This window comes from Acinonyx jubatus, chromosome X (assembly GCF_027475565.1).
Source record: "Acinonyx jubatus isolate Ajub_Pintada_27869175 chromosome X, VMU_Ajub_asm_v1.0, whole genome shotgun sequence".
Classification (NCBI taxonomy): domain Eukaryota; kingdom Metazoa; phylum Chordata; class Mammalia; order Carnivora; family Felidae; genus Acinonyx; species Acinonyx jubatus.
In genome coordinates, this window is record NC_069389.1 from 46,153,972 (window position 1) to 46,226,060 (window position 72,089).

The 72,089-nt window shown below is 39.7% G+C and overlaps 1 protein-coding gene across 6 annotated transcripts; it reads left to right on the forward strand.

Moving 5' to 3' along the window:
- The first annotated feature begins 18,069 nt into the window (after window positions 1-18,069).
- GNL3L (G protein nucleolar 3 like) lies at window positions 18,070-44,163 on the forward strand. 6 transcript variants are annotated; one of them, XM_015066179.3, is made up of 16 exons: window positions 18,070-18,227; window positions 20,381-20,521; window positions 27,285-27,325; window positions 28,208-28,315; window positions 29,058-29,174; window positions 29,927-30,010; window positions 30,178-30,313; window positions 31,168-31,271; window positions 33,010-33,154; window positions 35,311-35,398; window positions 35,901-36,075; window positions 36,162-36,304; window positions 36,610-36,746; window positions 38,563-38,690; window positions 42,052-42,271; window positions 43,833-44,163. In XM_015066179.3, the coding sequence occupies exons 2-16, from the start codon at window positions 20,503-20,505 to the stop codon at window positions 43,913-43,915; spliced, it is 1,728 nt and encodes a 575-aa protein (XP_014921665.2). In that variant the 5' UTR covers window positions 18,070-18,227; window positions 20,381-20,502; the 3' UTR covers window positions 43,916-44,163. The 6 variants fall into 6 exon arrangements, with proteins under 6 accessions (XP_014921665.2, XP_014921667.2, XP_026909347.1 ...); XM_015066180.3 differs by having other exon boundaries at window positions 18,091-18,227; window positions 20,456-20,521; XM_015066181.3 differs by lacking the exon at window positions 29,058-29,174.
- The last annotated feature ends 27,926 nt before the right edge of the window (window positions 44,164-72,089 follow it).

The following is a 72,089-nucleotide window of genomic DNA, read 5'->3' on the forward strand; positions in this document are numbered from 1 at the left end:
GGAGGACCAGGAAGGGGTATTTTTCTGAGTGAAATTCCATCCGGAAGCTGGAATCCAGAGCATTTCCTGTTGTAATGTTTCTTCCAGACTTGGAGAGTCTGAACTTGCCACGTAGCATGTGCACTCCATGCATATATTTCTACAGTGAAACACAGAGATGCATACAGAATTCTCCCCACTCTTAGAATCACAGACGGGTGCAGAGACATAAAGATACACACAGAATCATGAACCCTTATAGTTGCAGAGACTCTGAGACATGGAAAAACACACAGAATGAATCAACACTGGTGGAGAGGCAGACATACACAGAGACACTGAGAGACCCAGGGAATTACCCTCTTACAGCTCAGGGACACATATAGACAGAAAAATAACTACACAGAGGATCATCCAGCTAATTTCCCTTTGAAAAATTGTTCTCTTTTAGTTTATTTTCGTATAAATAGAAACACATTAGAACATCATGTATAAACACACACATTTATAAAAGTGCACACATTCATATACAATCACAAATATCCAAAGCAACAAAGAATTACACATAGCCATTGCTTTGCTGGAAGTGCAAAGGTAGCCAATCTCCCTCTGGTCCCAAATGACAGACATGATGCTCCTTTAGTGCTCCCCTGTCCATGAAGGTACTAGGTAGTCAAGCCTGAAACCTATTAGGAACTAGATAGAAATAATTGGAAAATCTAGGTAAAACTTTATTCCTAGAAAAATATAAAATGACAAAAATGGAATAGCAAGAAGTAAAGAACTTGAATAGACCATTAAGTATTAATGAAATTGAAATGGTATGCAAGGACATCCCTTCCCCCCCCCCCGCCCCCCCAAATCCAGGACCAGATAAGTTTACAGGTATATTGTGCCAGACTCACAAGGAATACTTACTTCCCTTCTTATACAAGTTATTCCAGAAAATAGAAAAGGAGAGAAAGCTGCCTAGCTCATTTTATTAGTCTAGGACAATCTTCAAACCTTGATTCTAAAACTAGATAAGGACAAAAAAAGAAAAGAAAATTATAGGCTCATTTCAATTACGAATGCACAGATCCCAAATAAAATATTAGCTAACTGCATCCAACAGTAGTATGTCAAAAAGTACATCACAATCAAATGGAGTTTATTCCAAGAATGCAAAGAGAATTTGTTGAACCTCAGAAAAATCTATGGATGTAATTTACCACACTAATAAAGGAGAATACTTATAGGATTATCTCAATTAATGTAGAATAAGTATGTTACAGTCCCACTTATGATGAAACTCTTAGCAAACTAGGAATAGAAGGAAAAAATTTTTTTTCATAAATAAGCTCTATGCCCAACATGGGGCTTGAACTCATGACCCTGAGATTAAGAGTTGCATGCTCTACTGACTAAGCCAGCCAGGCATGCCAGAAGGCAAATTTAACTTGGTGAAGGTTACATACCAAAGCCTTACAACATATTTTATACTAAATGGAGAAACTTAAGATACATTTCCTTGAAGATTGAGGATAAGACTAGATTCTCTCACCAATTACTGTTCAACATAGAACTGGAAGCCTTGGTCAATACTATAATGGGAGAAAAATAAATAAGATGTATAAGGATTGGAAGAGAAGAAATAAAACCAACTGATTCAACAGACATACTATTAGAATTAAAAAAGAGTTCAGTGAGGAGGCCAGGCACAAAACCAACTCATAAAACTCAATAGTATTTTTTTTTGTTTTCCATTTTCTTATTTGAATACAGTTGACATACAATATTACATTAGTTTCAGGTACACAACTTAGTAATTTGACAAGTTTATACATTATGCTATGTTTACCACAAGTATATATAGCTAACCTCTGTCCCATCACATCGCTATAACAATATCATTGACTGTATTCCTTATGTTATGCCTTTTATTCCTGTGACTTATTCATTCTATATATAGAATATATATCCCTGTATATCCCTCTCCCTTTCACTCATTTTGCCCCACCCATCTTCTTTCCTTCTGGCAACTAGGCCTGATTCTGCTTTTTGTTTATTCATTTTTTTAGAGTCCACTTATGAGTGGAATCATATGGTATTTGTCTTTGTCTGATTTATTTTACTTAGCATAATACCCTCTAGGTCCATCCATGTTGTCTCAAATGGTATAATCTCATCCTTTTTATGGCTGTGTAATATTTTATATCTCTATGTCTATATCTATATCTATTTGTCTGTCTATCTATCATCACTTCTTTTCTTCTCTCTTTTTTTTTTAGTTAACATATATTGTAATATTGGTTTCAGGAGTAGAATTTCATCACTTTCATATAACACCCAGTGCTCATCATAACAAGTGCCTTCCTTAATACCCATCACTCATTTAGCCCATCCCCCACCCACCTCCCTCCATCAACACTCAGTTTGTTCTTTATCGTTAAGAGTCTCTTATGGTTTGCTTCTATCTCTCTTTTTTCCATTCCCATATGTTCATCTGTTTTGCTTCCTAAATTCCACATGTGAGTAAAATCATATGGTATTTGTCTTTCTCTGACTTATTTTGCTTAGCATAAATCACTCTAGCTTCACCCACATTGTTGTAAATGGCAAGATTTCATTCCTTATGAAGACTGAGTAATATTTCATTGTATACATATACCACATATACTTTATCCATTCATCAATCAGTGGACAATTGGGCTCCTTCCATAGTTTGGCTACTTTTGATAATGCTGCTATAAGCATTGGGGTGCATGTACTCCTTCAAATCTATAATTTTGTATCCTTTGGGTAAATACCTAGTAGTACAATTGCTGGACTGTAGGGTAGTTCTATTTTTAATTTTTTGAGGAACCTCCATCCTGTTTTCCAGGGTGGCTGCACCAGTTTGCTTTCCCACCAACAGTGTAAGAAGGTTCCCTTTTCCCTGCATCCCTACCAACATTTGTTGTTTCCCGTGTTGTTCACTTTAGCCATTCTGACAGGTGTGAGGTGTATACCACTTCTTCTTTATGTATTCATCTATTGATAGACACTTAGGGTGCTTCCATATCTTGGCTACTGTATATGATGCTGCGATAAACATAGGGGTGCATATATATTTTTGAATTATTGTTTTCATTTTCTTTGGTTAAATGTCCAGTAATGGAATTACTACATCATATGTAGTTGTATTTTAATTTTTTGAGGAAACCCTATACTGTTTTCCACAATGGCTGTACCGATTTACATCCTATCAATAGTGCCCAAGGATTCCTTTTTCTCCACATCCTCTCCAACACTTGTTTTTTTCTTGTCTTTTTGATACTAGCCATTCCGACAGGTATGAGGTGATAACTCATTGTGGTTTTGGTTTGCATTTCCCTAATGATTAGTGATGTTGAGCAGCTTTTCACAGGTATGATACAAGTTCTTTATATATTTTTAATATAACCCCTTATTGGGTATATCATTTGTAAATGTCTTCTCCCATTCAGTAGGTCTTCTTTTTGTTTTGTTGATGGTTTCCTTTGCTGTACAAAAGCCTTTTATTTTGGTATAGTTTCAATAGTTCCATTTTGCTTTTGTTTCCCTTCCCTTAGGAGACACATCTAGAAAAATGTTGCTAAGGTTGATATCAGAGAAATTACTGCCTGTATTCTCTTTTAGGAATGGGTTTCTTTACATTAGCAATACACAAGTAGAAAAAAAAGTAATTAAAAATAAGATACCCCAAATTAGTCACTAGGCCAAAATACAAACTTTTCTAAACATCAGAGTAACGACAAAAATACCAAACAAAACAGACTACATAGTAAAATAGATTTTTAAAAATGTTCATTTATTTTGAGAGAGAAAGAGAAAGAGAAAGTACATGTGTGCACACGTGCACATGAGCAGGAGAGGGGTGGAGAGAAAGAGAGAGAATCCCAAGCAGGCTCTACACTCAGTGCAGAGCCAGATGTGGGGCTCGATCTCACGACTGTGAGACCGTGACCCAAGCCAAAATCAAGAGTCAGACGCCTAACTGACTAAGCCACCCAGGTGCCCCTAAAATACTTTAAATATATAAACACATAGCTAAAAAAGTAAATAAAAGTTAAAATAATATGACAATGTTGACACCAAACATCTTTTGTATCAATAAATATAAATGGCCTTAACTTATTTGTTTAAAGAGAAATATTTTTCCATTGGATCACTGAGTAAAATCTAAATGCTGATTCAAGAAAATCAATGAAAACAAATTGATTCAGAAAGGTTAAAAATACAAGAAAAGACAAAGGTATACCAGTTAAATGTAAATAAAGAAAATATAGATTGCGATCTTAGTTATCAGACAAAGTCAGGAACTCAGAACAAAAGGCATTAACTGATTATCAAGGTCATGAAAAACAAGGATAAACTGAGGAAGTGTCACAGATTGGAGATATGATGACTAAATGCAATATGGGATTCTGGGTGGGAGTCTGGAACAGAAAAGAGACATCAGTGAAAAAATTGGTGAAATCAAAATAAAGTCTGGACTTTCGTTAATAGCAATGTAGTAATATTTAGTTTTGACAAATGTAGTCATACAAGATATTAACATGAGGGGCAACTAGGTGAAGAGTATATGGAAACTTTGCACTAACTTTTCAACTGTTTTGTAAATCTAAAATTATTCCAAAATAGAAAGCTTGTTGCAAAAAATGCATTAATTGAGGCAAAAAGGCCACAATTCACAATGGACATATAAAGTTATGACTATTTTTGTACCAAATAACATAGCAGCTTCATAAATCTGAGATGTTAAGGGATACAAGGAAAAATAAATAATAGATTAAAACACACTAAAAACAGGAGAAATTTAACTCACCTTTCGCATTCCAGGACAGATCAAATCATCATCAACAACAACAAAAAAACCAGTAAGAATATAAAAAACCTAAATAACAAAATCAATATTGGGCCAAGAAGAAAATCTTAACAAATTCTAAAACGTAGAACTAATAACAATGTTCTCTGATCACACTGGATAAAATTGGAAATCAACATAAAACGGATCTTCCATCTGAATATGTAAAATCTCTTTGTCAAACAACTCTGGGGTCTGAAAGGAAACTCAAACCAAAACTTCTGAATTTTTAGAAAATAATAATGAAAACACTAAATATCAGAATTAATGGATACAGATAAAGCTACTTTGTAGCCTTAAAATACTTGTATTAAAAACAAGGGAAATATTAAATTAATAAGCATCCAACTCAGAAAGTTATAGAAAGAAAAAATAATAAAGTTAAGGAAAATGGAAGGAAAAAATTAAAAAAGAGATAAGTTCAAATAAAGGAGTTAGAAAAGAGATAACAGTAGAATAAATAAATAGATGGGCTGATTTTGTTAAATAGAAATATATGTCATTAAATAACCTAATCAAGAAGGAGAAAGCACAATATACAAATTAGGAAATGAAAAGTTGGACATAACCATAGTAAGAGGACATTTTAAACATAAGAAACTTCCTTTTCCAGCTCTATGCAAATTGTTTTAAATACCTGGAAGAAATGGAAAACATCCTAGGAAAATATAATTTACTTTAATTTGATTCTAAAAGAGAAAAACCCATATAGGTCCATTTTCATGGAAGAAATAGAGAAAGCTATAAAAGAGCCACATTTCCCCAAAGGTTACCAGACCATGATGCTTTCACAGGGGAAGTCTAATACTAAAAAGCAGATAATTTGAATGCTATTTTTATTTTCCTGAGTCTAGATAAAGAAGGAACACTTCCCAATTCTTTTATAAAGTAAGTATAATATTGATACCAAGATCTGACAAAGATTCTACAAGAAAAAGAAAATGATGTAAACCAATATTCACTTATGAATAGCAATGCAAAATTCTTTTTTTAGCAATGCAAAATTTTAAATAAAATATTAGCAAATAGAATCCATGACTGTTTGGGGTTTATTCCAAGAAAGCAAGAATCATTCACTATTACAAAGTCCATTAATATAATCTAACATATTAAATCTAAGGAAAAAATCATATCATTTACAGAGATGCCAAAGAATCATTCAGCAGAATTCAATACCCATTCTTTTTTTAATGTTTGCTTATTTTTGAGAGAGAGAGAGAGAGTGCGCGCGCCAGCGGGGGAGGGGCAGAGAGAGGGAGACACAGAATCCAAAGCAGGCTCCAGGTTCTGAGCTGTCAGCACAGAGCCGCACGTGGGGCTTGAACTCACAAACCTTGAGATCATGACTGAGCTGAAGTTGGAAGCTTAATTGACTGAGCCACCCAGATGCTCCAACACCCATTCCTTATAAAAATATTCAGTAAGAGAAATATAGGGTTTCTTCCTTGATATAATTTAATTGTGTGTGTGTGTGCGCGTGTATGTGTGTGTACCTCCAAATCCAGCAATCCAGCCTTTCACTTAACCAGGAAACACTAGCAGCATTTATATGCTAAAATCAGAAACCAGGTAAGGATACTTTCTCCACTACAAGTTAACATTGTATTGGAGGTAGCAAGCATTGTAATTAAAAAGAGAAATTAGATGTATAAAATTGGAATTGAGGAGGTAAAGCTATCATTATTTATAGATAAATTTTTATAGCCAGAAAACCCAAACAAATCAATAGAAAACCACTACAAACAAGATAAGGTCGCAGGATATAAAATTAATATATTAAAATCATTTGGTTAGAAGATATATGAAACAGGGGTGCCTGGTTGTAAGTTTCAGGTCCACATTGGGTGTAGAGATTACTTAAAAACAAAATCTTTAAAAAAAATAAGAGGGGCATCTGGGTGGCTCAGTTTGTTAAGCTTTGACTTCAGCTCAGGTCATGATCTCACAGTTTGTGAGTTTGAGCCCCACATTGGGTTCTCTGCTGTCAGCCTGGAGCCCACTTTAGATCCTCTGTTTCCCTCTCTCTGCCCTTCCCCCACTCTCATGTGCTCTCTCTCCCTCTCTCAAAAATAGATAAACATCAAAAACATTAAAAAAAGAAGAAGATAGCATAGTGACAGAAAAGGTAAAATATTGCTTTAGTACGTTGTGGGTGCTATAACAGAATGCCATAGACTGGGTGGCTTACAAACAACAGAAATGTATTTCTCACAGTTCTAGAGGCTGAAAAGCCCAAGATTGAGGCAGACAGATTTGATGTCTGTTTAGAGCTGCTTCCTGGTTCTAGCTGTGTCCACTGGGGCCCCTTTTATAAGGGCACTAATCCCACTCATGAGGTCTCCACCCTCATGACCTAATTGATTTCCAAAAGTCCTACCTCCAAATACCATCACAGTGAGGATTTGGTTTCAACATCTGAATTTTGAGGCACACAAACATTTAGTCTATAGCAAATACCTAGAAACAAACTTAATAAGAAATGTCCAAAACCTTTATTAGAAAATATTTATAACACTATGAAGGAACAAATGGAAAGGTAATTCATGTTCTTAAACAGGAAGATTCAAAATTATTAAGATGTCAAATTAATTTATGATGTTAGTATAAACATTAAAATACCATTTTTCCTCTTTTCCTGATACTAGACAACTGAATTAAAGTTCAAATGGAAAAATAACAAGCAAGCATAGCCAGGATATCTCTGAAAAGGAAGAACAATGATGTGGGACTACTGCCACAATAATGCTCTGTAAAAAGACAAAATGAACATTTATGTATCACATTTAGAGTCTGTGGGTCATTTGAGAAGTTCTACAATCTGCATCAGGCTCTGTTGATCTCAACTAGGCTAGTTCATGTGTCTGTACAAAGTTTATGGCTTGTCTAGAGATTGCCTACTATACGATGCCTTGACTGGGAGGACCAGGCTCATTTCTACTTCTCTCACATCCTTCCAAGGCTAGCTTAGGTATGTTCTTGTAGCAGTGGCTCGGGTCCAAGGGAGGAAACAGAATAGGCAAGAACTTTTTCAAGTCTCTTCTTATATCAAGTTTGCGAGTATCCTGTTGGTTAAAGCAAATTATATGGCCACATTCAGAGTCAATATGAAAGGGCACTATCAAAGGATGTGGATACATAGAGACCATGAAAAATTGGGGTCATTAATGCAATCTACCACAAACAACGACTCAAAATCTAGAATCCATAAAAGAAAACATAGATAAATTTGTTTACATAAAATTAAATAAAACTTCCCTGGAAAAAAATCCATTAGCAAAGTCAAAGTATAACATATTGGGGAAAACCACTGACAAATGATATAATTCACAAGTGTCTAATCTCTCTATTTATATATAATAACATTCTAGAAATCAAGGAAAAGCCAATAATCCAAAAGAAAAATATAGGATACAAATAGACACCTCACAGAAAAAGATATAAAATTTACACTTAAACATATGAAAAGATGCTCAACCTCACTTATAAGAAGAGAAATGTAAATTAAAGCTACCATAAGATACCATTTCTTACTTATCACATTGTAAAAAATCTAAGTCTTTAATAATACACTTTGTTGGTGAGGCTGCAGTAAAACTGATAAACTCATACCTAGGTGGTAAGTGCAAAATGGTATTCCTATGGTGGGACATTTTGGCAATATCTACCAGTTACAAATATAATTATTGGAATTTATCCTACATAACTATCTGCATATGTATAAAACGTCTATTCATTACGGCACTGTTTGTAATACCAAAGGACTAAATACATTCCAAGCATACATCAGTAGGGGACTGCAGTCATTTAAAAAAAAAAACTATTGTAAGAATTTGAATTCTCTTTCTTTAAGCCACAGGTCAAGCCATGTTCTTAAATCCAACTTAACTAGCAATAAAGATGACTTTTGATCAAGAAAACATTTTTAATAAATAAGTTCTCTCTCTCTTACTATCTCTACTTTTCTCTCTCTTTCTGATATAATGATTTTATAATGACCATTACAGATTTTTAAATATTTTAAGACCCACAATCTCAGGAACATGTGTCATAGAAAACTTGTATTTTAAAAATTTTAGTTACAGCACTTACAAAATTGGTGAATAAATTAATATTATTTATTTTGATTCTACAATGTTCTTATAAATTACTTCATGTTTAGGAAATTCATGTTATTAAAGCCTTAGAAAATTAGATGGCTACTTTCTTGGCAGTGCTGAATCTGAATGTTTGTGAATAAATCTTTTGTACAAATGAAAAACAAAACAGAGTTACTGTATATACACATAATGCAATACTTTGAATAAGTACTCTATATGCTTCCATACAGTGACTTTCTATGTACAGGAAAGTCTAATGCTCTGATATAGAAAGACCTCCAGGATGTATTATTAGGAGAAATAAGCAACATGTTTAACAGAATATACAGTATGTCACCTTTTGTGTAAGAAACGGGGAGATGGACTAAGATACACTTATGTTTGGGGTGTCTGGGTGGTTTAGTCAGTTAAACATACCACTTTAGCTCAAGTCAGGATCTCGCAGTTTGTGAGTTCAAGTCCCACACTGGGCTCTCTGCTGTCAGCGTGGAGCCCATTTTGGATCCTCTGTCTCCCTCTCTCTGCCCCTCCCCCACTCATGTGCACACACATGCACTCTCTCTCTCAAAAATAAACATTAAAAATATAAAAAAAGATACATTTATGCTTGTATCTGCCTAAAGAAATACTGGAAGAATACAAAACTAATTAATAAAACTGGTAACTGTGAATCAAAACAGTATGGTCATAAAAATAGGCACATAGATCAATGGAACATAATAGAGAGCCCAGAAATAAACCCATGATTGTATAGTCAATTAATCTATGACAAAAGAAGCAAGAATATATAAAGGGGAAAAGACAGTCTCTTCAACAAATAGTGCTGGGAAAACTGGATGGCTATATGCAAAAGAATAAAATTGGACCATTTTTCTTATACCATACACAAAACAAATTAAAAATGGAATAAAGACCTAAATGTAAGACCTGTAACCATAAAACTCCTAGAAGACAACATAGGCAGTAATTTCTTGGACACCAGCTATAGAAACATTTTTCTAGATAAGTTTCCTCAAGCAAGGGAAACAAAAGTAAATTAAACTATTGGGACTATACCAAAATAAAAAGCTTTTGCATGGCAAAGGAAATCATCAATAAAGTGAAAAGGCGACCTATTGAATGGTAGAAGATATTTGCAAATGATATATCTGATAAGGGGTTAATATCCAAAATATATAAAAACTTACACAATTCCTCTCTCTCCATCTCTCTCTGCCTCTACTCCCCTCAAAATAAATAAATAAACATTTAAGAAATATAGGAGCACTTGTTTGGCTCAGTTGGTTAAGTGTCTGACTCTTAATTTCAGCTCAGGTCATTATCTCGAGGTTTGTGAGATTGAGCCCTGTGTTGGGCTCTGCACAGAGCCTACTAGGGATCCTCTCTCTCCCCCTCTCTCTGCCCTTCCCCTGCTATAGATCTCTCTCTCTCTCTCAAAAATAAATAAATAAATATTAAAAAAGAACTTACACAACTCAATACCAAGAAAAAAACAATATGATTAAAAAATGGGCAGAGGACCTGAATAGACATTTTCCAAAGAAGACATACAGGTGGCCAACAGACCTATGAAAAGATGCTCAACATCACTAATTATCAGGGCAATGTAAATCAAAACTTCAATGAGATATCACCTCATACCTGTCAGAATGACTAGTATCAAAAAGACAAGAAAAAACAAGTGTTGGAGAGGAGGATGTGGAGAAAAAGGAATTCTTGTGCACTATTGGTGGGAATGCAAATTGGTGCAGCCACTGTGGAAAACAGTATAGAGATTCTTCAAAAAATTAAAAATAGAATTATATGATCCAGTAATTCTACTAGTGGGTATTTACCCAAAGAAAATGAAAACACTAATTCAAAAAGATACCTGTACCCCTATGTTTATTGCAGCATTATTTACAATAGCCAAGATGTGGAAGCAACCCAAGTGTCCATCAATAGATGAATGGAGATATATATTCTCACATCTTTTTTATTTTATTAAAAAATTTTAATGTTTGAGAGAGAGAGACAGAGTGTGAGTGGGGGAGGGGCAGAGAGAGAGGGAGACACAAAATCTGAAGAAGGCTCCAGGCTCCACGCTGTCAGCACAGGGCCTGAACTCATGAACTGTGGGATCATAACCTGAGTTGAAGTTGTATGCTTAACTGACTGAGTCACCTAGGCACCGCTCACATCTTTTTTCTTTTAATGTTTTCTATTTATTTTTTAAAGAGAGAGAGCATGAGAGGGGAAGGGGCAGAGAGAGAGGGGGCAAAGGATCCAAAGTGGGTTCTGTACTAACAACAGTGAGCCCGATATAGGGCTCCAACTCCTGAACCATGAGATCATGACCCGAACCAAAGTTGGACGCTCAGCCGACTGAGCTATCCAGGCTCCCCTCGCATCTTCTTTATATATATACCACATCTGTGAGTGTTCTGCAAGAGGAGGAAACATTTCTAATAAATTTTAACTTGATGAATGAGTGATGTCTTGCAATATGAGTAGTATGTGATGCAAAATGTCATATGATCACAACTGAGCTAATGGTCCGTCTCTCTTGCGTGTGCTCACTGTGGGGTTGTGGGTGATCATCTCCCATGCTTGGATGCTCAGCTCAGTTTCAGGCCATGGTGTTTGGCAGAAATCAGTGATTTTTCAGAAAGTTGGAAGGTGCCCACAACCGGCACTAGTGTATTTTTTGTCACTTCAAAGCACCTATGGACAGTCCTTTGCTTTTCCACATGAGTAAGCTTAGGAATGTTTTGCTTTATTCTAGGTCAGGCTGCCTGCAGATATAGACTCTTTCCTCTGCTGCCTTATTGCCAGTTACATTAAATACAGTATATGAAAAGAATTTATTAATACTGGACTGTAGTCAACATCCATGTGAGCATATACAATGGCTCCCATGCAGAAAAAGATTTCATTGAGCCAATAGACAGCAGCGATTCCATTAGTGATAGTGAAAGCTGTCTTACGCAATAACTCTCCTCTCTTTTGTCTCTCTCACACCAGCAATTAAGGTTTTCAAAGGTAAGTGCAGGTTAATTTGTTTATTTTTCTTTATATTTTGTATTTTCTTTATTATTTTATATTATATTATATATTGTAATTATTTTTATATGAATATTTTTGGGTTGTGGAATAAATCATCTGAGTTTCCATTATTTCTTATGGGGAAATTCACCTTGATATACAAGTGCTTTGGATTAAAAGCATGCTTCTGGAAAAAATTATGCTTGCAAACCAAGGTTTTACTGCATAAATACAAGTATATATAAAAAAAAATATATATATATATATATATATATACACAGTATATATATTTGCATGTTACATATATATATTTGCATGTATATATGTACATATATCTCACATCTTCTTTATATATATCTTTATATATATATACATATAACATCTTATTTATACACACACACACACACACACACACACACACACACACAATGGAATACTATGTAGCCATAAAAAGAATGAGATCTTGTCATTTGCAACAACATGGATAGACCTAGAGGGTATAATGCTAAGTAAAATAAGTCATTCAGGGAAATACAAATACTATATTTCACTCACCTGTGGAATTTAAGAAACAAAACAATTGAACAAACAAAAGAGACAAACAAACAAAAACCCCAGACTCTTAAATACAAAGAACAAACTGGAGGTTGCCAGAGGGAAGGTGGCTGAGAGGAAGGGTGAAATAGATAAAGGGGATTAAGAGTACACTTATCCCAATAAGCACTGAGTAATGTATAGAATTGTTGAATAATTACATTGTACACCTGAAACTAATATAACACTGCATGTTAATTATACTTCAATAAAAAACAAATGAAAAAAACCCTGGTAACTGCTGAGGTGTGTATGGTGGCAACCAGGTGGAATGGACAAGAATGACACTTCTTAAAGTATAATTTTTATATGGTTTTGATTTTCAAATTTATGTTTATTATTTATTCAAAAAGAAATAAATTTAAAATATTCACAATAATAGGAAGAATTGCAAAGCAATTTGGAATTAAATTAGTAAAAACACAAAATTCTAAAGAGAAAACTTGAAATTCTTAATAAAGAACCCAGATAGGTGAATTGAACAAATGAGATATTTCATGTTCTTGGATAAGATGAGTTAATATTTTGATGATATCAACTCCCTCAATTTAATCTATAAATTTAGTGTGATTCTAATAAAAATTCCAGGTGGATTTCTGAAAAGCTTGATAAACACTTTCTAAAAATTATGTGGAGATATAGCTAAGACAATACTAAAAGAAGACTACAATGGAGGTACTTGCCCTATTAGATGTTATGATATATTACAAAGTATCAAAAATAAGGTAGTATTAGTAGAAGAACAGAAACAGATTTGTGTGTGTATGTTTCATAATATGTGACAAAGGTGGCACAGCAAATCAGTGAAAAAGTAAGAATTGTTGAAACATGGCTCATTGTGCAGAAAAAATAAAATTGCATCCTTATTTATCACTTCATATGATAGTGGATTCTAGATAGATTAAAACCTAAGGGTGAAAGGTAAAACCATAAAGTTAATGGGAAAAGAAGTAGGAGAATATCTTTGTGATCTGGGAGGAGGGAAATACTTTTTAAATCAAACCCCCAAACCAAAAACCATAGAGCAAAAATTTGATGGATTTGATTATATAACCATTTCTGTTTAAAAAAAAAGGTTAACATGGACAAAGTTAAAATAGGGAGAGAATATTTGCAGTGTCTGAAACTGATAGGATACTAATAGCTAGACTATATAAGGAACTCTAGCAAATAGATAGGAAAGATAGGAATCTCAATGGAAAAAATGGGCCAACTATACAAGCAGGCAATTTACAGAAGAGGCATTTAACACACATATAAAGAGATGCTAAAAAATTCATTAGTAATCAGAGAAATGCAAACTAAAAATAAGATATTACTTTATACTTGTTATACTGGCAAAAACTAGAAATCTGGAAAATGTCAAGTGTTAGTAAGCATGTAGGGACACAGGAATCCTTGTACATCGATGGTAAAACTGTGGACTGGTGTAGCTCTCTCAGAGAACCATCTAGCAGTATGGATGTTCTTAGTCAAACTAAGTACAATGCACACTTTATGATGCAATCATTCTGGTTCTGAGTGTATGTTCTAAAAGAAATTCTCATACAGGCCAATAAGGGGACATGCACAAGAGTGTTCATCACAGTATTATTTGTGGTATCAGGGAGCTGGAGGCAATCTTGCTGTCCATCACTGGGGGAATATTCAAGGAAAATAGGAAGGCACACTGTAGTTAGCATGAGCAAGTAGAGCAATGGATTGGATGTGTACACAGTCATATGGATAGACTTTAAAAACACAAAGCCAAATGAAAAAAATAAGAAACGAGATACCGTTTATATAAAATAAAAATGCACACATAAAGCTTCCTCCATAGTGGCACAACCTGATGTTATGTTCCTCTTGACGTGATACCATATGAAACAAATGATTATTGCTGGAAATATTTAACCTGAATCTAATCATGTCAAAACAGCAGATGAATTTAGAATGTGGGACATTCTGCAAGAAACTGCCTGGACTCTTCAAAAACATTAGTGGAATACAAAACACACAAAATATAAGAGTACTATTCTATATTAAAAGAAGTTAAAGCAATACAACAACCAAACATAATGCATAAAATTTGGTTAGATCCTGGGATCAAAAATGATTAGATCTAAAAATATTTTGGCCACAATTTGAAAATTTGAATATAAGGTACCTTTGATGGTATTATTGAATTGTTGTTAAATTTTCTTAAGTATGATAAGGGTATTGTAGTTGAATAGGAGAATGTCCTTATTCTTGTAGATGTTGCCAAAGTATTTAGGGGTGAAGTGTTACATTGCCTGCAACTTTTAAATGGCTCATCAAAAAAGAAAATGTATACATACACATAAAAAGAGAAGTAGAGCAAGTCTGGCAAAATATTAAGGGTATATGGGTTTTCATTGTACTATTCTTTCAAGTGTTCTGAATTTTTAAAAAAAAATTTTTTTTCAACGTTTATTCATTTTTGGGACAGAGAGAGACAGAGCATGAACGGGGGAGGGGCAGAGAGAGAGGGAGACACAGAATCGGAAACAGGCTCCAGGCTCTGAGCCATCAGCCCAGAGCCTGACGCGGGGCTCGAACCCACAGACCGCGAGATCGTGACCTGGCTGAAGTCGGACGCTTAACCAACTGCGCCACCCAGGCACCCCAAGTGTTCTGAATTTTTAAAATGTGAAACATAAAAATTTGGGGGAATTACATGAACATAAAACAGCAATACATATTTTGCAAGAACACATATAAAGAAAAAAATCTGCATAAAATACCATAGAATGGATGCCTACAGGCAGGAAATAAGAGTTTGAAGTAGAGATTAAGGTGAATTAAATAAAAACAAAACAACAAAAACCTCTCCGTAAAGTAGTTCATATTCATTGACTACATAGAAAACACAGAAAAGCACAATAAAGACAACAAAATTCACCAATAAGCTCATTTTCTCTGTCAGTAGTTCTCAAAATATGGTACTTGGACAAACAGCAGCTGCAGATGATTCTCCTCTTCCTCCCCCTCTTTCTTCTTCTTCATCATCATCATCACTTGGAAACTTGTTAGAAATTCAAATTCCTGGGCCCTACCAGACTTAGTGAAACAAAACCTGGACGTAGGGCCCAGCAATCAGTGTTCTGACAAGCCCTCCTAGATTTAACCATCATTAATTTTGTTATAGATACTTGTAGTCTTTCTAAAAAGATTATGTAATATTTCAGGCATACAAATAGGTATAGAGAATAACATAACACACACCCATATACTTACTACCTGGATAAAATATTGGATAAACAATTGAAATCCTCTGTGTATCTCTCTCTCATTCTGTTCCTTTGTTTTCTTCTCTGGACCTAATCACAATTCTGCATTTGGTATTTAATTCCCTTGTCTTAAAAATATTGGTTATATATTTATATAATCTATAAATAACACACTGCATTGTTTTATAGATTAAAAAAAAAAACTATATATGGTCACCTGGCTGGCTTAGCCGGTAAAGAAAGCATCTGATTCTTGATCTCTTGTGGTCAAAAGTTCAAGCCCCACGGTGGGTGTAGAGATTACTTAAAAATTTATTTAAAAATCTACATATCCTTCTACAATTTGTATTTTATCTCAGCACTGTGTTTTTGAAATTTATCTGGGTTGAAATATGCATCTCTGTTTCATTTTTTTGCTGCTGTATAGCTGTACCACAATTTATTCATTCTGTTGGTGAACTTTTAGATTGATATTTCTTCTCTATTACAAACAGTTATGCAATTAATTTTCTTGCACATGCCTCCTTGTGCATATGCTTAAGAATTTCTCTAGGACAGGGGCACCTGGGTGGCTCAGTGGGTTAAGCTCTGACTTTAGCTCAGGTCATGATCTTATTATTCATGAGTTTGAGCCCAGAGTAGGGCTCTGTGCTGACAGCTCAGTGCCTGGAGGGTGCTTTGGATTCTGTGTGTGTGTGTCTCTCTCTGCCCCTCCCCCACTCTCACCTGTCTCTGTCTCTCTCTCTCAAAAATAAACATTAAAAAAAAAAGAATTTCTCTAAGAGTCTAGAGGTTATATACATCATTACCAGTAGAATTCCTGGGTCCTAGGGCCCATCTTTAACTATTCTGGATAACTTGCTAATTGTTTTCCGAAGTAGTAACACCAATTTTCATTCTTATCAAAGATTTCATTGCATTTTCCCCTTATAGTTTGCACATTTGGGACTTTGTTGAAAAAGTGTTTCCCCAGTTGTGGGTGACAAAGATACTCTTCACTATCTTATGTGGAAATAAGTCAGGATCCAGTTTTATTTCTCACTTTATGGTGAGCCAAATTTCCCAGTGCTATCTACTAAATTGTCCATTTTCCATTGATCTGTGGTGCAGGCCTATAAACTCACCCATTTCACATATATTTGCTGAAGTCTGCCTTGTACCAGTCTTGTGCTGGGTCTTGTTGAGGTCTTGAAGATATATGGCCCCTAGTCTCAGGAAGTGAGACTGCATTTCCATTTGTGTGGAGATGCAGCCATATAAATGATTACAGTATTAAGAGATAAGTGCAGAAAGGTGTTCTGAGTTTCTAACTCAGCTGTGAAAGTTCACAGAAGTGACCAGAGTTAGGTCTTAAACAGGAAGAATTTGCTAATGCAGGGGGAAGGGTCAAGGTGGTGAGGGCTGGTTTGGGGTGCAGAGTTTTGTGTGTCTCCAGGGCGAGAGGATAGAAGACACAATGAGTAGTGCATATGTAAGGGGTAGGAGTAGACAGAGGGAATCAGTTTCTGCTTGGATACTTTTGAGGTGGAGGAATACACACCCGAGGTACTGGGGGCTTGGCCCCACACCCAAAGTTTAGGTTTGAGGAAAAGAAGGGGCTGCAATTAAATTATCACAAAGAAATCATTGTCAGACTAATTTACTATTTTTAAGGGGAGACCTCATTCTCCAGCCAGGTCAGGAGCTTCTCAAGATAGTTTCTAAAGAAATCCTTATTTGTACCCACTTCAGAGATATACATCCATTCCTTTCTTCATTTGCCGCTCTGGGGCCAAAGATAAGGAGGGAGGAGGAGGAGGAGAAGAGGGCAAACGGGTGGGAGAGGCTTCCAGTTGTCCAGCTCCTGGGCCTGACCATGCATTTGAACTTCAGCAGAAAGCGCTGGGAGCGGCTGCCTCAGGGTTTGTCTGGGACCCTACAAGCCAGGAAGAAGTTGGGAACGGCTAACCAAGTCACTTTTAGGTGGGGAGCACTCGGCAAGACATGTGACCTAGGCGGCCATTTTCTCACACCCAGCCCGTCGCCATCTTCCTTTGTAGACAAAGGGACTGACCCCCACCCTTGTATGATGCGGTCATGGTGATTGCTTGGTTACTAAAATTCGGGAACACGCACATTTGGGCCCAGGCAGAGGTCATCGGACAAGCTCTTGGCTTACAAGTAGGTTATATGGCTACACTAGTCGACCCGGCCGCTCGGTCCCCCGCCTACCCCTTCTCGGCTTTTTTCTCACCGCACAGGGAAGCTGGGAGGCGGGACCAGCGCGCCTGCGGAGTAGGGATGGGCGAGCGCGAGCCGTCAATCCGAAGCAAGGCGGGCGGACCGGCGCGGTAAGGCTGGGATCCGGAAGTCGGAGCCTATCCGCGTTAGCTCAGCCTGCCGACCAACCGTATCGTGGTGCCATTCTCTCCTCTTTGATCCCCGCCGGAAGTGGAGGTAAGAGACGACTCTCCTCTTTTCTCGTTGTGAGCGCTCTCCCAGCCAGCCGCGCGTTAAGGCTCGTGTATTTGAGGTGGAAACTAGAGGCGTCCTCCACTCTGAAATAGAGAGGTAGAGAACCAGCTCTCATCCAGGGTAGAAGGGTCCAGGTGAGGGACAGGGATCGCTCCGCACATGGGCATGTGCCCAAATGCACTCTTGCTGGGTAGAGGGGCACGGCCTCACCCCATCTAGGCAGATGTAGAGCCCTGGACATACTGTGTAGAAAGTCACAGACCTCACTTGTGTGGAGAAGCATCGAGTGCCCTCCTCTCTTCAGGATAGCGAGGCTCCATTCTGCACCCCTTCAGGGTAGACAGGCGTCTCCGTGTGGCGACATCGATCCCACGGTTATAGAGACATACCTCCCTCCCCCAAAAGCTGAGCGACTCGGGCCTTTACCGGCGCTAAGGCACACAGATCCGCCTTGATGCAACAGTTCCCCTTGGACAGAGGCTTTGGTGTATTACTCCCTCTGCACACGTCCACTCCCGCCTACCCTGGCTGGACCGCCAGTACAGGGGAGCTCAGAAACGTTTAATATACCGAGGTAGAAGAGCTGGGGGACTTCCCTGCCTAGCCCCCTTGTAACCAGTTGCAGAAGCCCCGCCCCCGCTACTGCAGACATGTTAGATCACCCCTCCTCAGTGGTTTGAGGCATACCTCTCAGCCCTTAGAGAACACGCAGATCTTCCTCACCTTGGCTAGAGTGAGACCCCATTGTGGAAAATAAGACTTGACTCCTCCCCCCACCCCATAAGGAGGCACTGGTTTACCGAATTTGTAATGGCCCAGCTTCCCAAATGCCCCGCCGCGAAGAGAAACAGACCATAACCCAGGAATGCTGTCAGATCTGCCCCTGGTGCCTGCCTTCCCCCGTCCCCTGGTAGAGGGGCTCAGATTTGAGAGATCATCCCTCTCCTACTCTTCCCTCAAGGATTTAGAATCACCAAATGTAGCAAGGAGAGACCCCCAAGGGAGCAGAGAGGTGCAGCTCCCCCTCCCTACAGTGTTGAGAGACAATGACATCACCGATCATCCTACCTTTCATCCAGATGGGCTCCCCCCTTACCCAAGGTGGAGGAGCTCAGATCTCTTTCTCCATCCAGGATAAAAACACAGACACCCCTGCCTGCCCAAAGTGTAAGGGCTGATCCACTGAACTTATAGCTGTGTCCCTACCCGCCACTCCTGTACGGAGAACTAGAGGTCCTATTCCCTTCAGTGTTAGCACAATGCTGACTTCAACCCATTTAAAAGATAAACACATCGTCCCCCATCCCACCTCCCATGGAAGGGTCCGGAATAGCTCACTACAGGCAAAGTGCAGACCCCATTCATGCAAAGCTGCATGATTCCCCCCCTTCATTAGTGTGGCAACTAATGTCACCTTGTAGTGGAAACAGGCACATCATTTTCCCCTCACCCCAGCCCTCCGCAGGGCAAAGAGACCCAAGACTTCTCCCTGACCACTTACAAATATACAGCCCTTCACTTCTCTCCCATGCACCAGAGATGCACACAACCACTGTGCTGGTTTTCCCAGTTGCTCTGCACCCCATAGTAGAACAACAGAAGGCATCTCCTCACCCCCATTCACTAAGGAACTGATCCCAACCCATACATGCAGGTATAGATTCCCCGCTCCCAAGATTTTTCACTGACCTCTTGGCCTCCGTATAACATAAACACAGATTAAAAGTATTGTTCTGAGGTCCCTTTTCCCTAGGGTAGACTTCTGGTATCTCTCTTTCCCCCACTTCCAGGGTAGATCAGAACCCTCTACTTGAGAAAAGAGGTACTATTAATATCCTATACAGAAACAGGTCATCCTTGTATACCCTCTCCCCTCAGCATAGAGAAGTTTAGTACTAGGGTATATAATATTACAGGATGGAGGATTGAGGGCCAAGGACCCCATCTGATACATCGAGGCAGTGACTCCACCCAGGAAAAGGCGTTTAGGTATAGCCTCCTTTTGGGTAGTATGATGCTGCCTTCCCTGTGTAGATTCAGCTATACCAGGCCCCAACTCCATTATAGCCCCTTCTGGTTCCTCTAGTTGTTAGGACTTTCTTATCATGTTCTTTAACATTTCATTTTGCCTACAGGGGGCTCAGAAGGGAGCTTGTGGCATTGTGGTTCCCCTCTCTGTCTTCACATTGGTTCTTCTTCCATTCTGACAGGACGAAAGCCTGCAGATTTGAACCTACCTGCTTTCAAGTCAGTCATCATGATGAAACATAGACACAGTGAGTTTCTTTTACTATCCCCTCTCAATGCTAAGCTTTACTGAATATTTGTAGTATTTCATGGCAACTTAAAAAATTATTATCTTTTAAAAATTTTAATTCCAGTAGAGCTAACATTGAGGGTTATATTAGTTTCAGGTGTACAATACAGTGATTTAACAATTCTATATATCACCCAGTGTACCAAGTACACTCCTTAATCCCCATCACCTATTTCACCCATGCCCCCAACCCACCTCCCCTCTGGTAACTATCAGTTTATTCTCTTAGTTAGGAGTCTGTTTTTTTTTTTTTTTTTAGTGCTTATTTTTGAGAGAGAGACAGAGCAGGGGAGGGGCAGAGAGAGAGGGAGATGGAGGATCTGAAGCAGGCTCTGTGTTGTCAGTGCAGAGCCCAGTGCAGGGCTCAAACTCATGAACTGTGAGATCATGACCTGAGCTGACGTTAGACGTTCAACCAACTGAGCCACCCAGGTGCCCCAAGAGTCTATTTCTTGGTTTGTCTCTTTTTTTTTTTTAACTTTGCTTATTTGTTTTGTTTCTGAAATTCTACATAGGAGTGAAATCATATGGTATTTGTCTTTCTCTGACTTATTTTGCTTAGCATTATACTCTAGTTCCATCCATGTTTTTACAAATGGCAAGATTCCATTCTTTTTTATGGCTGAGTAATATTCCATTGTATATATACATTACATCTTTACCCATTCATCAGTTGATGGACACTTGGGCTGTTTCCACAATTTGGCTAGTGTATTGTAGATAATGCTGCTATAAACATTGGGGTGCAAGTATCCTTTTGAATTAGTGTTTTTGTATTTTTTGGGTAAATACTCTGAAATGTGATTATTGGATCATAGGGTAGTTCTGTTTTTAAAAAATGCTCAGTATGGCATGAGGGGATGAGCAAAATGGGTGAGGGGAGTGAGAGATACAGGCTTTCAGTTATGGAATAAATAAGTCATGGAATTAAAAGGTACAGTACATGGAATATAGTCAGTGGTACTGTAGTACCATTGTATGGTGACAGATGGTGGCTATGCTTGTGTTGAGCATAGCATAATGCATAGACATAGACTTGTTTTGTGGAATCACTGTGTTGTACACCTGAAACTAGTGTAACATTATGTGTCAAATATACCAAATTGTTTAGTCTTGTCTTTTATGTATGGTATCATTGTTGTCTTACCAACTTCTTGGAGGTAGTGTTCCCCTTATCCCCCATTCCCATTTTACAGTTGAGGAAACAGGCTCAACAAGGTTAAGTGACTTGATCTGAGGTGAATAGTAGTATATACCAGACAGTGGAGACAAATTGTTCTTTCTGCCTTTGAGACTCTTTTCCTCCCTTTTTCCTCATTCTTCAACTGGATAATCCTTGCTTGTTTTTCAGATTTCAACTTACACATCACTTACTCTAGGAAGCTCTCCCATTAAGCTCCTCCCTTGGTTTCTACCATCTGCACCCACAGGAACTGGAACTATTGACACTGTGTGATCGAGTCTGTCTCCTACACTGTGCTGTTAACTTCTCACCCACATTTCGTTTGTGTCCCAAGGACCCAGCATGACCAGGCATAGCTGTTTGGTACTTACTGTGTGCCAGGCACTAGAATGTCTCAGTGTGCTAACTCAATTCTTCCTCCTACCACTATTCTTTTATAGCCTAGAGAGAGAAGACAAATGTGATGCATGGACTCTCCCTTATAAGAGGGAAGGCAAGAGCATTAAGGCAGGTTTGGTTCTGTGCTTCCGGCCTTTATCTTGCTGTAGTCCACATAGAAAATGACATTATAGACTGGACAAGAATTATGCAACCCAGTGACCCCATATTCTGTGTGAATGGTGGCCCTGCCTATGTGGGCTTGGTGAAAAAAAATTCAGTACATTTACTTTATATATCACACAAAAATTTCAACAAGAATCAGACTGTGGTTATGTGAATACCAAAAGTAAATAATTTTTTTCAACACAAGAAAAATGAACAAAATTAATTATACTTTTAAGAATATCAAATACCAGGGGCGCCTGGGTGGCTCAGTCGGTTGGGCGTCCGACTTCAGCTCAGGTCACGATCTCGCGGTCCGTGAGTTCGAGCCCCGCGTCGGGCTCTGGGCTGATGGCTCAGAGCCTGGAGCCTGCTTCCAATTCTGTGTCTCCCTCTCTCTCTGCCCCTCCCCTGTTCATGCTCTGTCTCTCTCTGTCTCAAAAATAAATACACATTAAAAAAAATTTAAAAAAAAAGAATATCAAATACCAGATGATAATAAAATTATTGATACTGATGGAAAAGACAATAATTAGCTGGTTAAATGAAGTGGAGTGTATGCATACAAAAGAACCCTAGCAGTTTAAAAGAAATGAAGTATTATAATAAAAAATAAATGAAGTATTATATGGAAAGATTATATATAGAGAATATTGTATGGAAAAAATATTAGATGAAAAGATCTCCAATATTTATTTGTTAAATGAAAAAAGCAAGTTGTCAACAGGAGGACATACTATGTTATTGTCAGTGGGAGCAAATGGGGGGAAATAAGATTATATATATTTTCATTTGCATTGATAAAGTGGTTTCTTGTTGCAGTGAGGAGAGTGCAGTGGTTAGGGACAAGTGTGGAAGACCTTTCAAAATACACCTTTTTAGTTTGGAACCATATGACTTATTACCTGTTACAGAACAATCATATTGTTCTACCTGAGTGGGAAAAATGGTGAATATTAAACAAAACCTTTACATGTATTCACAAAACACAGACTTTGGTAAATTGCAGCTAAAGTAATGATCATACTAACTGGAATGACTGCAGTGGAAGATAGGGGAGGTGCCTCATGGTGCAGCCACCTTCGCTCTCAGTCATACCTTGGACCCAAATGGTAATGATAATGATTAAATCTGGGGAGGTTATTGAGGAGCCCTACAAGGAGTGGTTAAATACAATTTTAATTGTACATTTTTGAATGGTTATTAAAAAGGAGGATGTGTTTTGTCATTTAAAAGATTTATAGCTGCCAGGGTACCTGGGTGTCTCAGTTGAGTGTCTGACTTTGGCTAAGGTCATGAGCTCACAGCTCGTGAGTTCGAGCCCCGTGTTGGCCTCTGTGCTGACAGCTCAGAGCCTGGAGCCTGCTTCGGATTCTTTGTCTTCCTCTCTCTCTGCCCCTAACCCACTCGCATTATGTCTCTGTCTCTCTCAAAAATAAATAAACATTAAAAGATTTATAGCTGCCTGTGGCTGGTGGCACAGGTATGTAATCCATTGTAATGACAGACGAATGTGTGCTGCGCAGGGAGGGAGGGTAGGGGTATGGCTGATGAATAAGGAACAGAGTGGAGACTTCACTTTGGAAGACTAGGGGGTGAACAAATGAGCTTGAAGATGACTGAGAGGGATGTTTGAGACTGCTATGTGAAGTCCAGTCAGTTACAGATGATGATCATAGGCATCACCACTGCAGTGGGTAGGCAGGTGACTTCATGGAGTGGGGATGTCGAGGAAGTGTGAAACCCATATTGGCAGGGGCCCTGGGGTCACCAAAGTTACCCAGGTTGATGATGGCAGGAGTCAGATTGAAAGTAAAGCTATGCGCCAGGTGTGTCAATAAATGAGGAAAAGTGACTCATAGGTGACACGGATAGTAGCAGTCTCAAAAAGAGCAGGGTTTCCCCCCTCTTTTTTTTTCATTTCTTTGTTTTAACAAGAAGGAGAAGTAGTTTTAGTTTGGCAATGGTGAGTCCAGAGGACACCTCCTCCACCTGTTGGCCCACAAAGTATTCGTGTACCTGAGGAAACAACAGCCACCTTTCCAGAGGTAGGAAGGTGAAGCAGGAGAGCTGAGTCTCCATTAAGGCAGAAGGTTGGGGAATTGTTTCCAAGGAGAGTTGGAAGAATTAGGGTGAGAGATCTGCCTTTAAGTAGTGGTGGGTGGAAAAGTTGAAGCTTACAGAGACTTAAGAAAATTCTTCAGGGTCATGTAGCTAGGTAGCTGTTGAGCCAGAATGGAAACCTAGGTCTGGTTCTGGCTGTCTACGAAGTGATAGTTGTTTTCTCTCTGAAGCTGTTACAAGACAGGTTAACCATGGCTCCTTGAGTGCTGCGGTGCTGTGAGTGATGACTGTGTCCTTCCTTTCTTCTTCACTTTGCATTCTCTCTTCCTGCCTTCCTTCTCCCTTCTGAAGCAGATGTTTTCCCCGTCACTAAGTGATATATTTTCTTTTATTGTGTGCCTGTATCCAGCACAGGGCCCCAGTTTCTAGGGAAGTTAGGCAGATGGAAATTGTTGAGTAAAATGGCCAGTCCTGGTTCATTCCCAATCTCACATTCTTTTCATTGCAACATGAGCACTTTGAAAGAAAAGGAGACTTGAGGTCTGTTGTTGTTGTTGTTGTTGTTGTTATTACAGGGAAATTTGATCCATTAACATTCATCATGGTAACTAATATGTTTGGTCTAATTTCTGCCATATTATTTTATATTTTTTGTTTGTTTCCTCTTAGTCTCTTATTTATTTACTTTTCAAGCTCAAAAAAATCCTCCACCAGTAATTAAGGTTATGGTAGTAATTGCATTCATGTTTATATCAAACATAATTAAACTTGAATATCTCTGTCACTTTACCAAAATTAAATAATAACTATTTTTATCCTGCCCTTCCAAAGTAAGACATTAAGCATGCTTTCATGATTTTGCTTTTCCAACCCCTATTGCTTGATTCCAGGATTTTGTTGAAATGATTTGATACTTTGATGCTGAGCTATTTCCTTATGATATGCTTCCTGGACTTTAAAAATCTTTTCTAAATATGTGTTACAGTTCTTAGCTACATTAGTAACGTTTTAAAAGATTTAATGGTTTTTCTGTTATTTTTTCAACTTAAAGCTTTAATAGATTTTCTGCCCACTATTATTTGTTTCCTTTAGCTTGAGATCTTTATCTGAGTTAATTTTTATTTTTACTGGTTTACTTCCTCAAGTATAGTTTACCCTTGAACAACTTGGGGGTTAGTGGCCTCAAGCCTCTATGCAGTCAAAAATCCACACATAACTTTTGATTCCCCCAGAACTTCACTACTAATAGCCTACTGTTGACCAGAAGCCTTACCAGTAACATAACAGTCAATTAACATGTATTTTGTTGAATGTGTTATATACTGTATTCTTCCAATAAAGGAAGCTAGAGGAAAGAAAATGTTAAGAAAATCATAAGGAAGAGAAAACACATTTACAGTACTGTACTGTATTTATATAAAAAATCTGTATAAGTGGATCCATGGAGTTCAAACTTGTGTTGTTCAAGGGTCAGCTATAGTTTTACACGAATTCAGGTGCTACTAATCTTTGCACATCTGAAAATGTCTTTCACCTTCATGTAAAGAAGGTTAGGCATAGGAATTCAGCTTGTGTCTTGTTTCAGAACTTTGTAATTGTTTTTCTGTCTTAAATGTTCAGAGTTGTAGATTTGAGAAGGCTGTCTGCTTCTCTTCACTTCTTTGGAAACTCCTGTTTCGAAGTTTACAAGATTTTCTCTTTATCCTTGGAGTTGAGAAATTTCATTAGAGTATGCCTATGATGTGTCTTTTTTTGTTAATCTTGGTGCTTCATGAGTCTTTCTAATCTGAAACCTCAAGCCTATTTTCAATTTAAGGAACTTTCATCTATCATTTAAAAAAAACAAATGCCTCTCATTTATACCTTTTTCTCATTCTGAAACTCCTGTTATTTAGATATTAGCTCTCCTGAGTCTATTCTCCATTTTGTATTTTTACCCATAATTTCCATTTCTTTAGAGTTTTGTTTTAAGCAAGCTCTTCCCTTGATCTTCCAGCCTGTTAGTTTGGTTGTTAATGATGTCTGTGCTGTTTTTCACTACATCTATTGAATTTTTATTTAATATTAAATTTTGGGAATTTTTTTTCTTACAGTTCTTTTGAAGTATCTTCTTGAATCTCCTTAAGAATTTACAATAGTATTAAATTCTCTGTTTCCTTTGTTAACTCTGCTTTGGTGTGAACCACCTTATGTGATTGGGGAGCCTCTCTCTGGTAATCCCAAGCTGCCCCTATATTTGTTTGTATATATCCTGACCTTCCAGAACTTCCCCCTTTAGGAATTCCTTTAGCTCCCTTGCAGGTGGTAAGAATTAGGAAGCCATTGTTTCTCAAGAGGCCAGCTGTGAAGAGGATGACAGATGGGACTTCTCATGAAGAGGGTGAGGCCTCTTAAGTTTTTGGGCTTTGTTTAGATGTGATTGAAGAAGGTGAGCTCTCGCTTCCTTATATCCAACGGAGGCCTCAGTTTGGCTAAATAGGGCAAGTCCTTTTGGAGGTAATGGCCAGAGCAGGATCAGCAGGAAGGAGCAGTTCTCTCCCTGTGTGCTGAGGGTATCTGCCTTGGCTTAGCCACCTGGGACTCCTCAGATTACCTTCCCATGCTGTCAGTGCCCAACTTCAGATTGGTGTGGCAATTGGTGAGTTGCCCCCAGCCAAAACTTAGGGGAGAGAGAGGAGTCACAAGCATGCACTCAGGTCACTTTTCACAGAATTCCCATAAGCATTATTTCAGTTTGCATTAAAATAATGCCTCAAATATTTTATCCATTACTTCCTCTGACCCTGTTGCTGCCATCTTCATGTCTTTCTTGTTCTGAGCCTGGACAGACATGGTATCTGAGTCCTCCTTAGGTTCCCAGTGTGACTTGACTTTGATTAAGGTATAAACAGATGTTGGGTAGGTGGATAATGACTTTTCTTTTCTTTTGTAGAAAATAAAAAACCAGGTAAAGGTTCCAAAGGCTGCAAGAAGGTAAGTTGGCTCCACCCTCAGGTAAGCTATACCCATTGTTGTGGGTAGTTCAGGACTGCCTGCCCTGGAAGGGGCCTACAAATGCCAGTAGATGTTGGATCATTCCAGATAGAGTACCACATTGGAATTAGAGGATCTGGCTTTTCCCCCCTCTCTGGTTGGCTGCAGTACAGAGTCAGCGTTTATTAAGTTTCCACCACAAGCCATGTACTGCTTTGTGCTTGAGTTACCCTGGTGTAGGGATTGCCATTGTCCCATTTTTAAGATGAGGAAACAGCCTTAGTGAGAAAGTTCCTAGGTTCAAGGTAGCACAGCTAGAACTTGAGTATGTCTGGTTCCCAAGTCCCAATTGCTCTTGTTGAGGAGGGAGGCCAAAATATAATCTTTGGCTCCAGATCCTGGTCCTGCTAGGAAAGGTGTAGACAAGTAAGATGGTCCAGAGCAGTGTTCTTAAATTTTAGTGTGTTAAAGTTCTCACACTTTTTTAGTTTTGGGTAATTAACTGGAGGGCTGGTTAAAACACAAATTGCTAGCCTCCAGCCTTGAGTTTCTGATTCAGTAGGTCTGTCATGGCCTTCCATAATTTACATTTATAACAAGTTCCCAGGTTATGTCACTGCTGTGGTCCAAGAACCACACTTTGAGAGCTACTTAGCATTTCTCTTGGCCTTTAATTGGGAAACTTTTCCATTTGTCTCCACCTTTCCTGGGGTTCCTCAGTCAACCCCCGCCTAGGAGAGGGAGGGTCTCTCTCGAGCCAGATGGGCAGACCTGTGGGAAAGGAGCCTTTCTTTTTGCTTACTTTTGAGCAACCCTCCAGGATGGGTGATTTCCATGGATTCATTAGCTCTGTTTGATTGTTTCCTCTTGTGCGGTGACCAGCCTACAAAGCAGAATGGAAAGAAAGCAGCTTCCAAAGTAGCCTCTGCTCCCCAGTTTGTTCACTCCAATGATCATGCCAGTCGGGAGGCTGAATTAAAGAAGAAGAGGGTAAGCCCTTGACCTTGGGGGAGAGAGAGGGCCTGTCCTGACTGCCAGGTCCACAGAAGTGGTGAAGGGAAGGGCAAAGACCAGAGTTGTTAGTGTTGTTGAGGCTGTTTGCAGAATAAAGAAGAGAAGGTAGTCACTTTGATACTTGATTTAAGTGTCTCCATTTGCTCACCTCCCAGTCCATTGTTGCCCTGCTGTTCCACTGAATCCTGTCGGCCTCACTGTCTGCTCATTCTCTGACATCACACTCATGGATAGTTTCCTTCTGTCATCTCATCTGAATTCTCAGGATTTGAGACCATGCTTTCTTTGAAACACCCTCCCTTTGACTTTCTTGTCATTTCACTCTCCTAGATGTCTTCCTTCCTCTTTTCCAGTCTCCTTGGCTGCTGCTTCATTTTCTTGCTCTTTAAATGATGGAGCATCCCAGGAGCTTGTCCTCTTTTCTCCCTCTGGTCTTAATTGGTTCCCTTTTCCCAGAACACGTTCTCAGCTTCACATGCCCTCTTTCTTTTGTTCTCTGCCACACTTTCCCTTCCTTCATCTCTTGTTTCCTTTCTCTCAAGCCCCTTATCCCCTGCTGTTATATCTGTTTTCTCCCTGTATCCCTGTTCCTCCTACCTCTGCCATATCAACACTGTTTCTTCCCTCTGTCACCTGCTCCCTGTTATTCGAGGTCTCCTATCCCTCCCTTAGGCTACAGATCTAGTCAGCTGTAGTCCTGTGTGTGTTCACTTGTTAGGTTGAAGAGATGAGGGAGAAGCAACAGGCTGCACGGGAGCAAGAGAGACACAGACGTAGGACCATCGAGAGCTATTGTCAGGATGCCCTGCAACGCCAGGAGGAGTTTGAGCACAAGGTAAGAGAGCAGCCTTTGCTTCTGGGTCAGACTGGTTTGGGTTTGCTCAGAAGCATCTTGAAAGGGAAAGAAGGAGGATGTGAGATTGTTGGAGGGGAAGTAGGGAATTAGTGCAGTGAAGATGGGAAACTGTGGAAAGGGAAGAAGGGAGGGATGAGAGGGAGGCAGATGGCCATTTTGAGCCTTATCTGTGACTGGAAAACCCCTAAGCTGGAACCCAAATATGGGGCTGGGAGTAGGAGAAGGGAGACCTAAGACCAGGGGACAGTGGGGGAGAGAAGGTATAAGTGTGAAGGAAGTGTTAACAGAAAAGTGCGTGTGAGGGGGGTGCCATCTTCCTTCTTGGACTTCTTACTGCCCTTTTGGCACGTATTCTCATCTCACAGAATATGCACTTTCCAATTCAAAGTTCCTTTTGTAACATAAAGTGCATATTTTGCCTCTTCCATCCCATGTTCCCCCCACAGGTTGTTTTTCTCACTTATACCTCCCTCTCACATTCTTTCCTTACATACACAGATGCATACTCAGGTCTCTAGCTAGTACTTGAGCACATATTTACACACAGGCACATACATGCACCATGTAGCTCTATCCATTCTTCCAGTTCCCAGCTTTATTGGCTAGTCAGAGTTACTCTTTGGTGGGCTGGGATTCCCATGGCTCCCTCAGCCTGTCATGGTTTCCGAAGACCTGACTTTCACTCCCTCTTTCTTCCCTGGACCATTCTCTCTCTGGTTTTTTCCCTTTAGGAGGAAGTTTTGCAGGAATTAAATATGTTTCCTCAATTGGATGATGAGGCTACAAGGAAGGCTTATTACAAGGAGTTCCGTAAGGTATTGGGACCCATTTCTTAAGGCTCTTTAGGGAGGGCACCAATCCTGTCCCATCTCTTCTCCATTTCTGTTTTTCCTGACTGAGACGGAGACCTTTTCTTTCCTGGGCCTTTGTGATTGATACTCAATGCTTTCCTTGCCTTCATCTTCTCTCCTCTGCTCTGAAGGTGGTGGAATACTCTGATGTGATTCTGGAAGTCCTGGATGCCAGAGACCCATTGGGCTGTCGCTGTTTCCAAATGGAGGAGGCTGTCCTGCAGGCAGAAGGCAACAAGAAGCTGGTCCTGGTCTTGAACAAGATTGGTAGGTGTTGGGCAGAATTGGATAAGGCAGGGCAGGGACCAAACCTTGAAAGACTAGCTCCAACCAGACCCTGAGACTCAGCAACTCAAGGGTAGTTATAACAGTTTTGCAAAGTAGGAATTCTTATCCAGTTTTTAAAGCCGGGAATCCGAGAGGTAAAGTTAATTGTTGAAAGATACACACACACACACACACACACACACACACACACACACACACACCGTATAACAGAAGTTGGGAGAGTTCCTGTCTACCCTAATCTGGAACCCAAAGACTAGGGCACAAGATTACATGGACTCAAGAGTCACTGAGATCTGAGTCTTATCTCAGTTGTACTGTCATTTTCACTAGGATCTTGGACAAGTCATGTCACCTGAGAGCTTCCATTTCTCTAGCTGTATAGTGGGCTGTGATTGTTCCAGCCTCATAGGGTTGTTGTGAGAATTCATGATAAAATGCTTGGTATATGCATGGTTAGTACTCCACAAATGGTAGCCATCTTCTCTTCAGAGTTATTCTTGACATTTGGCCCAACCTAGAATGATCCACAGAGAGGATGGGAAACACAATCTTCAGGAAGCCTTGCTTGGAAGGAAGGCATCTGGGACCAAACAGTTAATTTGCCACTTTTCCCTAAGGGACAGAGGTCCCCTCAGGGAGGGCCAACTGGTCCCCTAGAGTAAATTGTCCTTTCTAATTCTAACCTGGGAACTGGACAGATACTGGTAGGGTGAGGGAGAGACATCTGTTGGCAGGAGGTGGGCCTAGCTTTGGTGTGGGTGGATGTATATTTGGAGTGAGCCATCAAAGTGATGTTCTCCTTACTAAGTCTTATGTTTTTCTATTTTCCCCAGACTTGGTCCCCAAAGAGGTTGTGGAGAAGTGGCTTGATTACCTTCGGAATGAGCTGCCAACGGTGGCTTTCAAGGCCAGCACACAGCATCAGGTCAAAAACCTGGTAAGCTGGAGCTAGGGGCATTTAGCCTCTTTCAGGGTAGCCTGGGGCCAGGGTTGGAGGGTCATAACTTGGACTATGGCTTCCAGCCCTTTAGTAATTGAACTGGGCCTCAACTTTGAGCTTTTTGCTTTACTAGATGACTTTTTAATATTTGTTTCACTTTACTCCTTTCTATATTTTAGATTTTTGGAAAGTCTTTTTTTCCCTATATATAAGGATAATACATACTGTCCCTAGAAAATTTGGAAAATATAGCTAACTATTTGTTAACTTTTAAAAAAAGTCTCCATTTTTCTGTTTAACACAAATCACACTACTTTCTAATTATATCATTAACACAGAAACACAGTTTTGTTGTAAAATGTTAAAGTATTATAGTAACATGGTTGCTTCTGAGGAGAGAAACTGAGTGTTGCGGGACGTGTTTTCAGTTTTGCACTAGGTGCAGAATTTCCTAAAGTAGAAAAAATAAAAGCAATTATAGACAGGTTAAGTAACTTTTCACCAGTATCCTTAATTCCAATTTCCTTTATCCATACCCAGAGGTAACCACCATTGTTAGCTTGGTGGCTGTTTTTTCAGATGTTTTTCTTTGTTTTATATATATGTAGATGTATATATAGAGAGAAATAGAGAAGGAAGTGTTTGGAAGTATCATTCATATGTGTCATCCTGGGGCTTGCTTTTTTTTGTGGCAAATTTTTTGTAGAGGTGTACTTTTCTTATGCTAAATAAAGTTAGTTTCTAATTTTTAATCATTCTAAGCAGTACTTTAACACACACCCTTGCCCATGTTATCTTGGCTGGTGGGTGTTTGTATAGGTTGGGTACTAAGAGGTAGAATGGCTAGGTCGTATACTTTATGTATTTTACATTTTCCCAGACACTGACAAATTGCCTCTCTTCTAGTGGCTATACCAATTTATCTACCTACCACTGGGGTAGATGAATGTGTGAGGGCTTATTTCCCTACATCCTTTCCAACATTTGATATCATTAAACCTTTTAATCTTTACTCATTTGGGAGAAACCTGATGTCTCATTTATAATTTTTGGCCTTCTTTATGGCAAAAAAACGTGGTGAGCATCCTTTTCTGACATCTCTCTTTCATTTGTATTCCACTTTAAGGATATATTTCCTTAACCTATTTCTTACTGATGGATATTTAGCTTAATTCCTATTTTGCATTGCTGTGTTGGGTGAGTAAGGAAAGAGGAAGAGATGGAAGGGCATCAGGAGTAAGGAGTTGGAGGCTGGAGTGGCTTTGTCCTATGTGAGGGATCAAGGGAAAGTAGGCTATGGGCCAGGCACTATTTTGCCAGCACAGGCAGGGAAGGTAGTTTACCTGTTTTGTGGATGAGGGCACTGAGGCCCAGAGAAGGGGAACAGGATTTGATGCACACACACCTGTGAGAGGCAGAGCTGGAATTCAAACCTGGCTTGACTAGAGGCCAGGATGCCATCTTTCCCCTGCTGAAGGAGGCAAGAGATCTGTGTGTCTAGAGAGAGGGAGGGACAGAGAAGACTGAAGATGCAGTGACAGTGGAGAAAGAGGCCTTGTGCAAGCAGGCAAATGGCAGGTATTCAGGACCTGTGTGAGAAGCCCTCAGTTTCAGCCTTGGGGATCTTGGTGATCACAGGGAGGTGGCCCTGAAAGTTTCACTGAAAGCTGGAGATCTGGACTCAGACCACATTTCCCACCTGATGCCTCTTCTGTAATAACCCCTCATTTTCCAGAATCGTTGCACTGTGCCAGTGGATCAAGCCTCTGAGTCACTGCTGAAAAGCAAAGCCTGCTTTGGAGCTGAAAACCTCATGAGGGTTTTGGGGAATTATTGCCGCCTTGGTGAAGTGCGCACCCATATTCGTGTGGGTGTTGTGGGTAAGGCCTAGAGGGAGGTCATGGGGCTCAGGCTCCTTCCTTGGGCAGGGGGTTTGCTGGGTGAAGGACTCTGGGAGCTTCACGTTACCCTTCTGGGGAAGAGAGGAGCAGTTCAGGAAGGGTTTTGTGATTTGTGATGTGTATTGGTGAATGTAGGAAGGCATACTCAGAATCACCACCATGCATTGAGTATTAGAGCTATGGACCAAATACACAGGGCTATGCTTGGTGTTGGTGCCATCTCATCCTACCAAAACTGTTGGGGGAGGGAGGGGTGAACATATCTCTTTTACAGATAAGAACACTGAGGCCCAGATAAGGGAAAGGGACTTGTGGGGATCAACCCTGTGTGAGGCAAGGTAGGCTGATGCTCAAACTTGGGCCTGTATGGAACCCACGGCACTAAAGGAAGGATGATGGGGAGAGAATAGGGAAATTGAGAGAAGAAGAGATAGACTGTCAGGGAGAAGAAGTAAAGCCAAGAGAGAAAGATATTGGAGAGAGTTGGACACTGAGAAAAAGGTATAGATATACAGACCTGAATAGACCTAGAAAAAGAACTGGGAAATGGTGGGATTGGTGGGGAGTAGAAAGGAAAGATGGATTTAAATGACAGAGGCATGTAGAGAGAGGGAGATAATGAAAACAAAAAGATACCAGAAGCAACATAGAGACAGACATGTGCACAGAGACCTGCAGAAAGACACATAAGAGGGCTAGACACTCCATGCATCTAGAGAGACAGACCTCCATACCAAAGAAAGAATGAGAAAGTCAGATACAGGGATAGAGACTGAGAGGGAGGTACACATGGAAAGAGCCAGGAACAAAGAAGTAGACATGGAGGAACACACACACACACACACACACACACACACACACACACACACACCTGTGAACATATGCAGGTCCACAAATACATGTACAGATCTATACTTGTGCAAACATATCCAGACCCAGAGGCAAAATATATGCAAACCCGGTTCTTCCTGCACACTCATCCCAACTTTGCTCCCTGCAGAACGAATAGAGGCAACAGAGAGACACGTGCCCATATACACTTAACCCTCAGACACAGTCACATATCCAGTCATAAAAGGAGACAAATATACAAACATGTCTATGATGAGATAGATGTATATTCATAGAGAAATAAAGATAGAGAGAGGGGTTAGGGATGTAGACAGGGAGACAGAAGAAGACATAGTGAAACACGTACAGAGGGATATACAGAGACAAGCCCATGGAGAGAAGGAACACCAAAAGAGACTGGGAGAAGTTGGCATAGAGGGAATTAAAAAGAGGCAGAATTGGTGGGGTGAGGACAACCAGAAAGGACAATGGCTAGAATGAGAGATAAGGAGACAAATCAGCAGGGAAATAGGTGTTTAGATAGAGATACACAAAGAAAGACATATATGATAGAGAAAAAGACTGAGTGGGAGAAAGTAACATTTAGAATGAGGACAACCGAGATATGCATGTGCGTGTGTGTGTGTGTGTGTGTGTGTGTGCGCACGCACGCCTGTGCATGCGCGCGCGCACACACATTGATGTACAGACTTCTATGTATGAGGAGTACATACACATAGGCACATCCATGAGAGAGTGATCTGCGTATAAATTCTAGCACACAGAGAAAGATAATGGTGAGAATGAGAGACCTGGTGAGGGAGTAGCACACAAAGACATCCACAGGCCTAGAGGTGCTCACAGATGCTTGAACAGAAAGACATGCACCACAGGCAGACAGTTGCACTGAGAGATTGACATCTGGGGAGGGCCCTCCCATTCCCCACCAGGTGAATTTACACCAGGACAGATGGTTCTCTGTTTCACGGACATGTCCTGATATCTACCTTCTGTTGGATCATGTTACAGAGGCCTTGCATTGAGCACCTTTCCCAAGCTGGTTGTAGGTGGGAGGTGAGTGTCACATCTAGAGAGTGACATGTTTACCCAGTATGGTCACAAATGGAGGAAAGGGTTAGGAAGGCCATGTTGGGGCTTGGCCAGGGCCTGGGATGGGAAGGCAGGAGGCCAGGCCCTGTTTTTGGCTTCCCCATGGCTTGGTCATTGTTCCTGCCTGGACACAGGCTGGCCCAAGTGTTCCTGAGGGCCTTTCCTGCCCTGAGCCATCTGTTGTTCCTTTATAGGCCTTCCCAATGTTGGGAAGAGCAGCCTGATCAATAGCCTGAAACGCAGCCGTGCATGCAGTGTGGGAGCTGTTCCTGGGGTCACCAAGTAAGCACCTGCCTGCTCCCTGACTCCACAGCTCCTTGACCCTACCATTCCTCCATCTCCCATGACTTCAGCCCCTGCCCCTTTCCTTATCTTGGCCCAGTCTCTGGTTCTTCCTCTGGGCATGGGAGTCTCACTAACAGCCCTTGGTGTGGGCCAGGTACTGAGCTGGATGCTTTCCCCCTTAGCTCCTTGAAGTCTCTTAGCAGCCATGCAAGATTGGGCTACAGATAAGCAACTCTATTTCTTTGATGAAGCAACAGAGACTCAGAGAGTCAGAAGCTTATCCATGGTCCTACAGCTTAGTCCTCACTGCCAGGGACTAGACTAGAATTAGTCCCAGGTTTGTAGGCTGCAGAGCCCCAGCCCCACATCTCTTCATCTTAATATGTATGCTATCTTCCCCTCACCCCTCTCCCAGCTGTGTGCCTGGGGCCTAGAGGATACCAGACACATCCCTGCTCATCAGTGTCTTGTGTTCTCTCTTATCTCTTTTCTGTCCTAGGTTCATGCAGGAGGTCTATCTGGACAAGTTCATCAGGCTACTGGATGCTCCAGGCATTGTCCCAGGACCAAACTCAGAGGTGGGCACCATCCTGCGCAACTGCATCCATGTACAGAAGTTGGCAGACCCTGTGACCCCAGTAGAGACCATCCTGCAGCGCTGTAACATGGAGGAGGTACAGAAGGCTCTAGCTCATACCCTGCCTCACTCCAAGGGCCCCTCAATTTTCCTCATTGTTTCTCTTCCTTCTTTCTTCACCAGATTTCCAGCTATTATGGCATCTCTGGGTTCCAGACCACTGAGCACTTTCTGACTGCGGTGGCTCACCGCCTGGGGAAGAAGAAGAAGGGAGGCGTATACAGTCAGGAACAGGCAGCCAAAGCTGTTTTGGCTGACTGGGTGAGGTGAGGAGGGGGCTAGGTGTCAGGGTGAAACCTGCTGAGAGTCATGCTCCACAAAGGGGTGCATCTGTGTTTAGTGATGGGCAGCATGACATCCTGGGTCCTAGGGCAGGGGAAGGCTGAGGCACCAGGTCATGTTCTGATCAGGAATTTATGGCCAGTGGTTATCCAGAAACTCAACTTGTTGTTCTGAAGCTACTGTGGGTTTTCTTGTTGTTCCTCATTGTTTCTGACTTGGGAACTCATCCTCTCTTTGGTCATTTGTTCTCTTAATGACATCACCAATTTCCTCCCACCTCCCAATGCAGTGGGAAGATCAGCTTCTATACACTGCCACCTGCCACCCACACTTTGCCTGCTCATCTCAGTGCTGAGATCATTAAGGAGATGACTGAAGTCTTTGACATTGAGGATACCGAGCAGGCCAATGAAGATACCATGGAATGTAAGTGGGGGCAAGTGGAATGGCCTGCCCAGCACTTTGTCTTGCCCTGGGTGGGAGCCACACAGACCCAACAACAAATCCCATGTTTGATCCCCGCCCCTGCCCTGGCCCTACTCTGGCTTTGAGAAAATTGTTTAACCAACTCTAAGCTTAATGTTTTCTCCCACAAGGTGGAGAGTTCTAATCTGGACCATGGGGGTGGTTGTGGTCTTTTGGTAGATAGGAAAAAAGTCAGCAAAGTACTGTGTACACAGTGGGGTGCTCAGGAAATATGAGGGTCCTTTCCCTATCTCTTGGGACCTGGAATGGACTAAGACACTCCTATGCAAAACCCCTTCTCTCTTGTTGCCCTAGGCTTTGCCTCAGCTATTACATGTCCATTTCTAGATTTTCATTCTTACCCCCATTGGCAGGGAGACATCTGAGTCACAGAAAGGTGATACTTGCTGAATGGTGCCCGGTCAATGGCAGGCAGAGGTGGCATTTAAAGTAGCTCTTCTGCCCTGTGGTCTAAGACAGTCCTAGCCCAGTGTAGCTAAGTGGTTAAAAAATGGATTGACTGGATTCAAATCCAAGTTTTGTTTCTTGCTAGCTGTGTGATGCTGCATAAGTTACTTAATTTTTCCATGTCTCAATGACATCATCTGTAAAATGGGGACAGTGGCACTCACCCGATAAGTTGTTCGTGAAGACTTACTTAATATGTAAAAACACTTGGAGCAGTGCCTGGCTTATAGTACATGCTTGGTGAGTATTAGGTGTTATTAAGATGATCATTTGCTGGGGTTCAGAGGTGTGGCTTTCAGAAATTTCTGTAGGAAATTTGTTCTTTTCAGATACTACTATTTGCAAACTTGGCTTATGGCACCTCCCCCCCATCTCTATCTCACCTAGGAAAGGTGCCCAGTGTTCTCTGGACCTGTCTGGGGTAGTGGAAAAAGCCCTAGCTGGCCTACCTTCTGGTTTCTCTGTTTCTCTTGAGGGCCACTTGCTTTCCTTCTCTGGGCCTTTTAGTGTCCTTGGAGTTTAGATGAGGACAAGGAGACTTGCTTTCTCTAGAGTTTATTCTCCATGTGGCTTTAGGCATGTCCATTCCCTTTCAGAACTTTACTTCCCTCTTCTACCAAGTGGGCAGTTGGGGGAGAATTAGAGCTCACGTTCTTATGATGATGCTTGACCCTGGCTGCATGTGAGGGCAAAAGGGGCTCCATCACTGAGAATGTGCTTTGGCAAAATATTGAGGTCTGGGAAATTGAGGAGAGGGAGAAATTAATGGTGAGAGTTTCCTAGAGGAGTTGGTCCTAGTGTTGTATCTTGAAGAGTGAGTAGGGATTAGAGGAAAGGGATAGGGGCAAAGTTTAGAAGTAGGTGGGATAATGTGGGCCCAGGGCAATGGGTTACATTAATGGTTTTCAGTGGAGACCAACTCCAGGCAAGGGGCCAGAGCGAGGGGGAGAGAGGCCTGGTCCTAGGGAGGGAAACCCAGTGGCTGCCATTTACTGAGCAGTGTCTCAGACCAGTGCATTTCAGGCATCCTCTGCTGTGACGGCAGCCTTATGTCATAGACTTGTGGTATTCTCATTTTCCAGATGAGGCAGGTAAGGCTCCAAGAACAGCTCCCAGCAGGTGAATTTAATCCTCACATGCTTTTAATCCTTTGACATGTGTCCTCCCAGCAGGAATGAAAGAGTCTTCCTTTCCAACTCCCTTGGGCAGTGTCCACATATCCTTTCCACTGAGGCCTGATCAGTGGGGATCAGGGGGCTGGCAACAGGAAGGAGCTAGGGCCCTGACAGTGGTTTTGGTTGTGTTAAAGGCTTGGCCACTGGAGAATCAGATGAACTGTTGGGTGATGTGGACCCGCTTGAAATGGAGATCAAGTGGCTCCATTCTCCGATGATGAAAATAGCAGATGCCATGGAAAATAAAACCACCGTGTATAAGGTACCCGTCCTCTTTATTCATAGCAACCCTCTCCTCTACCCAGGGCTCTGGGAAGTGGTTGGTCCCTTCTGCTTGGCTCCCACAAGGTTTGCCTATAATGGTGGGGAGATGTAGGTCATTCATTCACTTCCTGTGGGCTCCCTGGGTGTCAGGTGGTGTGCATCCTTTGCCAGGCAATGGCAGGTCCAAGGAAGAGGCATATTCTCTCAAGGAGCTTTGCCTGCCTGGCTCCAGCCTAGAGAATAAGTATCCCCATTTGGCCACCCAGTTGTTCAAGTTGAAAACCTGGTTATCCTTGACTCTTCTCTCCAACTAGCATCCAGTGTCCCATACAGTCAGTAAGTCCTATGGCCTCTCTCTCCTAAGTCTCTTGAGAAACTATCAGCTTCTTTTGATCCCTACCCATTCTATAACCCTAGTCTAAGCTTCTAACCTTTTCTCACTTGGACATATGTCCCATGGTTTCTAATGGCCCAGTCTGACCATGTCACCTCCCCTGTTACGGCTCCCCAGCACCTACATGATCAAGTCAATATGCCATGCTATGACTCCTGGAGGCTCTTTTCAGCTTCTTTTGCTAGTCCTCCTATCTCTGCCCTTTGAGAGCTCGCAGTTTAGTGAGTTTTAGATACAGACATCTGTACTGTTATGGGAGACACACAGTCTAGAGGTGGGGGCAGAGGTTGGGAAAGCATGGATCTGAGGGCTGTAACTATGCTACTTGTGAATCAAGGAAGTCTTGCTGGAGGCCTTGTTGCTTGCGTCACCTCTTGGAGGCTGAGGAATTCTCTGGGCAAGTGGCAGGGGGTGGGGGGCAGCAGCTGATGGCTAGGAGCTCAGCCAGTGCTTATGCCGAGGCCCAAAAAGGAGATAGTGTGGTGTTTTAGGGAAATCGTTTGTGGTGCAGAGTGGTTGGAATGAGAATGGAGGCAAGGAAAGATGAATCTGGAATCAGATTACAGCAGTCCTTGAGTTTGACTTTAAGCCATGGGTATTAGGAAAACACTGAAAGTTGGTTATTTTTTTCTGTCAAAGCATTTTCCTTTTTTTCTGATTTTATTTAAAATATCTTTTCCTTACATTTATATTTCGACTAGGTAATATGTGTACATGGCATAAAATTTAAAAGTTACTAAAGGGTATGCAGTGAAAAGTTTCTCTGGCATCTGTCTCCCAGCCACCTTGTCCCCTCCTTGGTGACAGACTTGAATGTCCTTTCATAGCTATTCCATCTTTATGCACACACATATATATGTGTAAGGAGATACAGAGATCTGTTTTAGTTCAAATAATAGCATAGTATTTATATTATTCCATATTTTGCTTATGTCACTTACAAAATCATCTTGTAGATTGTTTCACATGATTACTTAAAGAGCTGTCCTTTCTTTTTGATGGCTACATACCATCTGGAAGGGTTTCTTAAGCAAAGAAGTGGCGTGGTTAGGTTTGTGTACTATAGGTATCACTCTGGTGGCCAGAGTAAAATTCAGGTTAGAAAGAAAGGGAGCAGGGTGGAGGCAGGGGTTCAAGGAAGGAAACTGTCATCTGTATTCTATAAGAGATGATGAGGCCTGCACTGAGGTAGTGGCAGGAATCACGCCATTCTCATCCTCACACAATTTTAAACATTCCCCTGGTGCTTACAGGAAAACCAGTGTAAAGTTGTGTGTTTAAGGCCATCCTCTGGTAATACTTCTTAATGAGCCCATAAGCCCCAGGACATACCATTTTTCCTCAGGGACCTATAGTAGTTCCCCACTCTATGCTACAGGTTTCAGACTCAGGTTCAGGGAACCTGAGTAGGACCACTTCATTATACAACTCTGGGAGATACCATTTAGATGTGCTATATTGTGAATGGTGCCCCCGGCTGCAACCCCAGAATTGTGTAGTTTGGTAGTCTTGCCTTTTCTCCACTATAGGGAGGTGAGTAGTCATACATACATATAAGCGTGACTGCTAGGGTTCGTATTTATTCCACTATTTACTAGTTGTGTGACCTTAGGTGCCTTGTTTGTCATAGCATTGTTACAAGGATTAAATGAGTTAATACGTATATGTGTGTGTATATATATATACACACATGAAAAGATGTTCAATATCACTCATCATAGGGAAATACAAATAAAAACCATAATGAGATATCACCTCACATCTGGCAGAGTGGCTAAAATTAACTCAGGGAACAACAGATTTGGCGAGGATGTGGAAAAAGGGGGAACCCTTTTGCACTACTGGTGTGAATGCAAACTGGTGCAGCCACTCTGGAAAACAGTATGGAGATTCCTCAAAAAATTAAAAATAGAACTACCCTATGACCCAGCAATTGCACTGCTAGGTATTTATCCAAAGGATACAAAAATGCTGATTTGAAGGGACACATGTACCCTAATGTTTATAGCAGCACTATTGACAATAGCCAAATTATGGAAAGAACCCAAATTTTCATCAACCGATGAATAGATAAAGCTGATACAATGGAGTACTACTTGGCAAAGGAAAAGAATGAAATCTTGCCATTTGCAACAACATGGATGGAACTAGAGGGTATTATGTTAAGCAAAATAAGTCAATCAGAGAAAGACAAATATGATTTCAGTCATGTGGAATTTAAGAAACAACAGGTGAACATAGGGAAAGAGAAGAAATAATAAGATAAAAGCAGAGGGAGGCAAACCACAGGTGACTCAAATACAGAGAACAAACTGAGGATTGCTGGAAGGGAGGTGGGTGGGGGATGGGTTAAAGGGGTGATGGGCATTAAGGAGGGCACTTGCTGAGATGAGCACTGGGTGTCATATATAAGAGATGAACTGCTGGATTCTACTCCTTAAACCACGACTACACTGTATGTTAATTACCTTGAGTTAAAAAAAAAAAAGGAATCATCATAATACCAATTGTCATTAATCAAGTAACTCATTTTTTAAATTTTATTCTTGTAAAAGCCATGCAAGCTACCCATTGTCTATCCCATTTGACAGATGATCAAACTGCAGCTGAGAGATTAACTGAAGCACCTTCTAGTTTGTGATAGAGCCAGACTTGGAGCTTAGTTCTACCTGTTCTTTTTTAAGTTTATGTATTTTGAGAGAGAGAACACAAGCAGGGAGGAACAGAGAGAGAGGGAGAGAGAGAATCCTAAGCAGGCTCTGCACTCTCAGTGCAGAACCCAACGTGGGGCCCAAACTCACAAACTGTGAGATCTTGACCTGAACCGAAATCAAGAGTCAGATGTTTAACCCTCTGAGCCACCCAGGTACCCCAGGATTCCTATTCTTAAGCAAATCTGTCCCTGCCTCCTCTGCAGAAGTCTTTGGAGGACCCAGACCTTACTGTTGTGTCTCTCTCTCTCCAGATTGGAGATCTTACTGGGTATTGCACCAATCCAAACCGTCATCAGATGGGGTGGGCTAAACGCAATGTGGACCACTGCCCCAGGAATAATAGCACTGTGGACATCTGCCCTGTGGACCGCCGTCCAATGCTGCAGAGGATCATGGAGACAGACCCCCTGCAGCAGGGCCAGGCTCTGGAATTTGCCCTGAAGAATAAGAAGAAGATGCAGAAGCGTACTGGTGGGGGCACCTGACCATACCCCTCTTACCCATGCTCCAAAAATGCCCACTTAGGCCTTGATTAGGGGCTCTTGAGCGAACATTTACATGTGTCCAGCGCAAGGCTAACCCTGGTTAGGGCGCATAGGTTTGGAGGCTCACCTATTAGCACAGTGGTTGTGAAACTTTATAGCTTATTATTAGAATCACCTGGAAGGCTTGTTAAAACACAGATTACTGGAACCCACCCCCAGAGTTTCTGATTGAGTATATTGGCCATAGCACTTGAGAATTTGTGTTGCTAACTGGTTCCTGGTGGATGCTGATGTTGTGCCTCTGGGAACCACATTTGGAGAACCTAGTCTGTGTATCAAATAGCTACCATTTATGTATTAGCTGCTTTCTACGGAACTTACAGATTATATATAATGTTTACTTTATCAGTAGGCAATGTACTCAAAATCTGAAAGGTACAAAAGGATATACAGTGAAATGTTTCTCTCCTTCCAATCTCCTAGTCATCTAGGGCTTCTCACAGAGGTGACCAGTTAATTTCTTCTCATTCCTGAGATAGGTACATAGGCAAATAGCTATATATTTTTTATTCTCTTTTTCTATGCAGATGCTAGTCAGCTGATCACACAGTTTTGCCATATCATGTTTCCATTTAATATGTAATGTAAATTCATAAAAGAACTTCCTCCATTTTAATGGTGGTCTGTTGTGTGGTTGGCCAATTTAGGTCTTCATGCTGTACTAATCTTCACTAACTCATTGCAAGCCTTATCCCGATTTGGTAAGTGAGGAAACAGGCCCAGAGACATTAAATGATACACTCAAGGTAAAACAACTAGGATTTGATGGAGCCAAGATGTAAACCTAGGATTTATTGACCCCATAAGCCCAGTTCTTTGCTCTTAGCCTGGTTTCACACTGAGTCCTGGGAATCCGGAGATGAAATACCCTTGAACTCCTGGTCTTATTATAAGGGAGTGAGGAAGAGATAAGAAAACAGACGTTGGTCACAGACAGAGAAAGAAGAGTGGGGAAACCTAACCCAGCCTGGTGAACCTAACCCAGATGGTGGTGGGGTAGGGATGATCAGAGAAGGCTTCCTGGAGGAGATGTTATCTGAGGGGAATCCTGAAGAACAGGCTGGAGGCTGGAGGATGGGAGGTGAGCATTCAGGCTCAAAGACCCTACTTTATGCTACCCCTTTGTTGTGAGAGCTTTAACGGTAGTAGCAGAGTGCTAAGCTCAACACAGTAAAAGAAAATTGCTGTTTTGATACTAGAAAGGAAAAAAGAATACCTGGAGCCCAGTGAGTCTGGCACTCTGAGATAGACCCTATGTTGGGGTGATCATTTCACAAGTAGATAAATGAGTCTACCTGTGAGCTTGTGCATTGACTGCCAACACCCCCCCCCCCCCCCCACCGCCCAGTTGTTTTGTATAGTGGTGGGGGTAAGTGAGCCAGTTTGGGAGTTTGATGTAGATCAAGATAGATATAGGCCAGCTCTGGCAGGCCCTCCTGCTGGCAAGCCACCCATTAAGTGAATGCTTGTATTTCTCCCTTCTGCAGATAAACTCGCCAGCAAGTTGTCTGATTCCATGATGTCTGTCCTCGACCTCTCTGGCAACGCTGATGACAGTGCTGGTGACTGATCGACTAATGTCACCCCCCTTTCCCCTCCAAGCACCAGTTCCAATGGGATGATGGAATACAGATGAAATGGTGTGCTTCTCCCTGAAGCACCTGCATATTAAAAGAACTCCTCCCCCACCATGTCCCCTTCTCACTGTTCCCTCCATTTTTCAAGAAAAAAGAGTCCCAAGTTGCCGGAGCTGGCAAACCTAATACTCTTTATTTAACCCCTACTCTGTTTTTCAAGGGAAATAAAATTATCAGCAGATCCCTGATGCTAACAGTTTATCCCCACCTTGTAGATTAGGATGGTTAGAAGACTGACCCTCACAAAACCCTCTTGAATAGCTAAATGTGCAACTAGAGGTGAGGCTTTTGGTAACCTGGTGGTCCCTAGGAGGGTGGTGATTTTATCAGTCAGCAACATATTTCAGTGGCAAGCCATTCCTGTGGTGGGCTGTAGGCTATTCATCTTCCTCCCACCAAGTCTGCAGATCCTCTTCTGTGTGGCAGTGACAGTAGGGGGAGAAGTGATGAGCCTTGTCTGTGGAAGGGTCTGGGGATAGGATAGAAGAAGAGAACACAAGCCTGGCTGTGGTAAACACTACCTTGTTTACATGAAGGGAAAACAGGATGCTTGTTAGTAGCATGGCTACATGGCGGGGGGGCAAGTCACACATTCAGGCATTTCTAGGCAGATTGGGTTGGAGGAATCCCCTGAAGTGAGACACTCTGGCTGGGCCCAACCCTTGCATGATCATTTCTCATCCGGCACCAGCTTTGAATTCTGAATTCCGTCATTCAAAGGGATCTGGTGCCCAACCCTTGCATGATCATTTCTCATCCGGCACCAGCTTTGAATTCTGAATTCCGTCATTCAAAGGGATCTGGTGCCATTAGCTGCTGTATTAGGGGTTCATTGGTTGAAGTCACTATACCCCATTAAAATAAAATTAGCCACCTGCTCTGGGAGAGCCTACCCCATCAGACAAAGATAGTGTCAAGGGGCCCTCAGGGACTGGAGTAGATGGCAGCAGATAAACAATCTTACTTTACCAGAGGTTGGGCTGTGCACATGACATCTGTCCCAGCAATCTACTGGGAACAGATTTGAAGGGATTGGCTGTTACATCACTTCAGTCTTTGTCCTCTACCCCAAACTTCCACATCACCTTTGGATCCACAGCCACATCTTAGTCTTGCCTCATGCTGTCATTCAAATTTGCCTAATTTGCCTATTCAAATCCTAAGAGCAGAATCACATGATGGACTGGCGAGCCCTTGGCTGCAGGCTGATTGGTGGGGAAGTGCAGACCACTCCTGCATTCTGGGGCAGCCAAAAAAGAGAATTAAGTACTACTTGAGCACACACTGCACCAAACCCTGGAAACCTCTTAATTCCTTTAATCCTCAGTACAGCTCTTCCAGTAAGGGGTTAGTCTCCCCATATGAAAGATAGGCTAAGGAAGTTGTTAGGATGTACCCAAGACATAGTAAGTGCCGGGATTGGAACCCAGATATGATAACGCATGTAGGTTCTTTCCTCTGCATTGTGCTGCCTCCTTAACACTGATTAAATGCCTACTCATGTGCCAGCTTTAGATACATGCTTTTTTCAGTAAAATAAGAGTCTTACTAAAATTCTACTTCCAAGTCCCTTTGCATGGAGTACAACTTATTTCACAGTATCTTATCAAACTCTCCTGGCAGGTAAATAATGTTACAATGAAAAATTGGATCCCAGGATAGCTAAGGCCATTTTAAAACTTATATGGCATTTCATTGAACTTTGTGACATTTTCTAGAGGTGTCTGGGTGGCTCAGTTGGTTGAGCGTCTGACTCTTGATTTTGGCTCAGGTCGTGATCCCAGGGTCATGGGATTGAGCCGTGTTGGGCTCTGCACTGAGCGTGGAGCCTGCTTGAGATTCTCTCCCTTCTCCTATTCACCCCTCTCTCCCATTCACAGTCTCTTTCTAAAATTAACAAAAAATGAAAATGTTTTCTAGTACTCCTAAGAGATACTGGAAACTAAGCACTGGACATACGAGGTATCTCAGCGAGTAAGAAGGAGCATGGGAGGAGCACCTGGCTGCCTCAGTTGGTAAAGCATGCGACTTAATCTTGGGGAGTTCAAGCCCCATGTTGGGTGCAGAGCTTAATTAAAAAAAAGGCATGGGGATGTGATTTGGCCTAAATCAAACAGAAGAACTAAAGTAGTCATGTCAGGATAAGAATTTGGGACTCCAGATTCTCTACAAAGTATCACAACCTAAAAAAAAAAAAAAGCTCTTTCTTGAGTCATTTCCCTCATGTAAAAAAAATACTAAGATTTGATATATATACAATAAAGTTCACCCTTTATAGTGTAAGTTATTTCACTTTGGACAAATGTATACAGTAGTGAACTACTAATACAATCATGACATGGAATAGTTCTATCACCCCTGAAACACTAGGGCCTTTTGTAGTTAACCCTTTTATTCCTACCTTCAGATTCTGGGAACCACTGATAATGTTTTCTGTCTCTATAGTTTTGCTTTCATGTGAATGTCATGTGAAAAGAATCCTACAACATGTAGGCTTATTTTATGCCTATAGATTTTTAAAATTGTATTTAAAAAGTTACATAGAATAAAATTCCTCTTGGTGTACATTTCTATAAGCTTTGACAAATGCAGAGTTGTGTAAACAACACAATCAAGGTACAGAACAGTTCCATTATTTCCTGCCCTCCACCAACAAAGTCATTCCTGCTACTTATAGTAAAAATCTCTCTAACCCTAACTCCTGGCAACCTTGATTTGTTTATCCTTATAGTTTTATCCTTTGGAGAATGTCATACAAGTTGAATTATACTATATGTAGCCCTTCTTAAAGTTTAGTTTTGAGAGAGACAGCACGAGTGGGGGAGGGGCAGAGAGAGTGAGAGAACTCAAGTAGGCTCCATGCTGTCGGCACAGAGACTGATGGCGGGTCTCAAAACCACGAAGCTGTGAGATCATGACCTGAGCTGAAACCAAGAATCCAATGCTTAACCAACTGTGTCATCCAGGTGCTCCTACAGTAATGTAACCTTTTGAGACTGGTTTCTTTCAATAATCACAATACACCTGAGATTCATCCATGTTGTGGGGTTTATCAGTGGTTCCTTATACCCAAGCCATACTCCATTGTATGGATGTACCACGACTTGTTTATTCCCAAGTTGAAGGGACATTGGGTTTCCAGTTTTGGGTGATCACAAATAAAGTTGCCATAAACATTTGTATGCAATTTTTTTGTGTTTTCTTGAGAGAATACTTAAGAGCTGGATTACTGGCATATGTGGGAAGTATGTGTTTAACATTCTCAGAAACTGCTACGCTGTTTCTCAAAGTAGCTGTACCGTTTTTCATTCCCATTAGTGTGTGAAAGTTTAAGTTGTTTCACATCCTTTCCAGCACTTGGCATTGTCCGTTTTTTGACATTAGTTATTGTAGTAGGATGTAGTGGTATCTCATGATTTTGATTTGCATTTCTTTACTGACTAGTGAGTTGAGAATATTTTCATGTGCTTATTTGTCATCCATATATGTTCTTTGGCAAAGTGATCGAACCTCTTGCATTTATATATATATATATATATATATATATATATATATATATACACACACACACACACACACACACACACACACACACATATATATATACACACACACACAGTGCTATTTCTTTATCATATATGCTTTGTAACGTTTTTACCCAGCTTGTGGTTTTGCTTTTCATTCTCCAAAATTTTTTTTCCATTCCAAAACTCTTAAAAAAATTTTTTTAAATGTTTGTTCATTTTTTGATAGAGACAGAGTGTGAGTGGGAGAGGGGCAGAGAGAGAGGGAGACACAGAATCGGAAGCAGGCTCCAGGCTCTGAACTGACAGCACAGAGCCAGACGTGGGGCTTGAACTCATGGACCTGAGATCATGACCCGAACCGAAGTTGGACGCCCAACTGACTGAGCCACCCAGGCGCCCCCCAAAACTCTTTTAACAGATTTTTTTTATTTTTAAAAATTGTGGTAAAATACATGTAACATAAAATTTACCACCTTAGCCACTTTTTCCCAATGAAATAAGTTTGCTTTATTTAAAAACAGTAACTTCCTTATGTTGGAGCACAGAATTCAATACTGATACAAATATGAATTTCTCAGGAGGTCAAGATATATGTCAAGCAAATTTTCTGAATTTCTTCTTTTTAAATTTTTTTACTGTTTTATTTATTTTTGAGAGTGACAGTGTGAGCAGGGGAGGGACAGAGAGAGGGCAACAGAAGATCTGAAGCGGGCTCTACACTGACAGCAGCAAGCCTAATGTGGGGCTTGAACTCACAAACTGAGATCATGACCTAAGCCAATGTCAGATGTTGAACCAACTGAGCCACTCAGGCTCCCCTCTGAAATTCTTTTAAAGGAAGAATTTTTAAGCCATATGAAACAATGTACATCAACAACATGTATAAATAAGCCACAGTTCAAATTTAAGCTGAATAATCAAACCATGTAAATGACCTCAACTACTATTTGCTAATATTTACAACACTACATATTTTCAATAAGTTAAGTGAATCATCTATCACTCTTCCCATCTCCCAGTCTCCCCAGGACATACATTTTTTTTCACTAGATTTAATCCAAAAATTTGCTGAGGAGATTCAGGCATTAACTATAGCTGAGTTTAACAGAAATATAGAAAACCACAAAGATTTATTGAGCATTCACAAAAGATTACAGCAATTCCTTGGAAACCCTCTATGTTGTCCCCTTCCTTCCTTCCTTCCTTCCTTCCTTCCTTCCTTCCTTCCTCCCTCCCTCCCTCCCCTCCCTCTCTCTCTTTCTTCCTTCCTTCCTTCCTTCCTTTCTCTTTCTTTCTTTCTTCCTTTCTCTTTCTTTCTTTCTTTCTTTCTTTCTTTCTTTCTTTCTTTCTTTCTTTCTTTCTTTCTTTCTTTCTTTCTTTCTTTCTTTCTTCTTTTTAAATTTAAATCCAAGCTAGTTAACATATAGTGTAATAATAATTTCGGGAATAGAATTTAGTGACCCATCATTTACATATGAACCCAGTGCTCATCCCAACAATTGTCCTCCTTAATGCCTCTTGCCCACTTAGCTCATCCCCCCAACCCAACATCCCTCCAGCAACCCTCAGTTTGTTCTCTGATTTAAGAGTCTGTTTTGGTTTTTCTTCCTGTTTTTATCTTATTTTTGTTTCCCTTCCCTTATGTTCATTGTTTTGTATCTTAAATTCCACATATGAGTGAAATCATATGATATTTGTCTTTCCCTGACTATTTCGCTTAGCATAATACATTCTAGTTCCATCCATGTTGTTGCAAATGGCATGATTTCATTCTTTTTGATTGTCGAGTAATATTCCACTGTGTGTGTGTGTGTGTGTGTGTGTGTGTGTGTGTGTATATATATATATATATATATATATATATATATATATATATACCATTTCTTTATCCATTCATCAGTCGATGGACATTTGGGCTCTCTCATACTTAGGCTATTATTGATAGTGCTGCTACAAACATTGGGGTTCATGTGCCCCTTCGAATCAGCATTTTTGTATTGGATAAATACCTAATAGTGCAATTGCTGGGTTGTAGGGTAGTTCTATTTTTAATTTTTTGAGGAACCTCCATACTGTTCTCCAGAGTGGCTGCACCAATTTGCATTCCCACCAGCAGTGCAAAAGGGTTTCTCTTTATCTGCAGCCTCGTCAACATCTTTTGTTTCCTGAGTTGTTAATGTTAGCCATTCTGACAGATGTGAGGTGGTTTTGATTTGTATTTCCCTGATGATGAGTGATGTTGAGCTTTTTTCATGTGTCTGTTAGCCATCTGGATGTCTTCTTTGGAGAAGTGTGTATTCATGTCTTTTGCCCATTTCTTCACTGGATTATTTGTTTTTGGGTGTTGAGTTTGATAAGTTCTTTGTAGATTTTGGACACTAACCCTTTATTTGACATGTCATTTGCAAATATCTTCTCCCATTCTGTCGGTTGCCTTTTAGTTTTGCTGGTTGTATCCTATGCTGTGCAGAAGCTTTTTATTTTGATGAGGTCCCAATAGTTCCTTTTTGCTTTTGTGTCTCTTGCCCTGGAGACATGTCAGGTAAGAAGTTGCTGTGTCCAAGGTCAAAGAGGTTGCTGCCTGTTTTCTCCTCTAGGAATTTGATGGCTTCCTGCCTTATATTTAGGTCTTTCATTCATTTCGAGTTCATTTTTGGGTATGGTGTAGGAAAGTGGTCCAGGTTCATTTTTCTGCATGCCACTGTCCAGTTTTCCCTGCACCATTTGCTGAAGAGACTGTCTTTATTCCTTTAGATACTCTTTCCTGCTTTGTCAAAGATGAGTTGGCCATATGTTTGTGGGTCCATTCTGGGTTCTCTGTTCTGTTCCATTGATCTGAGTGTCTGTTCTTGTGCCAGTACCATACTGTCTTGCTGATTACAACTTTGTAATGCAGCTTCAATTCCAGGATTGTGATGCCCTAGCTTTGACTTTCTTTTTCAGGATTGCTTTGGCTATTCAGGGTCTTTTATGGCTCCATAGAAATTTTAGGATTGATTTTTCTAGCTCTGTGAAGAATGCTGGTGTTATTTTGACAGGGATTGCATTGAATATGTAGATTGCTTGGGTAATATTGACATTTTAACAGTATTTGTTCTTCCAATCCATGAACATGGAATGTTTTTCCATTTTTTGTGTCTTCTTCAATTTCTTTCATAAGCTTTCTATAGTTGTCAGTGTATATATTTTTCACCTCTTTGGTTAGGTTTATTCCTAGGTATTTTATGTTTTCTTGGTGCAGTTGTAAATGGGATCGATTCCTTGATTTTTCTTTCTGTTGCTTCATTATTGGTGTATAGAAATGCAACCAGTTTCTGTACATTGATTTTATATCCTGCCACATTGCTGACTTCATGGATCAGTTGGAGCAGTTTTTTGGTGGAGTCTTTTGGGTTTCCCACATAGAGTATCATGTCATCTGCGAAGAGAAAAATTTGACTTCCCCCTTGCCGATATGGATGCCTTTTAGTTCTTTGTGTTGTCTGATTGCTGAGGCAAGGACTTCCAACAGTATGTTGAATAACAGTGGTGAGAGTGGACATCCCTGTCGTGTTCCTTACCTTAGGGGGAAAGCTTTCAGTTTTTCTGCATTGGGGATGATATTAGTGGTGGGTCTTTTGTATATGGCTTTTAAGATCTTGAGGTATGATCCTTCTATCCCTACTTTCTTGAGGGTGTTTATCAAGGAGAGATGCTTTATATTGTCAAATGCTTTTTCTGCATCTATTGAGAGGATCATGTGGTTCTTATTCTTTCTTTTATTAATGTGATGTATCTCATTGATTGGTTTGTGGATATCAAACCAGCCCTGCATCCCAGGAATAAATCTCATTTGATCGTGGTGAATAATTCTTTTAATGTATTTTTGGATCTGGTTGGCTAGTATCTTGTTGAGGATTTTTTCATCCATGTTCATTCATCAGGGAAATTAGTCTGTAGTTCTCCTTTTTAAGTTGGGCCTTTCTCTGGTTTTGGAATCAAGATAATGCTGACCTCATAGAATGAGTTTGGAAGTTTTCCTTTCATTTCTGTCTTTTCAACAGCTTCAAAAGAATAGGTGGTAACCCTTCTTTAAATGTTTGGTAGAATTCTCCTAGAAAACCATCCAGCCCAGGACTCTTGTTGGGACATTTTTGATTACTGATTCAATTTATTTACTGGCTATGGATCTGTTCAAATTTTCTATTTCTCCTTGTTTTGGTTTTGGTAGTTTATATGTTTCTAGGGATTTTTTCATTTCTTCCAGATTGCCCACTTTATTGGCATATAATTGCTCATAATATTCTGTCATTATTGTTTGTATTTCTGTGGTGTTGGTTGTGATCTCTCCTCTTTCATTTGTGATTTCACTTATTTGGTCCTTTCCTTTTTCTTTTTGATCAAAATGGTTAGGGGTTTATAAATTTTGTTAATTCTTTCAAAGAACCAGCTCCTGGTTTCCTTAATTTTTTTTCTACTCTTTTTTCCCTTAAATTTCAATGTCATTGATTTCTTCTCTAAACTTTATTACTTCCCTTCTTCTGCTGGCTTGGGGTTTTATTTGCTGTTCTTTTCCCAGCTCTTTAAGGTGTAAGGTTAGGTTTTGTATTTGAGACCTTTCTTCCTTTTAGGAAGGCCTGGATTGCTATATACTTCCCTCTTATGACTGCCTCTTTGCATCCCAGAGGTTTTGGGCTGTCGTGTTTTCATTTTAATTGGCTTCCATGTACTTTTTAATTTCCTCTTTAATTTCTTGGTTACCCATTCATTCTTTGGTAGGATGTTCTTTAATCTCCAAGATTAATGGTCTTTCCAAAATTTTTCTTGTGGTTGGTATTGAGTTTCATAGCATTGTGATCTGAAAATATGCAAGGTATAATCTTGATCATTTTGTACTTGTTGAGGGCTGATTTGTGTCCCAGTATGTGATCTATTCTGGAGAATGTTCCATCTACACTTGAGAAGAATATGTATTCTGATGCTTTAGGATGAACTGTTCTGAATATTTCTGTTAAGTCCATCTAGTCAAGTGTGTCATTCAAAGCCATTGTTTCCTTATTGATTTCCTGCTTAGATAATCTGTCAGTTGCTCTACGTTGGGTGTTGAAGTCCCCTACTATTATGGTATCATTATCAATGGCTGTCTTTTGGTTTGTGATTCACTGACTTATATATTTGGTTATTTCATGTTGGGGGCATAAATATTTATAATTGTTTGATCTTTTTGGTGGATACACCCCTTCATTGTGATATAATGCCCTTATTCATCTCTTGTTACAGTCTTTTTAAAAGGAATTACATTTATTTATTTATGTATGTATTTATTTATTTTCTTATTTAATGTTTCTTCATTTTTGAGACAGAGCGCACAAGTGGGTGAAGGGCAGAGAGAGAGGGGGACAGAGGATCCCAAGTAGGCTCTGTGCTAACAGCATGTAGCCCAATGCAGGGCTCAAACTCACGAGTTGTAAGATCATGAACTGGCCTGATGTTGGATGCTTAACTGACTGAGTCGTCCAGGTGCCCCTCTTGTTACAGTGTTTATTTTAAAATCTTATTTGTCTGATATAAGTATGGCTACTCCAGCTTTCTTTTGATGGCCATTTGCATGATAGATGGTTCTCTACCCCCTTACTTTCAATCTGAAGGTGTCTCTAGGTCCAAAATGAGTCCTTTGTAAGTAGCATATGGATGGGTGTTGTTTTCTTACCCATTCTGATACCCTATGTCTTGTTTTTTTAATGTTTATTTGCTTTCGAGACAGAGAGATAGAGCGTGAGTGGGGGAGGGGCAGAGAGAGAGGGAGACACAGAACCTGAAACAGGCTCCAGGCTCTGAGCTGTCAGAATAGAGCCCAAAGTGGGGCTCGAGCCCACAAACGGTGGGATCATGACCTGAGCCGAAGTTGGACGCTCAACTGAGTACCCCAGGCGCCCCACCCTATGTCTTTTGATTGGAGCATTTAGTCCGTTGACATTTATTGCCATTGTGTCATCTGTAGAGTTCGTATTTCTGGTGGAGTTCTCTAGTCCTTTCTAGTCTTTGTTGTTTTTGGTCTTTTTTGTTTTGTTTTGTCTTTTCTCTACTCAAGGAGTCCCCCTTAAAATTTCTTGTAGGGCTGGTTTCGTGGTCGTGAACTCCTTTAGTTTTTGTTTATCTGGGAAACTCTTTATCCTTCCTTCTATTTTGACTGACAGCCTTGCAGGATAAAGAATTCTTGGCTGCATATTTTTGTGATTCAGCACATTGAATATATCCTGCCACTCCTTTCTGGCCTGCCAAGTTTTTGTGGATAGGTCTACTGCAAACCTGATGTGTCTTCCCTTATAAGTTAGGGACTTTTTTTCCCTTGCTGCTTTCATAATTCTTTCCTTGTCTGTGTATTTTGTGAATTTGTCTATGATATGTTTTGGTGATGGTCAGTTTTTGTTGAATCTAATGGGAGTTGTCTGTGTTTCTTGGATTTTGATGTTTGTGTTCTTCCCCAGATTAGGAAAGTTTACCACTCTAATTTGCTCACATAAACCTTCTACTCCCTTTTCTCTCTCTTCATCTTCTGGGACTCCTACGATTCAGATGATATTTGTTTTTACTAAGTCACTGAGTTCTCATGGCATCCATTCAAGATTGTGTCTTGGTTAGAGCATTTTTAATTTTGTGCTGACTAGACTTTATTTCTTTTATCTCGAAAACAAGGGATTCTATGCTGTTTTCTACCCCACCTAGGATTCTTATTATCATGGTTCTAAATTTTAGTTCAGACATCTTGCTTATATCTGAGTTGATTAAGCCCTGGCTGTCATTTCTTCCTGTTATTTGGAGTGAATTTCCTCATTTTGTTGTTTTGGAGGAAGAAATTAATTAATAAAATAAAAAATAAAAAAAAAAACAAAGGGAGCTAGATCTTAAGTGTGTTTTGGTCTGCTTGTTGAAAGAAGCTTTATAGAATAGAGAAAAAAGGGAAAGAATAGAAAGAACAGAAAAAAAGATAAGAAGAAGTTTAAAAATTAAAAAAAAGTATAATAAAATAGATGAATAGACCCCGTAATTATGATATAATGCCCTTCTTCATCTCTTGTTACAGGCTTTAGTTTAAAATCTAGTTTTTCTGATATAAGAATGGTTACTCCAGCTTTCTTTTGACTTCCAGTAGCATGGTAGATGATTCTCCATCCCCTCACTTTCAATCTGAAGGTGTCCTCAGGTCTAAAATGGGTCTCTTGTAGACAGCATATAGATGGGCCTTATTTTTTATCCATTCTGATACCCTATGTCTTTGATCGTAGCATTTAGCCCATTTACATTCAGTGTTATTGAAAGATATGGATTTAGTGTCATTGTGTTATCTGTAGGTTTCATGCTTGTAATGATGTCTCTGGTCCTTTGTAATCTTTGCAACATTCCACTCACAGATTCCCCCTTAGTGTCTCTTGTAGGGCTGGTTTAGTGGTGATGAACTCCTTCAACTTTTGTTTGGGAAAACATTTATCTCTCCTTCTATTCTGAATGACAGGCTTGCTGGATAAAGGATTCTTGGATGCATATTTTTCCTATTCAGCTCATTGAAAATTTCCTGCCAATCCTTTCTGGCCTGCCAAGTTTCAGTAGATAGGCCTGCTACCACTCTTATGTTTCTACCCTTGTAGCTTAAGACCCATTTGTCCCTAGCTGCTTTCAGAATTCTCTTTGTATTTTGCCAGTTTCCCTATGATATGTTGTGCAGAAGGTTGATTCCTGTTATGTCTGAAGGGTGTTCTCTGTTCCTCCTGGATTTCAATGTATGTTTCATTCCCCAGAATGGGGAAGTTCTCAGCTATGATTTGTTCAAGTACACCTTCCACCCAGTTCTCTCTCTCTTCTTCCTCAGGAATGCCTATGATATGGATATTATTACATTTTATTTAATCACTTAGTTCTCTAATTATCCCCTCATGTTCTAGAATTTTTTTATCTGTCTTTTTCTCAACTTCATCTTTTTCCATAATTTTATCTTGTATTTCACTTATTCTCCCCTCTGCCTCTTCAATCCTTGATGTCACTGCATCTAGTTTGTTTTGCAGCTCATTTACAACATTTTTCAATTCATCATGACTACTTTTTAGTTCCTGATCTCTGTAGCAGTAGATTCTCTGCTGTCTTCTATGCTTTTTTCAAGCCCAGCGACTAATATTATGACTATTATTCTGAATTCTTGTTCAGTTATATTGTTTATATCTGTTTTGACCAGTTCTTTAGCTGTCATTTCTTCCTAGAATTTATTTTCAGGAGAATTCTTCCATTTTGTCATTTTGGCTAGTTTTCTGTCCCTTATGTGTTTTAAAAGCTTGTTATGTGCCCTGAACCTGCGAGCACTCCTATATTAAAGAGGGGTCATACATTGTCCAGGGATGGCTCTTCAGGAGGTGTTTTTTGGAGACTGTTACTTGCTCTCTGTTGTTGTGACTTTGGTTATTTTATCTCCCTACTTGTAGTGATGTTTTGAACCCTCCACCAGGTATGCTTTGATTTGTTCATTGAAGTAGTCCTGGAAAGGAAAACAAACAGATAAACAAACAGAAAACAAAAACACACAAACACACAAATTAAAAACAAAAACATAAAACCAGAAACACCAACTACAAGTAAGCAACAGGGTGGAGGTGGTGCCGATGGATCAGGCCTTATCCCATACACAGGCAGAAATGACATGGGCGGGGAAAAGGAAAAAATAAACATTTACCAGGCAGAGAAACTACACAGCTCAATCTAGAGAGTGAGAAAGGAAAATAAAGAAGGGGGGGGGAATGAAAAGAAGACAAAGTTGCCCAGACAGAGAAACTGTACAGCTTAATTATCCCAGAGAGAGAGAAAGGAAAATAAATAAGGAAGTGTAGAACATGTATAAAGAGAATGGATTAAATATGTCTGCTTAAGCAGCCAACAACCAGAGTAACTAGACTAGATAAAGGAAGAGATAAGAAGGAGAAAAGGAAGGAAGAGTATATCTATATAATAAGAATTGTCTGAGAATTAAACCAGGCAATGCAACAGCACTGGTCTAAGGGAGGGCCGTTTGGTCTTCAGCATCAATCCCGCTCCAGTAGATATCAGTTACCAGGCGTGGAGGGGTGTGGTTTGGGGTAGGAGGGTCCCGCCTTCACTGTGGGCCCCGTTGTCTGATCCCTAAGGCCCCACCATGGTGGTGGTGGGGAGGAAAATGGCAACACCCCAGTCTCTCCTCTACAGACCTGGTGTCCCAAACCACACTGTTCGAGCTGTCCTCACTGTGCTGTGAGTGCAAACGAGGCAGTTTTTCCCACTCCGCTGACTCCCATGCCTTAGTACTTGGCTGGGATTCAAACTCTCACTCTGTGCACCCCGGTACTGGGTAAACACCACTCCACATAGCCCAATATGTGGTCTCTGGCTAGTGGATGCATGTAGGCTTTGTCCTGTCCCACAGAACTCCAGGGAGGGAAATGCTTTCCCCTACTGTGGACTGTGCCCCTCTCCTAGTCACCCAGCCTGGGGCTGGCTCCCCTCCTCCCCAGGTGCATGATCAGGGCAGCTGCCCCCAGTCTGGAGAAAGCCCCTCAGTTAGAGATTCGATCTTTCTCTGTCCCAGTCTGAGGTTTTTCTCTTGTCCAGATACAGTCCTATGCTTCCTCAGCCTCTCTTTCTCTTCCCTTTGTCTCTCTGTAGAAGGCAAGCCCTCCCCTCTGCAGAAGGGGATCCTTCCCCTCCATTCGTTTTATCTCTCCCAGATTGCAATCATTCACCTATGGCCCATCTGGTTGTCCTGGTGGGTCCCTGGAAGTGACTCTGTCTCTGTTCCTCCTGGACTCTTGGGGTTCAAAGTCCTTTGGCTTCAACATTTCTTTGTTTGACAGAAGAAGGAACTTTGGATTCCCTTAATTCTCTGCCATGTTTTTTGATATTTTATCAAGTTGGCCAATGCCTTGGGCAAATAGACCTCAAAATTCTCAATACATAGAATGTGCCTGGGAATTTTCTGCTCTATGTTTAGAACTGGGAAGCATTGGGTGATATTTCTATTTTTGATTTTTGTGGAACCACCTTACTGTTTTCCACAGTGGTTGCACCAATTTATAAACCTACTAACAGTGTGTGAGGATTTCCTTTTCTCTACATTTTTGGCTTTTCTCCACATTTCTTGAATAACTTTATTGTCATTTCTTGTCTTGATACTAGCCATTATGACAGATGTGAGATGTGATATCTCACGGTGTCTTTGATTTGCATTTCTCTGATGATTAGTGACGTTGAGCATCTTTTCATATGATTTATGGCCATCTGTATGTCTTCTTTGGAGAAATATCTATTGAGGTCCTCTGCCTAGAATTTATTATTATTAATTAATTAATCAATTAAGTAATTAATTTTATTTTTTAAAAATTTATATCCAAGTTAGTTAGAATATAGTTGAACAATGATTTCAGGGGTAGATTCCTTCATGCCCCTTACCCATTTAGCCTATCCTCTCTCCCAAAACCCCTCTAGTAAACCTCTGTTTGTTTTCCATATTTAAGAGTCTCTTATGTTTTGTCTCCCTCCCTGTTTTTATATTATTTTTGCTTTGCTTCCCTTGTGTTCATCTGTTGTGTCTTAAAGTCCTCATGAGTGAAGTCATTTGATATTTGCCTTTCTCTGAATGACTAATTCCACTTAGCATAATACCTTCTAGTTCCATTCATGTAGTTGCAAATGGCAAGATTTCATTCTTTTTGATTGCTGAGTAATACTCCATTGTATATATCCACCACAACTTCTTTATCCATTCATCCATCAATGGACATTGGGTCCTTTCCATACTTTGGCTATTATTGATAGTGCTGCTATAAACATTGGTGTGCATATGCCCCTTTGAAACAGCATACCTGTATCCCTTGGATAAATACCTAGTAGTGCAATTGCTGGGTCATAGGGTAGTTCTATTTTTAATTTTTCGAGGAACCCCCATACTGTTTTCCAGAATGGCTGCACCAATTTGCATTCCCACCAGCAGTGCAAAAGAGATCCTCTTTCTCTGCATCCTCGCCAACATCTGTTGTTGCCTGAGTTGTTAATGTTAGCCATTCTGTCAGATATGAGGTGGTATTTCGTTGTGGTTTTGATTTGTATTTCCCTGATGATGAGTGATTTTGAGCATTTTTTCATGTGTTGGTAGGCCATCTGGATGTCTTCCTTTGGAGAAGTGTCTATTCATGTCGTTTGCCCATTTCTTCACTAGATTATTTGTTTTTTGGGTGTTGAGTTTGACAAGTTCTTTATAGATTTTGGATACTAACCCTTTAGCTTATATGTTGTTTGCAAATATTTTCTCCCATTCCGTTGGTTGCCTTTTAGTTTTGCTGATTGTTTCCTTCGCTGTGCAGAAGTTTTTTTATTTTGATAAGGTCACAATAGTTTATTTTTGCTTTTGTTTCCCTAGCCTCTGGAGATATGTTGAGTAAGAAGTTGCTGTGTCCAAGGTCAAAGTGGTTTTTGCCTGCTTTCTCTGCGAGGATTTTGATGGCTTCCTGTTTTACATTTAGGTCTTCTTTAATTTTGAGTTTATTTTTGTGTATGGTGTAAGAAAGTGGTCCAGGTTCATTTTTCTGCATGTCACTGTCCGGTTTTCCCAGCACCATTTGCTGAAGAGTTTGTCTTTATTCCATTGAATATTCTTTCCTGCTTTGTCAAAGATTAGTTGGCCATACGTTTGTGGGCCCATTTCTGGTTCTCTATTCTGTTCCATTGATCTGAGTGTCTGTTCTTGTGCCAGTACCATAGTTTCTTGGTGATTACAGTTTGTAATACAGCTTGAAGTCCAGGATTGTGATGCCTCCTGCTTTGGTTTCCTTTTTGAAGATTACTATGGCTATTCGGGGTCTTTTCTGGTTCCATACAAATTTTAGGATTGTTTTTTCTAGCTCTGTGAAGAATGCTATTGTTACTTTGATAGGGATTGCATTGAATATGTAGATTGCTTTGGGTGGTATTGACATTTTAACAATATTTGTTCTTCCTATCCAGGAGCATGGGATCTTTTTCCATTTTTTTTTTTTTTGTGTGTCTTCTTCAATTTCTTTCATTAGCTTTCTATAGTTTTTAGTGTATAGATTTTTCACCTCTTTGGTTAGATTTATTCCTAGGTATTTTATGGTTTTTTGTGCAACTGTAAATGGGATCAATTCCTTGATTTCTCTTTCTGTTGCTTCATTGTTGGTGTATAGGAATGCAACCAAATTTGTGCATTGATTTTATATCCTGCCACTTTGCTGAATTTGTGAATCAGTTCTAGCAGTTTTTTGGTAGAATCTTTTGGGTGTTCCATATAGAGTATCATGTCATCTGCGAAGAGTGGAAGTTTGACATCCTCCTGTCTGATTTGGATGCCTTTTAGTTCTTTGTGTTGTCTGATTGCTGAAGCTAAGTCTTACAATACTATGTTGAATAACAGTGGCAAGAGTGGACATCCCTGTCTTGTTCCTGACCTTAGGGAGAAAGCTTTCAGTTTTTCTCCATTGAGGATGATATTAGCATTGGGTCTTTTGTGTATGGCTTTTATGATCTTGAGTTATGCTCCTTCTATCCCTACTTTCTTGAGGGTTTTTATCAAGAAACGATGTTGTATTTTGTGAAGTGCTTTCTTTGCTTCTATTGAGAGGATCATATGGTTCTTGTTCTTTCTTTTATTAATGTAATGAATCACATTGATTGCTTTGCGGATACTGAACCAGCCTTGCATTACAGGTATAAATCCCACTTGGTCGTGGTGAATAATTTTTTTAATGTATTGATGGAGCTGGTTGGCTAGTATCTTGTTGAGGATTTTTGCATCCATGTTCATCAGGGAAATTGGTCTATAGTTCTCCTTTTTAGTGGGGTCTCTGGTTTTGGAATCAAGGTAATGCTGGCCTCATAGAAAGAGTTTGGAAGGTTTTGTTCCATTTCTATTTTTCAGAACAGCTTCAAGATAATAGGTATTAACTTTTCCTTAAATGTTTGGTAGAATTCCCCTGGAATGCCATCTGGCCCTGGACTCTTGTTTTTTGGGAGATTTTTGATTACTAATTCAATTTCTTTACAGGTTATGGGTCTGTTCAAATTTTCTATTTCTTCCTGTTTCAACTTTGGTAGTGTATATGTTTCTAGGAATTTGTCCATTTCTTCCAGATTGCCCACTTTATTGGTGTATAATTGCTCATAATATTCTTTTATTATTGTTTGTATTTCTGCTGTGTTGGTTGTGATCTCTCCTATTTCATTCTTGATTTTATTTGCTTACTTTCCTTTTTCTTTTTGATCAAACTGGTTAGTGGTTTATCAATTTTGTTAATTCTTTCAAAGACCAAGTTTCTGGTTTCATTGATCTGTTTTACTGGTTTTGGTTTCAATAATATTAATTTCTGCTATAATCTTTATTATTTCCTGTCTTCTGCTGGTTTTGGGTTTTATTTGCTGTTCTTTTTCCAGATCTTTAAGGGGTAAGGTTAGGTTGTGTACCTGAGACCTTTCTTCCTTTTTTAGGAAGGCCTGGATTGCTGTATACTTCCCTCTTATGACCACCTTTGCTGCATCCCAGAGGTTTTGGGTTGTGGTGTTATCATTTTCATTGGCTTCCATGTATTTTTAATTTAATTTACTCTTTAACTTCTTGGTTAGCCCATTCATTCTTAGTATGTTAGTTAGTCTCCAAGTATTTGTTACCTTTCCAAATTTTTTCTTGTGGTTGGTTTCGAGTTTCATAGCATTGTGGTCTGAAAATATGCACAGTATGACCTCGATCTTTTTGTACTTGTTGAGGGTTGACTTGTGTACCAGTATGTGGTCTATTCTGGAGAATGTTCCATGTGAACCGGAGAAGAATGTATATTCTACTGCTTTAAAATGAAATATTCTGAATATATCTGTTAAGTCCATCTGGTCCAGTGTGTCATTCAAAGCCATTGTTTCCTTGTTGATTTTCTGATTAGATGATCTGTTCATTGTTGTAAGTGGGGTGTTGAAGTCCCCTACTATTATGGTATTATTATCAATGAGTTTCTTTATGTGTGTGATTAATTGATTTATATATTTGGGTTCTTACACATTTGGAGCATAAATGTTTACAATTGTTAGGTCTTCTTGGTGGATAGATCCCTTGATTATGATATAATTCCCTTCATGTCTTCTTAGTCTTTATTTTAAAGTCTAGATTGTCTAAGTATGGCTACTCAAGCTTTCTTTTGTTCACCATTAGCATGATAGATGGTTCTCCATCCCCATAATTTCAGTCTGAAGGTGTCTTTAGGTCTAAAGTGTGTCTTGTGTAAACAGCATATAGATGGATCTTGTTTTTTTATTCACTCTGTTACCCTATGTCTTTTGAGTTTAGCATTAGTCCATTGACATTTAGAGTGAGTACTGAAAGATATGAATTTATTGCCATTATGTTGCTTGTGGAGTTGGAGTTTCTGATGGTATTCTCTGGTCCTTTTTAGTCTTTGCTGCTTTTGGTATTTATTTATTTATTTATTTATTCAACTTTTTTCCCCTCAGAGAGTCCCTCTTAAAATTTCTTGCAGGGCTAGTTTAGTGGTCACTAACTCCTTTAATTTTTGTCTGGGAAACTTTTAATCTCTCCTTCTATTTTAAATGATAGCCTTGCCAGGTAAAGAATTCTTGGCTGCATATTTCTCTGATTAAGCACGTTGAAGAGATCCTGCCACTCTTTTCTGGCCTGCCAAGTTTCTGTGGATAGGTCTGCTGCAAACCTTATCTACCTACCCTTGTAAGTTAAAGACTTTTTTTCCCTTGCTGCTTTCAGGATTCTTGCTTTGCCTCAGTATTTTGTGAATTTGACTATGATATGCCTTGTTGATGGTTGGTTTTTTTGAATCTAATGGGAGTCCTCTGTGCTTCCTGGATTTTGATGTCTGTCTTTACCCTGGTTAGGAAAGAGTTCTGCTATGATTTGCTCACATAACACTTCTACCCCCTTTTCTCTCTCTTCATCTTGGGACCCCCATGATTCTGATGTTGTTCCTTTTTAATGAGCCACTGATTTCTCTAATTCTTAAATTGTGCTCTTTTGCCTTAGTCTTCCTCATTTTTTCTGCTTCATAATTCTCCATAATTTAGTCCTCTATATCGCTGATTATCTGTTCTGCCTCATCCATCCTTGCCACTGTGGCATCCGTTCGAGATTGCAGCTCAGTTATACCATTTTTTATTTCATCCCGGCTAGCTCTTACTTCTTTTATCTCCGCAGAAAGGGATTCTTATCTATTTTTGACTCCAGCTAGTATTTTTATTATCATGATTCTAAATTCTGGTTCAGACATCTTGCTTGTATCTGTGTTATTGAAGTCCCTGGCTGTCATTTCTTCCTGTTTTTTCTTTTGGGTTGAGTACCTTCGTTTCATCATTTTGAAGGGAGAAAAGGGATTAATGAGGTTAAAATAAATTTAAAAAATTAAAGTAAAAAAATAAGTTAAAAAGTTAAAAACAACAAACACACACAAAATAATCAAATAGATGATGGTAGATCCTAGGTGTGTTTTGTTCTTGGTGTTGAAATGGGCTTCATAGATTAAAGAAGGTGAAAGAACAAAAAAAAGAATCATTTGAAATTTGAAAAAATGCATACACTGAAATAGAATAAAATGAAATGATGGAAGTAAAATAGAATTTGAAAAAATTTACACACAAGTAAAAAATATAGTAGAAAAAATTAAAAATATTTTTAATACAAATTGAAAATAAAAGTGAATTTTTTCTCTTTCTGTATTCAAGAAAAATGAAAGAAACATAAACGTGAGAAAAAAAAGAAAATTGAATTGATGGACCAGCGAACAGACTGAAATATGATTGAAATTACTTCTATTTCACCTAGAAGTCAAACTATGAAGGGCTTTATAGTCTGTAAACTAAGCAGGCAGAGAGACTTATGTTCCTGAAGAGCAAGTTTGGTCCAGTTGGGTGGGACTTAGTGTAATGGCTCCGTTCTCCACTAGATGGAGCTGCTTAGGTTACTGGGGTGGATTGTTGTGGCATTTGTAGGTGTGTATGCGCATGCGCGGGAGCGGTGAAAATGGCATCACCCAGCTACCCAGTCTCTAGTATCGGAACTCTGTACTCCCCGATCAGCAATCACGCATCTGTCCTTTGTCTCTGGCTTCTGTCCAGTCCCTGCTTTTACACTGTCTGTGACCAAACCCCAGGCAGCACCTGAGTGATATCTCAGAAGCGGCTGTGTTTTCTGATCCCTTACTTCTGAGGGACTGCTGCTTTTCCCCATTCTGCCCCTTTGCAGGAGGGTCTCACTGCACAATGGCCAGGTGCTGGCCACACCCAGGAACGTTTGTGATCGTGCTGCTGCCAATGCCCAGAGACTGTGGCTGGGTGCCAACCTGCCCCAGAAAATGTTCATGCGATTGTGTAGAAGCAGTGTTTCAGGGATAATGGCAAATCTCAACATGCCTCTGGCAGCAGGCTCCACCCCCAGTGACCCTGTTCCAGCACCAGCAAATGTGGTTGTTTTCCACTGGGGCCTTTGCCTTTGGGGGAGCCATGCAGCCTCTACCAGATGTCTTCACAGCAGTGGAACCGCCTCTCCCCATGTGGCCCGAAGACCCCTGGAATTCACTCTGCTCCTGGGGCTTCTCCCTTCCCACCAGAGTGCCACCAGGTATTGAACTGTGGAGTTTCAGATTCTGTGCTCCCTCTGTTTATAGAGTCTTAATGGAATTTAAACCTTTTCCTTTTTCCTTTCTCCTTTCAGTCCCTGTGGATGTTTCCACTTTTCCACTTTCTCTCAAGCTGCTTTTGGGGGAGTGCTTTTCCTGTATTCTCCCCCCATCTCCATCTCTCTCCACATACAAAAACAGCTCCCTGCCCTCCGCAGCTTCTCTCCCTCACTTCACCTCTCCATGCCTCATACTTGTTGAGTTCTGTGGTTCAGGTTGTTGTGTTAATCCTCAAATCAGTTTTCTAGGTGTGCAGGAAGGTTTAGTGTTGATCTGGCTGTATTTCGTGGATGCAAGACACAAAAGTGCCTAGATTTTAATCACATTTTTTTGTTGAATATATTTCATATTTTTGAAGCCTATTATAAATGGTATTTTTAAAATTTCAATTTTCAGTCATTTACTGCTAGTATATATAAATACAATTAATTTATGTATATAGATATTATATCTTGAAACAGTGCTAATCTTAGTTCTAGTAACTTTTTGTAGATTTTATTGGACTTTCTTTTTCAATTTATTTTTTATTTTTTAGAGAGAGAAAGAGAGAGATCAATTGGGGGAGTGGAAGAGGGGGAGAGGGAGAGAGAACCTTAAGAATACTTCATGCCGAGCATGGAGTCTAGTGTGGGGCTCAATCCTATCACCCTGGAATCATGACCTGAGCTGAAATCGGGAGTTGGACACTCAACTTACTCAGCCACCCGGGCACCCCATAATATTTTTTTGTAGAGATAGAAAGAGTGAACATATGAGCAGGGGAGATGGGCAGAGGGAGAGAGAGAGAAAGAGAAAGAAATAAAAGTTAGAGAGATGAAGAGAGGATCTCACACAGGTCCATGCTCAAGACTGAGCTGTACACAGGGCTTGATCCCACCTCCCTGGGATCATGACCTGAGCTGAAATCAAGAGTCATGCAGTCTACCGAATGAGCCACACAGTGCCCCTGGACTTTCTACATAAACAATCATGTCAACTGTGAATAAAGACAATTTGACTTCTTCATTTCTAATTTGTACAACTCTGTTTCCTTTTCTTGACTTCTTGTGGTGGGTAGAACTTCCAGTTCTATGTTGAATAAGAAGGGTGAATGTAGGTTTCCCAGGATTTTTCCTAATATTACAGGAGAAGCATTTTGCCCTTAACCATTATGTATGTTAGCTGTAGCTTTTTAAAATTACCCTTTAGCAGCATGACGTGCCAAATTTTTTTTTCAGGAATGGAAGTTGGATTTTCTCAAACTGTGTTTCTACATCTACTGAGATAATCACATGTTTTTTATTTTTTCTTTTTCTTTTATAATGAGTTACATTGGTTAATTTTCTAATGGGAAACCAACTCTGCATTCCTGTGAGTAAATTCCACTTTATCATGATGTATTATCCTTTTAATATATTTCTGGGTGATTTATTAGTTTCCTAATTCTCTTGTAACAAATGACTACAGACTTAGTGACTTACAACTATGAATGTTGGAAGTCCCAAGTGGCTTTGATTGGGCCAAAATGAAAATGTGATTAGGGCCATACTCCCTCCTAACTCTAGTGGAAAATCCATTTTCTTGCCTTTCCAGCTTCTAAAGGCTTCTTTGATTCCCAGGTCATTGCCCTTCCCCCATCTTCAAAGCAGAAATATAGTACCTTCTCTCCTCTATGACCTCTGCCTCCATCCTTACATTTTCTCTCTCTGACTCTGATCCTCTTGTTTCCCACTTATAAATAACTCTTGTGATTATACTGAGTGCATTAGGATAACCTAGGATAATCTCCACATCTCAAAATCCTTAACTTTGTGACATATGTGAAGTCCCTCTCACCATGTAAAGTAACATGTACAAAGGTTCTGGGAATTAGTACTTGTATATCTTTGGGGGATGGGAGCATCATTCAGCCTGCCACAAATGAAATTTGATAAATTTTTGGTTAGAATTTTTGTATCTATGTTCATAACAGATATTGGTCTGAAGGGTTCTTTTGCTTAATGTCTTTGTCTTTGGTATCAGGACAATGCTGGCCTCATAGAATGAATTGGAAAGCGTTTCCTCATCTTCATTTTTGGAGAACATTTTTTGTACAATTGGTTTCGTTCCTTCTTTAAATGTTTGTTAGAAGTGATCAGTGATGCTGTCTGGTCTTGGAGTCTTCTTTGTAGAATGTTTAAGAATACAATTTAAAATTTTAAAAATAGACATAAGGCTATTCTGGTTATACTTATTCTTATATGAAGATTGAATTGTTTTCAAGACATTTCTTCATTTCATGTTATTTGTCAAATTTATTGTCATGACCTGGTTAATAACAGTCTCTTATTATCCTTTTTGTATAAATTGTCAAGCTGATCCTAAAATCCACACAGAAATCAAACTTAGAATATTGCCAAAACAATTCTAAAAAATAACAAAGGACTAACAATATGTCACCTTTCTCATTCCTGATATTGGTAATTTGTATCTTTTTTTTTTATGGATCAGGCTGGATAAAAGTTTATCAATTTTTTTAGGGAGAGAGGGAGAGAGAAAGCATGATAAGTAGAGGTAGAGAGAGAGAATATTAAGCAGGCTCCATGCCCAGTGCAGAGCCTGATGCAGGGCTTGATCTCATGACCCTGAGATCATGACCTGAGCCCAAACCGAGAGTTATATGCTTAACTGACTGAGCTACCCAGATGACTAAAGTTTATCAATTTTATTGATCATCTCAAAGAACCACATTTTGGCTTAATTGATTTCTTTATTGTTTTTCTGTTTTCTAGTTAATTTGTTTCTGCTTTAATCTATATTGTTTGTTTTGGTTACATTGGATTTAATTTGATCTTCATTTTCTAATTTATTAAGAAAGAAGCTGAGGTTATTGATTTGAGACCTTTATTCTTTTCTAATGTAGACATTTAGTGTTATAAACTTTCTCCTAAATATTTCTTTAGCAGCATCCCACAAATTCTTATATGTTCTGTTTTCATTTTCATTAAGTTAAAAATACTCTCTAATTTCCCTTTTGATTTCTTTTATGATTTTTCAGTTATTTAGAAGCATGTTATTTAGTTTCCAAAGATTTGGACAGATTCCAGAGATCTTTCTGTTCTTGATTTCAATTTATTTCATTGTGATAAGGAAACATAAAGTCTATGGATTGAATACTATAAAACATGTCAAAAGTTGTTTTATGGCCCAGAATATGGTCTATATGTCTAAAATGTTTTGTATGTATTTAAGAAGAATATGTATTTTTCTGCTGTTGGATGGAGTGTTCTATAAATGTAAAACATGTCAAGTTGGTTGATAGTGTTGCTTATGTCTACTGTACTTGCTGATTTTATGCCTGCTTGTTTTGTCAGTTATTAACAGGGGAGTATTTAAGTCTCTAGCCATAAATATGATCTTGTCTGTTACTCCTTGCAGTTCAATCAGTTTTTGCTTCATGTATTTTGAACCTGTTATTTTATTACACTTTTTTAAAATGTTTATTTATATTTGAGAGAGAGACAGACAGACAGTGTGAGCAAGAGAGGGGCAGAGAGAGAAGGAGACACAGAATCTAAAGCAGGCTGAAAGCACAGAGCCTGATGTGGGGCTCGAACCCATGAACCATGAGATCATGACCTGAGCCAAAGTCGGATGCTCAACTGACTGAGCCATATAGGCGCCCCAGTTGAACCTCTTATTTTAAATGCATAAATATTTAAAATTGTCATGTCCTCTAGACTAATTAACCCCTTTATCATTATGAAATAAACTTCTTTATATTTTTTGTCTTGAAATGTATTTTGTCTGATATAAATATAACCACTGAGCTTCTTTTGACTAGTTTTGGAATAGTATATCTTTTTCATACTTTTACTTTTCTGCTTATTTGTGTGTTTATATTAAAAGTGCACTTCTCATAGGCAGCACATAGTTGGTTCTTGTTTTTAAAATTCAATATGATGATTTCTACCTTTTAGGTATTGTTTTGACCATTTACATTTAATATTGTTGTTGGTATGTTTAGGTTTGAGTCCACCATCTAGCTATTTGTTTTTTATTTGTCCCATGTATACTTTGTTCCACTTCCCCCCCTTCTTCCTTTTAGATTGCTATTTCTATGATTCCATTTGTTCTTCTTCCTTGGTTTATTAGTTGTAATGAATTATTTTGTTATTTTAGTGGTTGCCATAGAGTTTATAGTATATATCTTTAATTCATCCCAGTGTATCTGCAAGTGATTTCTTGTCATTTTACATGTAATACAAAATGTAAAATCAGCATACTTCCATTTCACCACTCCTGCCTTTTATGCTATTGTCATATGTTTTACTCTTACAGATGTTATAAACCCTATATATTGTTATTTTTGTGTTTTAAATTCTCTTTTAAAGAAATTTAATTAATAAAATATGATTATATACTTACTCATGCAGTTACCATTTTCAGTGTTTTTCATTTCTGTAGCTACATATTTTTTTTTAATTTTTTTTTCAACGTTTATTTATTTTTGGGACAGAGAGAGACAGAGCATGAACGGGGGAGGGGCAGAGAGAGAGGGAGACACAGAATCGTAAACAGGCTCCAGGCTCTGAGCCATCAGCCCAGAGCCTGACGCGGGGCTCGAACTCACGGACCGCGAGATCGTGAACTGGCTGAAGTCGGACGCTTAACCGACTGCGCCACCCAGGCGCCCCTACATATTTTTTTTAAGATATCATTTTCTTTCTGTCTGAAGAACTTCCTTTAACATTTCTTGTATTGTAAGTCTGTTGGGAAGTGAATTCATTCAGCTTTTCTTTGTCCAAATACTCTTTATTATGCCTTTGAAAGATAATTTTCCCCAGTATAGAATTCAAATAAATAGGTTTTGCCTTTCAGTACTATAAAAATGTTTCACTGCCTTCTGATGTGTATTTTTTCCAATAAGAAATCTGATGTCATCCTTATTTTCCTCTTTCTAACCGTAATGCTTTTATCTCGTTATTTTTAGATTTTCTCTTTATTATTTTTGAGCAATTTGGTTATAGTGTGTTTTGTGTTTTTTTTTATTTTTTTCCTTTCAAATTTTTATTTAAATTCTAGTTAGTTTCCCTCTCTATTTCATTCCCCTTCCCATATGTTCATCTGTTTTGTTTCTTAAATTCCACATATGAGGGAAATCCTATTGTATTTGTCTTTCTCTGGCTGACTTATTTTGATTACACTTTAGCTCCATCCATGTCATTGCAAATAGAAAGATTTCCTTCTTTCTGATGGCTGAGTAATAGTCTTGATATATATACACACCACATATTCTTTGTCCATTAATTAGTAGATGGACATTTATTAGCTGACCATATAGTTATGGGTCCACTTCTGGGTTTTCTATTCTGTTCCATTGATTTATGTGTCTGCTTTTGGGCCTGTACCATAGTGTCTTGTGGATCATAGCTTTGTAATAAAGCTTGAAGTCAGGAATCATGATGACTCCATCTTTGTTTTTTTTTTTTTTTTTTTTAGAATTGCTTTGGCTATTCAGGTTATTGACGGTTTTTATCAAGAATGGATGCTATACTTTGTCAGATGCTTTTTCTGCATCTATTGAGAGGATAATACAGTTCTTGTCTTTTATTAATGTGGTGTTTCACATTGATTTGTGAATACTGAACCACACTTGCAGCCCAGGAATAAATGCCACTTGATCATGGTGAATAATTATTTTACTGTACTGTTGAATTCAATTTGCTAGTATCTTGTTGAGAATTTTTGCATCCAGGTTCATCAGGGATATTGGGCTATAAGTCTCCTTTTTAGTGGGGGTTTTTGCCTGGTTTGGGAATCTACATAATGCTGATAGAATGAGTTTGGAAGCTTTCCTTGCATTTCTATTTTTTGGAACAATTTGAAGAGAATAGTTATTAACTCTTTATTAAATGCCTGGTAGAATTCTCCTGGGAAGCCATCTGGCCTAGGACTCTTATTTCTTGGGAGATTTTTGATAGCTGATTCAATTTCTTTGCTGGTTATGGGTCTGTTCAAATTTTCTATTTCTTCCCATTTGAGTTTTGGTAGTATGTGAGAATCTACGAATTTGTCCATTTATTCCAGATTGTCCAGTTTGTTGCCATATAGTTTTTCAGAGTATTCTCTTATAATTGTATTTCAGTGGTGTTAGTTGTGATCTCTCCTCTTTCATTCGTGATTTTATCTATTTGGGTCTTCTCTATTTTCTTTTTGGGAAGTCTGACTAGGGTTTTATCCATTTTGTTTATTCTTTCAAAAAACCAGCTCTTAGTTTCATTGATCTGTTCTACTATTTTTTTTATTCTATATCATTTATTTCTGCTCTAATCTTTATCATTTACCTCATGCTGCTGGCTTTGGGCTTTATTTGCTTCTCCTTTTCTAGCTCCTTTGGGTGTAAGGTTAGGTTGTATACTTGGGACTTTTCTTGCTTCTTGAGGCTGGCCTGAATTGCAATGTACTTTCTGCTTAGGACTGCCTTTACTGCATCCCAAAGGGCTTGGACTGTCATGTTTTCATTTTCATTTGCTTCCATATATTTTTTTTAATTTTTTTAATGTTTATTTATTTTTGACAGAGAGAGAGAGAGAGAGACAGGGCATGAGTGGGGGGAGGGCAGAGAGAGAGGGAGACACAGAATCTGAAACAGGCTCCAGGCTCTGAGCTGTCAGCACAGAGCCCAACGCGGGGCTTGAACTCACAGACTGCGAGATCATGACCTGAGCCGAAGTCGGACACTCAACCAACTGAGCCACCCAGGTGCCCCTGCTTCCATATATTTTTAAATTTCTCCTTTAATTTCCTGGTTAACCCATTCATTCCTTAGTAGGATTTTCTTTATACTTCATGTATTTGAGGGCTTTCCAAAATTTTTGTTGTGGTTGATTTCAAGTTTCATAGCGTTGTGATCTGAAAATGTTCATGGGATGATCTCAATCTTTTTGTACCTGTTGAGGGCTGATTTGTGACCCACTGTGGGATCTATTCTGGAGAATGTTCCATGTGCACTTGAGAAGAATATGTATTCTGCTGCTTTAGGGTGAAATGTTCTGAATACATCTGTTAAGTCCATTTGTTCCAGTGTGTCATTCAGAGCCATTATTTCCTCATGATTTTCTGTTTGGATAATCTGCCCATTGTTGTAAGTGGAGTACTAAAGTCTCCTACAATAATGGTATTATTTTTAATAAGTTTGCTTAAGTTTGTGATTAATTGATTTATATATTTTGGTGTTCCACGTTGGGGGCATGGATACTTATAATGGTCAATTCTTCTTGATGGATAGATCCCTTCATTATGATATAATGCCCTCTTCATCTCTTGTTACAGTTTTTGCTTTAAAATGTAGTTTGTCTGATATAAGTATGGGTACTCTGGCTTTCTTTTGATGTCCATTAGCATGGTAGATATTTCTCCATCCCCTCAGTTTCATGTTTTTTTGGGAGATTTTTGATTACTAATTCAATTTCTTTTTAAAACATTTTTTAATGTTTATTTATTTTTGACAGAGAGAGACAGAGCATGAGTGGGGGAGGGGCAGGGAGAGAGGGAGACACAAAATCCGAAGCAGGCTCTGGGCCCCGAGCTGTCAGCACAGAGCCCAATGCGGGGCTCGAACTCACAGACTGCGAGATTATGACCTGAGCCAAAGTCGGACGCTCAACCGACTGAGCCACCCAGGTGTCCCACTAATTCAATTTCTTTACTGGTTATGGATATGTTCAAATTTTCTATTTCTTCCTATTTCAGTTTTCGTAGTTTATATATTTCTAGTAATTTGTCCATTTCTTCCAGATTTCCCACTTTATTGGCCTATAATTGCTCATAATATTCTCTTATTATTGTTTGTATTTCTGCAATATTGATTGTGATCTCTCCTTTTTCATTCATGATTTTATTTAGGTCCTTTCCTTTTTTTTTTTTTT

What these genes read in the sequence shown, in the direction of transcription:
- GNL3L (XM_015066179.3), top strand. An exon ending in AGCATCAGGTCAAAAACCTG is followed by an intron (nt 31,272 to 33,009) that starts GTAAGCTGGAGC and finishes CTCATTTTCCAG; the next exon opens with AATCGTTGCACTGTGCCAGT. An exon ending in ATAAAACCACCGTGTATAAG is followed by an intron (nt 38,691 to 42,051) that starts GTACCCGTCCTC and finishes CTCTCTCTCCAG; the next exon opens with ATTGGAGATCTTACTGGGTA.